The sequence below is a fragment of the Myotis daubentonii genome, chromosome 5, assembly GCF_963259705.1.
Source record: "Myotis daubentonii chromosome 5, mMyoDau2.1, whole genome shotgun sequence".
NCBI classification, from domain to species: domain Eukaryota; kingdom Metazoa; phylum Chordata; class Mammalia; order Chiroptera; family Vespertilionidae; genus Myotis; species Myotis daubentonii.
Window position 1 is genome coordinate 83,907,868 of NC_081844.1, and position 64,005 is coordinate 83,971,872.

Consider the following 64,005-nt stretch of genomic DNA (forward strand, 5'->3'; position numbering starts at 1 on the left):
GCACAGTTAAGTCCCAGTTGGGGCGCACTAGGATAGCTTATTGCAGTATTATTTAAAATAAAGACCACATTGTGTATTTACTATGTGTTAGGACCTTTTTACATGGGTTTTCTCACAATCTTCACTATCAGCCTGTGTGTATGTGATTGCTGTTATCATCCCATTTACAGATGGGAGGACTAAGGGTCAGGGTAGTTAAGCAACTCGCTCCAAGTTTCAATCTCTATTAAGTGGCAGAGTGGATTTTCAAGGTCAAGAGGAAGGTGCAGACCCTTGCTCTTAACCAGAATGGTAGTCATAGCTATGTCTGAAGCAAAGGTAGAACTTGGGTGGGCAGATAGAGGTCCATTCTAGGAGGAGGCCGTAGCTGGAGCAAAAGCTGACAGGCAATGCTGCCAGGTCTGCCTGATTTTTAGTAGTTTGCCATGACCAAGTAACCACTTGAGCTAAAGCTTACCCAGGTTTGCCTGTTTTTAAAAGTTTCTGGCAGCCTGAGATCTTGGGAAATTTAAAAAAAGAAAGTCAGCTATTGCAGACTTTTTCCTCTTTTTGGCCTTTAGCAGATTAGCCCCAGGATGGATTCCTGCCCTAGGTATGCCTTTCTCTAGTCCCCCAAATAGAACTTCATGCAAGAGTGGACATGGAGGTTGGGGGAAGGTACTTCAGATGAACTGGTCTTTGCTCTACCCTGGCTGGAGATGGGGAACACGTGGTGATACTCTCTGGGCCAAGCTGGTCCTCTGCCCATCTGCATCCCTGCCTCCTGACTCATTTCATTCCAACCAATAGATTTGTAGTACGCAAATTTGATGAATAGGCAAAGAATGATTGGCTCATTTTCCCCTGATGTAATAATGCCGCTATTCAAATAATTCCTATGTCCCCCCCCCCCCCCCAATTTGGGGCTTTTGATTATGTTTCTGGCAAGAAACTCCATCTCCTCTATTTCCCCTTTTCCCATTCTGAGTTAGCAAGTCATTTAAAATGCCTGACCCATCTCCCAAGGGTTGGGATGTGTGGAGGACAAGGAAGCCAGCACCCTTAGGCCCAAACTGCTCACCTGCTGGGAGGCCCCACATACCTCTGCTAGCTCTAGTAGTATCAAATCCAGGATTACAGAGCCCATTTACTAAGAGATTCTGGGAGAATCCATGTCCAAAGGCTCCCTGAAACCAAACCCCAGCATATAGACTGTTCCTTTCAGCCCCTAATTTAGTAATTCTATTGAGAAAGAGAGATTGCGGGGTTTTTTTTATTTGCTGTGATTTATTCTTTATCATATAAATAATAATAATTTACACAAAGCTCTACCCCAAACAGAAGAGAATCTGTACATAAAAATAAACAAAAATTAAACTGAGCTGGGCCTGGTGCCCAGAAAACCAGCCAACTCCAAACACACTAGGGGGAAAATTCTTCCAGGTCCTGGGAGCTCTGGGGCCTTGGCTGGAATTCTGGGTGGAAGCTTTGGTCCTGGAAGCCATTGCCTCCTGTTACCTCAATCCTGTACCAGACAATGGCACCCCCTGGCAGCCAGTACTCACCAAGAGCCACCCGACATGCTCTTTGGGCTGGGAGGTGGGTGGAATTTGGACCCAAAGGAATAATCAGTTTTTAAAATTCCTGGCCAGTGTTGCTTGCTGCTGTTTTCAGGGACTGTAAGAGCTACTGTGGCCCTAGCTGGTTTGGCTCAGTGGAGAAAGCCTTGGCCTGAGGACTAAAGGGTCTCAGGTTCAATTCTGGTCAAGGGCACATGCATGGGTTGCAGGCTTCATCCCCAGTGGGAGGTATGCAGGAGGCAGCCATTCAATGATTCTTTTCATCATTGATGTTTCTATCTCTCTCTCCTTCTCCCTTCCTCTCTGAAATCAATAAAAAATATCTATATATATGAAAGGCTAATATGCTAAGTGTCCCTCTGACCAGTCGCTATGATGCACACTGACCACCAGCAGGCTCAATGCAGGAGCTGCCATGATGTGTACTGGCCATTTACAAAGAAATGGCACCACGGACCTGGCACCCATGAAGCAACACTCAACTTCCCCAAAATGAGACACAGGCCCCGCCACCACCCCGGAGCCACAGCCCACCAAATCGCAGCCAATGCTGCTAAGACCCCATGGCGCAAAATGCAGCCCACAGCCCAACCCAGCCCTGAAATGGTCGCTGTGGGCGCTGGGTAATGACATCATGTAGCAACACCTGGCTTCCTCTTCCTAGCAACTAGCCTCCTTGGAGTTTCTTCAGCCCAGGAACCTGACTTGCTTTATAGCCAGGTGCAAACATTTTACACTTTACCAAATGTCTGTGAAGTGTTTTCCCGTGCCTCATCTCATTTGATCCTCATAGAAGTTCTGGAGTAGGTAGATTGGAGACTTGGTAGAATCCTATTTTTTTTTTTTCTTCATTAGCCAGAACACAGGGATTTTGAAAGTTTAGAAACTTGACCCAACTGAAAAGAAATAAGAAATGGTGGACCTTGAAAATGACTTTAGGTTTTCTCACTGCACAGAATATAGTCAAACACTGCTGCAGTTAAATATTTTACCCTTGGTTCTCCCTGTGTGATCTACAATAATAATCTGCTTTGTGTTGATATTTACTGCTGTGTTGCTGACAATTACCTGAAAGAGAAATTGGGTTGTTTCACTGGGTTGGAAAAAGTTTAGCTAAATCAGAAAGCAGGTCTAATTAAGCAAGTTTATTCTATATATGCATATATATATATATATATATATATATATATATATATATCAACACTAATAAAAGAGAAAAATGGTAATTGGCGTACGATGATACCCTTTTCATTGGCTAATCAGGGCTATATGCAAATTAACTGCCAAGATTGGCAGTTAACTGCCAACTAAGATTGGCAGTTAACTGTCAACAAGATGGCGGTTAATTTGCATACGTAGGCACAATGCAGGGAGGCAAAAGGGAAAGCAGGAAGAAGCCCCCTGCCACTGACAGTGATCGGAAACCCAGGGGGGAGCTAAGAGCTGGGGGGCAGGGCAAAGGCGAATCAGGTGCCTTTGACGCCCTAGCCAGTGATAGCAGGAAGTAGGGGTGGAGCCAGCGATGGGAGCTGGGCACAGTCGAAGCTGGCAGTCCCAGGAGCTAGGGGTCCCTTGCCTGGGCCTAAAGCGAAGCCCATGATCGCGGGGCCGCTGCAGCTGCGGGTCCCCGCTGCCCGGGCTGGATGCCTCAGCCAGAGGCGTCAGGCCTGGGCAAGGGGCCAATCCTGCGATTGGAGGGTGATGGGGGTCAACACCTGAGGGCTCCCAGTATGTGCGAGGGGGCAGGCTGGGCTGAGGGACACTCCCCCACACACACACACACACACACCCAGTGCACGAATTTCGTGCACCGGGCCCCTAGTATATATATATATATATCCAATGTTCAAAGGCTATTAATTGCATTGTTTACCCATATCTTCAGAAAAAGATCACTTCTACTGTTGTGGTAAACAACCTGCTTCCCTATTTATAATGGTCTGGCCCTCTAGCAACTTAAGCGTGAAATTATAGCTAATTTGCCTACAAATGTCAGGTGGTCATAATAATCTGGCCACCCAGTGTATATAAAAGGCTAAGTTGACTTGCGTATGCACAATACATATGAACTCTTGCTGGTGCCAATCGCACACATGTGTTTTGATCTGTCGTTGTCAATCATGAATTTGGTTGACACTCCTATTATAGAGAAAGGGCAAATAGTGATATTAAAATATTTCTTCTAATTAATTTCCTTTCAATGTGCATGAATCCATGCACCGGGCCACTCGTGTGTGTGTGTGTGTGTGTGTGTGTGTGTGTGTGTGTATTTAAAGAGCTACTATGGCTAGGAAGATGGGGTACTGGCCAACACCCACCATGGGTGGAATCTGCCTACAATTCCATCTCTCCCCTATGGCTCATTAGAGACACAGGTTGGGCAGAATATCCTCTGATCTTTTCTCTTGAAGCTTTGACCCCCCCCCCCTCCCTGGAGGCTTATTATTTCTATAGATATTGAAAGATGACAAGCCGTCTCCTTGGCCATTGATTAATTTCCCTCAACAGACGTGTTTTGGCTGCTTACGATGTCTTTCCCCATTACCCCACTTATTTCCAGAGAAGCCTCTAAAAGGAAGACTGTCTTCCCACGTTCTGGCTCTGTACCTTTACTTGAGGGGGAGTATATATACCTGGAGGAGATTGTAAGCCCTCTCCTCCCATCCCAAGGCAGGAGTTATATCTGTGTTAGTCTCTAAGTTCAGTCACTTGCAATTAAGGATTTTGTAGATGGTGAAAGTGATGCTAGTAGTTGAAAGTGATGATGGCAGAGATGATGAGGAAGATCAAGAGAAAGGGGAGTGTGCTTACAATTCAGAGCCTGCTCTGTGTCTGGGGCAATTATCTGGGTTAGAGTGAAATGAAAAAGGAGAAAATGATGGATTTTGAGGTGGCCATGATGGCAACGTGATGGCGAAGATAAAGAACAGGAGAAGGGAAAGGGAAGGGGAATGTGTGCAGCTGAAGCTTCTGGTGAGAGCAGCAGCATAAAGGGGTTAAGAGCCAAGGTTCTGGGCCAGACATTCTGGTTTCAAATTTTCCCTCCACCACCTATGGTTTAAGTCAGTTATTTGACCTCTTTGAGCCTGAGCCTCCCCATCTGTAAAATGGTGTTGTGATGATACATGAAGGTTGCTGGGAATGCATGCAAAGTGCTGGTGCAAGGGGTAGGCAGGAACTCATGGGGTTGCTGGGAACGCATGCGAAGTGCTGGTGCATGGAGCCAAGGGGTAGGCCGGAACTCACGGGGTTGCTGGGAACGCATGCGAAGTGCTGGTGCATGCAGCCAAGGGGTAGGCCGGAACTCATGGGGTTGCTGGGAGCGCATGCGAAGTGCTGGTGCATGGAGCCAAGGGGTAGGCCGGAACTCACGGGGTTGCTGGGAGCGCATGCGAAGTGCTGGTGCATGGAGCCAAGGGGTAGGCCGGAACTCATGGGGTTGCTGGGAACGCATGCGAAGTGCTGGTGCATGGAGCCAAGGGGTAGGCCGGAACTCACGGGGTTGCTGGGAACGCATGCGAAGTGCTGGTGCATGCAGCCAAGGGGTAGGCCGGAACTCATGGGGTTGCTGGGAGCGCATGCGAAGTGCTGGTGCATGCAGCCAAGGGGTAGGCCGGAACTCACGGGGTTGCTGGGAGCGCATGCGAAGTGCTGGTGCATGGAGCCAAGGGGTAGGCCGGAACTCACGGGGTTGCTGGGAACGCATGCGAAGTGCTGGTGCATGGAGCCAAGGGGTAGGCCGGAACTCATGGGGTTGCTGGGAGCGCATGCGAAGTGCTGGTGCAGGGGAACACTGTGTAAGGCGGGTGGTGGCAGGTGCTGATGGGGGCTACAGCTAATCCAGAGTGAGGCCCACAGAGCACAGCAGGCGGCACTGGAAGGTTTAGGAGAGCTCAGTCTCTCACTTCATGTGACCCCTTGTCTAGGCCTCGGTTGCCTTGTGAGTGAAATAATTGGAGTGAACAATATTCGGACCTCACAAGTCCCCTTGAGCAGTAAAGCTCTACATGTGTGACTAATACATGGTCCTGTGGGAGTATCTGGGCCCAGGCAAGACCCTACAGGTCTGGAGGTCCAGGTGTTGATTCAGCAGGCATGCCTGGACCAGGGGTCAAACAGAGGGAGATGCTGAGCAGGTTGCATCAACCTCCTTCTAGGGGTAATGGAGAGCTGAGAGGTGAGCTCCTGTCTGGGGGAGGGGCTCCAGCTGCTCCTCATGCCAACACAGCTGCCAGGCCCCAAAGTGCAGCCCTGGTGGGGCCATGCTGCAGATCTCAGTTATACTGTGACTATGGCCATGTTTCCCTAACAGAACCAGCCTTGCCCAGTTGTGACCCTTGTTCACATTCTCCACCAGTCTCTTCTCCCCAGCCCTTCCACGCCCCCCTTCCACCCCCATCCCCTCACCCCCGCCTAGGATTGGAGAACAGCAATGAGAAGTAAAGGTCAGGCCTAATTAAACCTTTGCTTGTTTGGACCTTGCCTAAGACGGTCAGAGCCCTCTACTGCCTCCAGAACCAGCAGGCAGCTTCCAGAGGCTGCAGGGCGGGATCGACCACAGGAAGTTCTTCCTCATTCCTGCCCCAGGGGGAGCCCCTGCTTTGGGTTCATTGGCCCCTGAAAGTGAAAGGGGGGGGGTCGGGCGTGGCCTTCAGTGTCAAGGACCTCTCCTCCTGACAACATACTGTGGCTCTCCAGCATTAGCCACGCCCCCTCCTAAAGGAGGAAGAAGAGCCCGCCCTCTGTGCCATGGGTTCCAGGCCTGGGATTGTCACTCACGCCCAGTCTATGGTTGTAACATGATTTCATCTAGGAACTGAGGCCTGCCTGCTGGTCTCTGCCCTTCAGCCTACCCCTTGGCTCAGGTCCCACTCCATCTGGGCTCACTGGGCTGCGGGCTGTGTTTTTGTACATTTGCATTTGGTTGGTGCTTAAAAAACATAATACAAATATTAATAATCCACTTACTGTGTGCCAGTCTTTATGCTAGATGTTCCACATGCATCATCTCACGGAATCCTCGCTTACAGATGGGGAAACAGGCTCAGAGAGGTTAGGTCCCTTGTTCAAGGTCATGCAGTTGGAAAACATCAGAGTCTAGATTTAGATTTACAGACCTCCTGATGCCAAGGCAGTGCTTTTACCCACCAAGCTATGCACTTCCCACCTGGTGGACACGAGGTCCTCTTCCTGACCCTCGACAAACAAGGTGTGCTGAGGACTGCGTGGAGAGCCAAGGAGTGGCCACTCTCAGGCCTCAGATCTGCCTGTCTACCAGGGGCTGTCCCCCCAGGAGCCTCCCAGGGAAGCTGGAGCAGAGCCAGGGCTCCCCAACAGCTCAAGGAGCTGCCAAGTCTCTGTTGAGTCAGCAAACCCCCATCTTTAGGCCCCACCATGAGCTCACTATGAGAACTCCCCCAAAACCTCTTAGCCCTTGCCCCCTCCATCAAAGTGACCCTCCAACTGCTTTCTTCCCTGTTACCTCTTCTCCCTCCAGAATGTTCTCTGCAGCCTGCCCCCCCCCCCCCCAGGCTACCTGCTGCCTGCAGCCCAGACCTTTATTAGACTGGTCAGCCTGCAAATCACACAGTTGGGTTTCTCTTTGGGGTCCCAGCTTCAGACACATCTCTGCATCTTGCCTGAATTCTATAAATCAAATAAAGACCTGTGTCTCCTGGTGGCTCTTCTGGGCCCCCCTCCTCCTCCTCCCCGCAACTTCTCCCTGCTCACCAGCTGCACAATGCAGTCAGGGGAGGGGGTGGACCAGCAAAAGCCAGCTTGCTTCTGAGGCTGAAAAACAGAACCGTAGGAAATTAACAGGCTAAGAAATGTCTGCTCCGCTCTGTGTTTGTTTTGCGCCCTCAGTCTTTCTCTCTGCAGCTCCCTCCTCCTGCCCCTGCCACCTCCCCTCAGCATGGGTGCCCGGGGCTAGGGATTGGGGGGGACTGTGCAGGAAGGTGCATCTTATTGTGTGTGTGTGCTCCGTGTATGTGTGTTCCTGCTTGTGTGTGTTTCTGTGTGTGTGTGTGTTTCTGTGTGTGTGTGTGTGTGTGTGTGTGTTCAGGGATGGCAGACCTACCCCTCCTTCCGAGGCAGCTTAGCCAGAAACGCCAGAGGCAGAGACAATTGTGCGGGCAGGGATGCTGAGCACAGAGCCGGTGGAGCCCGAGGGCAGGCGGAGAAGCACCACACAAGAAATTGATTCCATTAAAAAGTAATCTTAAATTTAATAAAAGTTATGATTTGATTATAGCCACAGAACCTACAGGCAAGAGGGGAAGGGGATGGATTCTAGTGATGGATAAACAGAAAGGAGGTGGGGGGGGGGGACAAGGGGGGGAGGGGCGGGAGAGAGATGCTTAGGTTTGAATGGATGAGAGGATGGAAAGACCTGGAGGTGGGGAGTGAGACCACTTTCTTTCCCTCAGACGGAAGAAAAAAGCCTGTGGCTGGTTTCCAAAGAGGAAGCAGAGTGAGGAGCGAGTGAAGATCCCAGGAGCTCTCTGGAGATGGAGCAGTTGGAGGAGGCTGGGGCAGGGAGGCAAGGCCTGGGAGAGGTGGCTATGCAGGGGGGGTGGCCCTGAACCCTGGGAAAGTAGGTGAAGAACTCACAGCACCAGTTTAGCAGTCAGACAGGCAGTCCTGGTTTTAGATTCCAGGTCAGCCTCCTGCTAGTACTGAGACTTAACCTTTCAGACCCTCAGTTTTGTCTTCTGCTAAATGGAGCTATTTGTGAGGATGAATGACATTATACAGGCACAGTATCTGGCATCTGCTAGGCGCCCAGTAAAGAATAGTTCCCTCTCCATTTCTCCCCTACTGGGGGGCCAGAGCTCCCACCCAGCCCTCTCCCATCTATTTGCAAGCCCTGGTAAACCCCACTCCTTTCGTTTAGTCTTTTCGCAGTGGTGGGACTAAGTGGCCTGCATCTCCTATCTCAACATGGGGAGTTGGATCTCCTGGGTAGAGTCTCATCGTTTGTCTTTGCCCATCTCTGCAGCATGAGAGGGCATGGGCAAAGGGCAGCCACTTGCTCTAGGACCTGCTCTGTCACGGGCTAAGGGACTCTCTGGATAACACATTTCCCTGCCCCCCAATACCTTTTGTCTCCCCCAGAGGCACAGAGCTAAAACTCTCCTGACCCCTGAGAAGTATCCCTGGGGTGAGACTGCTCAGGCCCAGCCCGCACCAGCATAACTAGCTCCTGCTATGCATAGCATTTGGCTCTCATGCATGCCTCCTGTTCATTCCTTTCAACAAGCCTGGGCCCTGTCTCCGGACCCTGTCTCCGGGCCCTGCGGAGGGAGTCAGGGGCCTGCAGGGTCAGCACCAGCATTGGTGAGTGGGGCCTTGGCAGGAAGCCAGGGCATCACTGTGAGATGCTAAGTGAGGCAAGAGCCAGAGCTCTCAGCTCCCCCAGACTACAGGAATTGGGAATCAGGAAGTATAGTCACGGGAGCAGGAGTCTCCAGGGTACAGAAGACATCATTCTGGGGATGATATGATCAAGTCTGCTCAGTCATCTCCCCTTCCAGGCTGTTTTCAGCAAAGTATCTCCACCTGAATTCATTCCCACCCTTTGGCATATTAAAGACACCTGCTGGTTGGAGACATTGAAGAAGCTAGTCGTCTCAGTATCTCCGTTTTACTGATGAAGAAATTGAGGTCAGAAAGGGTAAGCTATTTCCCTGAGACCACACAGCTCATAGTAAATGGATCTGGGACAGAAAACCAAGTATTCAGACTCCAATAACGGAGCTCATTCTTACCAGGCCCCCACAGCCTCCCCAACCAAGCCATCACCCATCATGACTACCTCTACCGGAGCCCTTGTCACCACTGCTGTCCCCAGGCTGCTCAGCTCCACCCCTTTTGCCAAAACCACCACCCTGGTCCCCATTGTAGCAGCCTCTGGGCTCACCCCTCTTTCTCTTCCAGGAGGGGCAGTCCAATCCTATGTTCTCATGTCCCATGTAGTCTCCAGAAGGAAGAAACGACAGCCCTGCAGGTTGGGGAGGGCACTTAGGGAGAGTGGCACGCAGTGACCTATTGCTAAGGGGCTCTAAGCACTGCTAGGGCTCCGACTGGGACTATGGACACAGTCTGGCCATTACCCCCAAAAGATGGCCACCCCTACCAGCTTTTCAGACCCCCTCATGGAACCACCCTTCCCCTGAGTTGAGATGAACAGGCCATCCCGGGCCAGGGTCTCCAACTTGGTAGCCCTGCAGCTTTCTGCGCCCACGCAAGCATGTTGGCTAAGGCAGATCGCACTCGGCTGCCCAGCAGTCCTATCTGCTGTATGTGTTCTTGTTCTGTTCTCTGTGCAGACAACAGTCCAGCCACATCTTTGATAAAACCTAGCCATTCCTCATGTTTTCTTTAGGAGTGTTCCCTCCTCCTCCTGTGCAAAGACTGAGAACATGGAGGACAGTGGCTGGCTGAAGGGGTCATTTAGTGAAAGGTCCCAGTGGATGTGTTCTCAAAAGCAAGTCCTTATGCTTTACTTGAAATGGTCCTTCGCTCCAAGAATTGCCTGGGTGACCTTTAGAAGGAGCCACCATGGAGTCCTAACTTCTGCATGACATTCACTAATAAATCACCTATTCTGGCCTCTCCCCAGAGCTGGCCTCCCCTGATGAATGCACAAGGGGGTCCAAGCAGGGAAAGGATTCTAACACCGGCCAAGATCCTACTGTGTGCCAGGCCAGTGCTAGAGGCTTGACCTAGAGGATGCCATTTGATCCTCGTAACAGCCTTGTGAGGCAGCTCTTAAGATCCTACACTTTGCAGTTAAGGAAAAAGAAGCTCAGATAGGTTAAGTGAGTTATCCAAGATCACACAGAAAGAAGATGGCAGAGCCAGGACTTGAACCTGAACATGTAGACTTTGATTTGAACCCGAACATGGACTTGAAAAGCCCATGTTCTTTCCACCCAGGGTACCTTTCATCTCTGGTTCAGCCCCAGGGAGGGCTCCTTCACAGGAAAAAGGTCTCCACTCCAACTTGGCAGTATCTTTCAAAATGAAAAATTCATGCACATTTTGAGCCAGCAATCTCTCTTCTAGGAATGAATCCTCAAAAACCACGCCTACATGTGCGCAAGATATAATAGGTGTTCACTGCACAAAATGTATTAGATGTTCTTGTTTGCAACCATAATAAAAGAAACAACCTAAATCAGTGCTTCTCAACCTTCTGGCCCTTTAAATACAGTTCCTCATGTTGTGACCCAACCATAACATTATTTTCGTTGCTACTTCATAACTGTGATGTTGCTACTGTTATGAATCGTAATGTAAATATCTGATATGCAGGATGGTCTTAGGCGACCCCTGTGAAAGGGTCGTTCGACCGCCAAAGGGGTCGCACCCACAGGTTGAGAACCGCTGACCTAAATGTTCATCAGTAAGGGAGGGGATAAATAAACAGAATTGCCATGTATCTGTGAGAAAGGACAAGGCAGCCCTGGCCAGGTGGCTTAGTTGGTTAGAGCATCATCCCATACACCAAAAGGTTGTGGGTTTGATTCCTAATCAAGACACATACCCAGCTTGCAGGTTCAAGACCCGGTAGGGGCAACAGATCAATGCTTCTTTCTCACACTGATGTTTCTCTTTCTCTCTCTCTCTAAAATCAATAAAAACATATTCTCAGGTGAGGATTTTAAAAAAAGAAAAGAAAGGACAAGGCAGACCTGGAGTGGCATGGAAAGCTCTCTAAAACAGGGGAACAACAATACTTAAATATTATTTATATTTAAAGGTACAGTGGAACCTTGTTTCTCAAACTGAATTCATTCCAGAAGGCTGTTTGAAAAACGAATCACTTTTCCCATTAGAAATAGTGTAAATTGAATTAATCCATTCCAGACCCTCAATGATTCCCTGTTTTAACCTCTCTTATACCTGGTACATGTCTATTGTACTGTTTAATCTATAGATAAGCACTTTAAAAACAAAAAGGACATGAAATGTAAATGTAACAAAAAGGAAAGAAAATGTATGGTAAAAATGAAAATTTAACAATAATAATAATAAGCAGCAACAACAGCACACAAAAACATGGAAGCATTCACAGCGTGAATACGTGATTGTAACGGTGGTAAACTGACTTATACTCCTTTGTTTGTCGCCCGAGAGACTTGTGATTGATCACATACTAATAGCTGTCAGTGTGGAAGGGTTGTCCGGTTGAGAAGCAAATTATTCAAGATGGGAGATGTCCGAGAATCGAGGTTTGACTGTATTATGTCTTACGTGTGTGTGTGTGTGTGTGTGTGTGTGTGTGTGTGTGTGTGTGTAGTTTATGTGGTTTCACTTTAAGGAATCAGTTGTTTTCCAGAGGGAAAGTGGGAGAAGGTGGGGAAGGGTAAAGAAGGAAGTAACTCCAAGGCCCTGGAACCAACCCTCAGCACGCCCCATCTTTCTTTAGGGCTGTGTCCTCTTCTCATCCCTGGGGGTTCCCAATGCAGACACCACTGTTCCTGGAACAAGGGAAGGGAGTTGTTTCCTATCAATGCTAGGCATGACTTCCTGCTACCATTCCCCTCCCCACCTGGCACTTCCTGCAAGCAGCGTAGATGAGGTCTGAGGTTGGGGTCCCAGGAGATCATCTTGTCCTCTTTGGGCTGCATCTTGTGACGTGTTGGAGCTGTGCAACCTGGACCGTGTGTGAGTCAATCCTGTGACTTAGTTCCTCCTCCTGTCTCTTGTTTATCACTAAATTTAGTATCCTGTAGATCAGATGAGGTCTGGGGACATCTGATAAAGAAGGGGTTGGGAGGGTGTGGAGTGCATGTGATGAGCAGGGATTGGTTGAAGGTTTTCAATTGTCTTTAAAGATCTGTCTTAGGATGAGATTTGCAACAAAGAGCTATTAGTAGGAACACCCATTGCAACTGGGTGTTGACTGTCGAGATAAACTCCAACTGGCTGTGCCTTCCTCTTCACCCCATGGAGAGGCACACGCTGCACAGACTGGGGGCTCAGAGAGACTTCTACCATTATGCAGGTAGGCAGCCTTGTAGCAGGAGAAAAGCTTTCACCACGCCCTCCAATTGGCCTGGAGAATTGTCTTTGGTTGTATGTTCTCTCCGATAAACGCTGATATTCCTGTTTCACTGTTGAAATGACAGTTCAGTTATCCTAATGGACCAGTCCTCCCCCTCCTCTTCACACACCTGCTTTCCCATCAGACTCAGTCCTCATCCCTGCATATCTCTCTCTCGTTCTCTCTCTTTCTCTCTCTCTCTCTCTCTCTCTCTCTCTCTCTCTCTCTCTCTCTCTCTCTCTCTCTCCCCCTCTCCCTCTCCCTCTCCCTCTCCCTCCCCCGCCCCTTTCTGTTTCTCTAAGTTGACTTAGAGTCTCTTGGATATCAATTCAACTCAAACTGCCTAAGCTTCTTGCTCACTTAACTGAAAAGCCCAGGGATAGATAGACTTCAGGAATAGCTGGATCCAGGCACTTAGATGATGTCATCTGTCATCTGTCTCTCTCCAAGTCTTGGGTGTGCTCTTTGTGTTAGCTGTACTCTCTGGTAGCCAGTCGGAACTCCCCAGGTGGTTTAAGCAGGTCCAGGCTTCAACCTAGCAATGTGACAAACCCAGTGGATGAAAGCACTCCTTTTCCAATCGTTTAGCAAAAGATCCAGTGCTGATCTTACTAGATAAACTTTTATTGAGTCATGTGGCCCAGGGACAGAAGGCACAGGTGGGCCAGCTCCAGTCATGTGCCCAACCTAAGATCTGGGCTCATGTCAGATAAAGCCAGGCCCTTGTAAACCACCTGGACAGACACAGGGAAGGGGTGGTTCCCCAGGGGAAACCTGGGAGTGCTCTCAGCATCAGAAGGAAGATGGGAGAGTGGGATGGCAGATCCATGTGACACTGACCAGAGAGGTCTTACCTTCTCTGGGCCTTAGTTTCCTCTCTGGTGTGGTGATCAGATCTGATTCTCTGCTCTTGGACACTCTTGCAGCCTGGTTTCTTTTCATAGCCTTGGGCAAGTTAAAGCAGCTCCCAGATATTTCTGAGCTCTCAGATCTTTCCATGTCTCCACCAATCCTTTCCCTGTTTCTGCTCCCAGTGGAGACACTGTGGTACAGTGGGGGACAGGGAGGGAGAAAAGAGAAAGGGAGAGGTGGGGAAAGTGACAGAGACAGAAAAAAGGAGGGAGGCAGAAGCTCATGAGCAAATTTCCAAGGTGGTGCTGGTGCTGGGTATCACAGCCCACCTCCTCTCCCTGCCCACATCCCCCAGCCTGAGAGTGGTGCATCATGGCCCAGCTGTGCCAGCACCCCGGCCGGGGCTCCAAGCCCCCAAGGCTTTGTCAGGGCATCATTATCCCCATTCTGTGGCTCTCATCACCTGGAGGTTCTTTCTTCTCCTTTGGCCCACACCCCAAACCTGCACACAGGTGCCTCTGTGCTTGCCTCCCGCCTGGCTCTCTCAGTTCCTTCTAATTGCCACCTTCAGAGCCTTCCACTGCTGTACAATCTGTGCCTTTGCCCTTCTCTGTGCCAGCCCTGCCCCAAGCCCATTTCCCCCTCCTCTTGTCTCCCTCTGCCTGGGTTCTCCCATCTTGGTGTAGACACAGCCAAGGCCTCTGCTCTCGGGATCCTCCTTGTCCTCCCTGGGAGGACCAAGGTGGACTTGGCCAGAGGCAGCACATCCAGTCAATGGATGACCCAGTGAGAACTGAGCACTCACCCAGTGCCTGACCTGCGATACATCCAGCCTCCATAGCTTCCGGTCGGCCGAGCCTTAACTGCTTATCCGTCCTCAGGACTTTCCTGGTGATCCCATACTGAGGATCCACGTTCCCTGGGTCACAGGCCTTTGTCTCCTTGGACAGTTTTCACCTGGGCTTTAGGAGACAGCAAGGGCCCTGAGATCTGCCTCCGATTCACTGTGTAAACTTGAGACAAGTCTCTTCCCCTCTGGGCTCCTCAGCTACTCCCCAATGAAGAGGCTGAAACTAGATCAGGGATGTAAATTCTGGTGCAGATGCCACCATTTCTAATCCAGTGCCCGTGGCAGACATTGCTAATCAATAACGGCACTCTCTTCTCAGGACACACTCCCACAGCTGCTACTCATCATTCAGCTTTTAGCCCATGACTTGAAGCTTCTTTCCCGTTCCTGGGCTGGTTGATCTCCCAGGGCTCTTCCAACACTGACAGCGAGGACTCTTTTGGCTAGGTTGGATCAATACCACTTTCCCTGGTCCCCATTTCTCCCTCCAGACCATCTTTAGATCATCCCCATTCCTCCCTCTCTCCAATCTCACCTTATTTCTAAGTTCCTGCTGCTGAGTCCATGTAAACCCTAAATGAGGTCTGGGTCTTCAAGGTTCTGTTTATTGTCACTCAACTCCAGGCTCCTTGAAAGTTACATTTCCAAGCAGTCACACTTACACACGCTGGGCAATCCCGTGGCACGGGCTCGGGGGAGGGAGGCTGTGATAGAGACACCAGAGAGTCAGAGGAGGGGCAGGCATGATGTGACCAGAGAAATATTAGAAGAGAGAGATAATGGGATGGACAGACAGAAGAGGTAGAGTTAAATTAATGTATCAAGGCCATACCGGTAAGAATAGGGAGGGGGATTTTGAATGCAATTTATCCTGGACCCCCAAGGTCACAATGGGAGGGAGGGCTAGGCAGGACTTAAAAGCCAAGGATAAAGGGAACATATAAATTAGTAGCTCAGTCGACAAACATGAAAGAGGCAGAGGGATTCTTTGGTGGGGAGGAGCTATCAAGAATTGCGATAATGAGATGGACTTATGGTGGGTGTTTCATGAGCATAAAAGCATCCACTAGTAATTGATAAGAGGAGTTTGGTACAGAAAGGTGAGTGCTGGCCAGCAGCCAATTAGAAGCTTAAGCAAAGTCTGACCCAGGTTGCAGGACGTGTCTATCTAATCAGATCTGCCTGGAGCAATTTTAGAATTTCAGGAAATCCTGCAAAGTTTTTCTGAAGGGCACGTATAGTTGTGAGACATGGCCAAGGGCCAATCAGCCAGAAGCAGAGTGACCACAAGAATGTCACTTATCTGCGGGCCTGGGTTCAAATGCCAGCTCATCTACTTACTATGAGATTTGGCCTCAGTTTTCTCATCTGTACCATGAGGATAAGTAGCATGGAACTCGTAAGGTCGCTGTGAATATTAAATAAGAATGTGTATAAGGTGCTGAGCACAATGCCGGGCTTGTGGTTGATAATAAGCAGCAGCCAGCAAGCTGGCAGTGTTAGCATTGTTATTCATTTAAGGGGTCCCCTGAGCCACCCCTAACTCATTCACTGTATATATGCCAGGTGCTGGCCTAAGTGTTTACCTGTGCTACAGACTTTAATGGTGGGATCCTGCCAGGCATACCATCTAATAATTCCCACGGGATAGATATATTTTGTCCAAACCAAAAAGGCTGCAGTTCAAAATGCCTCCTCTTGGGTGGGGACTGTGGTATAGAACAAGCTGGACAGCTCCCCTCGGCCCTGGGAGAAAGGGCTCGGATGCAAAAGCCAGGTGTGGGGAACAGCATTAGGGCCTGGCAACAGCCTGAGAAAGGGCCCCAAAATGCTGACCAGAGAGCGGGCAGCTTCTCTAGTGGGTCTGTGTCTCCTTCACAGTCGCGCTGTGGACAGCCCTGGACAGGCCGCCGGCCCCGCCAAGCCCCTGCCCCCCAAGGAAATGGGAAGGCAAGCAAGGAACTTCTGCGGTTGGTGAGGCTGCTGCAGGAGGCTGCCTGTAACAGATTAGCAAGGGTCAGCCCGGCCTGTGGGCCGCCGCAGTCAGCTGGCAACTGGGATCCAGGGATGAGGCTGATGGGGCAACTTCCCAGATGCCCTGGTGTGGCCTCTATGCTGCTTTCCCGAGGCTTGACCTGTAGTGGCTACAAGTGGGAGGAGCTAGGAATCATCAGATCAGTGCTGGGCCCATGCTGGTGCCACGCCATGCAGAGGGGAAGCCCAGGCCAGCGTGGGAAGCAAGCCCAGCCTCCCAGCGGGCTTCTATGCTGGCCTCTGAGTGGTGCCCACCTGAGCCTTGAGACTACAGTCACTTTCAAGATGCCTCTCCAGCAGGGCACGATACCCCAGGGCCATAGCACAGAGGCCAGAGGGAAAGGCTGTAGAATCACACAGACATGAGTTCAAGTCCCAGCTTTGCCACTTACCAATGTGACCTAGGGCTAGGGATAGCTCTGTGAGAATCTGTGCCTCAGTCTCCTCACTTATAAGTTAAGGGTGGTAAAAGTGGGCTTCTGACAGGATGAAATAAGAATGGTGTAGCCCTGGCCAAGTTGGTTAGAGGATTGTCCCGATATGCCAAGGTTATTGGTTCAATCCTTGGTCAGGGCACATATAAGAAGCAACCAATGAATGCATAAATAAGTGGAACAACAAATTGATGTTTCTCTCGCTCTCTCTCCCTCTCCCTCCCTTCCCTCCCTCCCTATCTCTAAAATCAATTTTTAAAATTTATTTTTTAAAAGAATGATGCATGTATACTATTTAGCACAGGCCTGACACATAATAAGTGCTTGGAAAATGTTACCTATTATTCTTTTAATTAATTATTGCTATTGTTTATGAGGTCCCAAAATGTGCTGCGATTGAGCAGTTAAACAAATTCCAGCTAGGAAGTGCCTAAGGGCCAGTGTGCCAGTGAATCTTACCGAAGTCCAGTGTGATTTGGTCCTGGCCGTTCCATCACCTGAGCAAGTGGTCACTGCAGAGCCATTTTCCCCATGGCTACCTGATCCATTGCACAGTTGGGAAGGCAAAATGATCTCAGGTGCTGCCCTGGCCGGCTTGGCTCCGTGGATAGAGCATCACCCTGCGGACTGAAGGGTCCTGGGTTCGATTCCGTTAAGGGCACATGCCCAGATTGCAGGTTCGATCCCCAGTAGGGGGCGTGCAGGAGGCAGCCAATCAATGATTCACTCTCATCATTGATGTTTCTATCTCTCTTTCTCCCTCTTCCTGCCTCTCTGAAATCAATAAAAATATTTTTAAAAAGAAAAAAGATTTCAGGTGCTGCTCCTCCTGGACCCCCTTTGACTTCAGTCCTGGAGACAGAGGGATGGGGAGGAGATGTCTCTGAACAGTGCCCAAAGTGGACAACAGCACCAGGGATAGGATCAAACCTGCTGGAAGGTCCCTGGGTTTCAGTCCTGACCAGATGTCAGGGCTGGTCATGGGGGGAGGCAACCCACCACTTCTCCAAGCAATTGCTGAGAAAACAGGAGGAGAGGGATCACTCAAGATGACAGGCTGGGATGGCCTTGAGGAAACCCCCAGACCCTCTTTATTAGGGACCTTCGCTCAAGAGTCCCACCCAGCAGTGTTGCCTCCCCCTCCTCCCCCGCCCCCACCCACCCCCATCCTGTGCCCATCCTGCAGCAGTTGCCTTCTTTTTCTCAGGAATGGACTGTGTTCCTGTGTTTACCTGGGGGGGGGGGGTGGGGGCTGCTGTGTCTGGGTATTTCTCTGCACACTGGTCTTTCCTTGCCCCCCCACCCAGCGGATGCCTGGGCTGGACTGTAGACTTCCGGAGTTGCCTACTGGAATGACAGGCTTTTATTTTTAGAAGATTACAAATGTGGGGGCTGGGAGGAGAGTGGGGGGGGGGGGAGGGGGGAGGGGAGGGGGGAGGGTGGACTCGCAGGGGGCGGCCAGAGCTGGGCGGGCGGGGGAAGAAGCACAGGGGTCTGAATATGGTGACTGTGGGATGGATGGGAGTGGAGTTAGACACTAAGAGGAATAAGTGAGATGGTGGGAAAAAGCGAGGTGAGGAAGTAGGGGGGAATCCCACTCTCCCAGCACCCAGAGCAGGGATCAGAGTCTTTACCAGCTGGGCTGGGGAGGGCTGGCATGTGGAGGGGGTGGGTCAAGGGTCACCTTTCTGGCATGTAGCTGGGTCCCCAGGGAGGCCGAGGAGCCTGGGAAAGAGACTGAGCAAGTTGGTCCCCGCCCCCCCTCCCCCAGGCCTTGGGGACTAGAAGAGCAGCTTCCTGCATGGACAACTCCTCAGTCCCCCGGCTGGGGACAGCTTAACCCTTCTGGTGCCGGTATCAGGGAAAGCAGAGAGCAACGCCGATGTGCACACATGTTCTTGTGGGTGTGGCCCAAATGCTGTGTCCCACACAGGTGAGGCCTTCCACTTGCTGCCTTGCTCAATACACTCGCCCTGGAGTCCTGACCTCAAAGCCCCAGATTGCCTAAAGCTGCAAGAATTCCACTGGTTCACAGGAGGCGGGAAATAGGGCGCTTCCCTGAGGGATGGTTGGCACAGCGTCTTCTCCTTCACCAGGTCAGGAGACCTGGTTTGTCAGCCGGTCTGTGTGACCTTGGTAACTTACATCACTCTGGGCTTCAGATGTGGCCCCGGAAAAGCAGGAGGAAATCAGGCCAGAGATGATCTGGTGCCCCAAGGGCAGACCCTTCTCTTGGCCCTTCATTCCCTGGAACAAGGCAGCCTCAGGTCCACAGGCACTGGCCTCCAGGGCTTCCCGCTCCACCTGCTCCGTGGAATCAGGAAGCCATCTGCTTTCTCCATCCTTCCCAGCCCTCACCTTGCACGCACCCTGCCAACAAGCTTGTGACAAACAAGTAAATAGATGGACTGCCCAACCTTGACTTAGGGATGTCGCTGTTTTCTTTTTCCATTGTCTTCTCTAGAGCTTTAGACAAGGCGTCAGAAAGACCTGGTCTGGGGTGAGTCCTGACTATCACCAGCTGGGAGGTGCCAGGCAAGCCACACTGTCCCTCCAAGACTCAGTTCCCTTTCTTTGTAAAGTAGGGATTCGAAATAAGATACCTTCCTTAGAAACTTGTCAGGTTACATCCAAAGAGCCTTTGTAAACTCTAAAGTGACATACAAAAGCAGGAGGCATTGCTATCAGTAAGCTTGATCATCCTACACCTAGTTCAGGGGTTGTACGAAGTGTGGTGGTCTTGAGCCAGAGATGTCTTGATAGCTCTGGGACCTTGGGCAAGTTGCTTAACCTCTCTAAGCCTCAATTTTCTCATCTGCAAAATGGGGATTTTAATAGTACTCTTTAACAGCAAAGACTTGGTGTGAGTGTAAATAAATATACAGTTAAGTCCTCATTTAATGTTGGTGGTAGGCTGCGACTTTAAGCAAAACATTGTATACTGGCCGAAACCGGTTTGGCTCAGTGGATAGAGCGTCGGCTTGCGGACCGAAGGGTCCCGGGTTCGATTCCGGTCAAGGGCATGTACTTGGGATGCGGGCACATCCCCAGTAGGAGATGTGCAGGAGGCAGCTGATTGATGTTTCTCTCTCATCGATGTTTCTAACTCTCTATCTCTCTCCCTTCCTCTCTGTAAAAAATCAATAAAATATATTTTTTTTAAAAAAAACATTGTATACTGAAACCACTTTAACCACAGGCTAACTGATATAAACAAGAGTTAAGTTCCTAGGGTATCTCCATGTTATAACCAAAAGATGTTAAACGAAACGACATTATCTGAGGACCTGTTATGCACATAAATAGTTTGCACAGTGCCTGGAGCACGGTAAACTCCATTAATAGGGCCGCTATTACTTTTACCTCCTCCCATTAATCCCACCCTCCCACCTGGAGGAGAGGGTCGCTTCCCCCATAGCTTCCTTGCATGATGCCATATTTCCAGCCTCATTTGGATGAAAATGTATCTCATAGAAGCTGCCTTTCTCCCAGGCTCAGAGGAAGCAGAGCAGGAGGGAGTGTTGCTCAGGGGAGGCCAGAGGATGAGGGCACTGGAAAGGACTGGGTGGCAGCCAGAGGGGACAGTTGGGGGTCAGAGACTGTCCCAGCAACCCCCACCCACCACCGCCAGGATTGAGGCCACTCTGCCTGCCAGGCCAGCCTCATCGATGTTGGGAGCTGCTTATCAGGTTAGAGCGGAGTCGCTGTCTCTGGCTGTCTCTGCACATTACCCGACCCATCCGTCCCGCTCCCCTGCGCGCCCTGCCTGCCCCCAGCTCTGCCTGCGCTAACTAGTTAATTGGATCTTGGCTAACCTGGTTATGGGCCAAGTGAGCCCAGCTCCTCCTGCCTCCAGAAGCCTGGCTGGGGGCAGGGCAGAGCGGCTGTGCATGTGTGTGCGTGAGTGTGTGTGTGTGTCTGTGTGTAAGAGCCTGTCTTTGAGTCCTTGTCCCAAGCCTCCCACAGTCCGCCCGGCCCATGGGACTGGATCTGGGTGCCTGGGATGAGCCCAGAGCACGGGGATACGCAGTGATTGTTGGGGGCATGACACTGAGTCAGAGCACCTTATTCCAAAGCTCAGCTCTGCCATTAACATCATCTGTGTGACTTGGGTGGGGGAGACTGAGCCTCCGCTTCCTCCTCTGTAGATTGTATTATAAAATAATAAAATGTCCCACCTTGGATGGCTGTGGGATTAAGAGAAACAGAACATCGGCTTCAGTGCCTGGCATTTAGGAGGCACTCTAAATGGTAACTGGTTGTCATCATCCCATCATCATTAGGCACAGTTGGGTTTCTGCCACTCCCCCCGCAGCTCCATCCTGGGGGTGGGGGTGGGAGGAATCTCAGAGTGGGAGGCTTTCATTCACAGTTCCTTGCAGGTGTTTCCTGAGGCTAGACTCCAATCTCCTCCATTGTTCCTTATGCAAATTACATGCTAATGATCACGTCCGCGCCCCCCCCCCCCATGCCCATCTCTGGGAAGGTGGAGGGCGGGCTTATTCCCCAGGTTTCACTTCAGCCCATTCGTCCCCTTCCTCCCTCCAAGAGAAGCAAATGCTGGTCCTCTGACAGTGCCAGTCCTCAGGGCTGAGGTTAGAGGGGAGAGACTCAGAATGGGAGAGAAACAAAGAAAGGCCCCAGTCTTGATAGGAGACGGACAGCTTCATCATCGCCATAATCATCAACATCCAAAGGGCCTTTGAAAACGTCAGATTGTTCCCCGCCCTGCTCTGGCTACTCTGCAATTACCGAGGCCCAGCCCCAGGCCCTGGGAAGCTGGGGCTGGGGTGGGGGAGGGGAGGAGCCCAAGGGGAGAGAGGGACAGCTACAGTTTGCTCAAAGACAAGTGGCCATTCTCTGGTTGTTCTGGAGGGTAGAAACCACACTCAGTCCCCCTCCTCCCCAGCACCCCAACTCCTGGCAGAGGGTGGGTTCATGATAAAGTGGGGAGAACCATTAAAAAAGTGACCCCAACTCTGCGACAGAGACAGCAGTTCTTTTTTTAAAAAAAAATATATTTTATTGACTTTTTACAGAGAGGAAGGGAGAGGGATAGAGAGTTAGAAACATCGATGAGAGAGAAACACTGGTCAGCTGCCTCCTGTACACCCCCTGCTGGGGATGTGCCCGCAACCGAGGTACATGCCCTTGACCGGAATCGAACCTGAGACCCCTCAGTCTGCAGGCCGACGCTCTATCCACTGAGCCAAACCGGTTAGGGTGAGGCAGCAGTTCTTATCCTACTTTGCTTTCACTTTCTAGCTCTTTGTCTTGTTCCCTCAACTATAAAACGGGCATAACAATTCCTGCTTCTCCAGGTTCCTGTGAAAATTAAATGAGATGCATAGCCCTCAATGACAGATGATCCCAACTGGCAAATAGAAAGACAGCCAGGAAAAGCTAAGTCCCATCCCTGATCGTTGGCCCACATCAGGGAGGTCAGATATAACCGGTCCCACTTGGTATCTGGCAACGTGATGTGTGATCAGTTTCCAGAACCAAGGTAAATAATAAACTCAAATGGTGTGTGTCCTCCCAAACTAGGTGGGTTTGAGATTAGTGTCTTCACTGAACCCTCTGGGTTAATGTTGGACAAGATTTATAGTTGAACCTGAATCTTCTGCCACTGTCCTCTGGACGGTATAAAAATAGAGGTGGGTCTGGGCCAGTTTGGCTCAGTGGATAGAGCATCAGCCTGCGGACTGAAGACTCCCAGGTTCAATTTCGGTCAAGGGCACGTGCCCGTGTTGCAGGCTCAATCCCCAGTAGGGGGCGTGCAGGAGGCAGCTGATCAATGATTCTCATCATTGATGTTTCTCTCTCTCCCTCTCCCTTCCTCTCTGAAATTAATAAAAATATATTTTTAAAAAATAGAGGCGGGAGAAGTACAAAGATGCTGACACTGTAGGCACAGTACAGGAGGGGGCGAGGGGTGCCGTCAAGGCCAGTGTGGAACCAGCCTCTTCTCTACCAGGAAGCCTCCGTGAACAGAGCACTGCCGTTGTTTTGCTGAGAAGTCCAGCCCTGCAGGCAGCTCGACCTCCACCCCTCCAGGCCCTGCAAAGAGGAGCTCCAGCACTTGGATCCCACCCAGGGCCAGGGCAGACCCGCCCTCGAGACATAGTAGGCGCTCCATAAACACAAAATGGTTGGACTGGGGAGAAGCCACGAGGACGCTGCCAAATAAATACCAAACTGTGCACACAGCAGGCCACTGTAATTAAACCAAGAAGGACAGTCAGTTCTTAATATCCGACACCCGGCAGGGTTAACAGCCATTGAGGGTAGCTGTAATGAAGAGAGTCCCCCCTGAACCCTCAGGGCCTGCCCTCCAGATGGCCTTCTGAGGAGGGCTGAATAGAAGCAAGTACCCTCCTGCCTTCGGATCCTCTTGCTTTCATGGTACCCCACCTGGTCTCTGTCTCAATGCTCCACTCGTAGGGTCCCGGCCTCTCCCATTCCTGCCTTCCTTCTAGAGGTGCACAGCCTTTTATCTGTACCCCATTATGATGCCTATCTGTAGGGAGCCCAATTAGAGTTCTTTATACCCAAGCCTATCTCTTCCATGGGATCCTCAACTCCCCAGGGCAGGATTTACCCTGTGTCACTTCTGCGTCCCCAGTGGTGGAAGCCAGCTCCTGTCCTGTAACCGGTGCTTAATAAATGTGTCGAAATGGAAAATTAGGGTGAGAAGGAGAAAATTGAAGAGGAAATGTGAGAAAGAACAGGCTAGTTCAAAGAAGGGGGAGAGAGAAGAGGGGAGAAGAAGGAAGGGAGGGAGGAAAAAGGGGATAGTAAGGCAGCCTTGTCTGTTCTCTGAGTCAGGGGGCACAAACCTAGCCCTGTCTTTGGTGCTTAGAGTTCACTTGGAAAGAGAAGGTGGCCACACAAAGCCCTGGCTCCTGTCCGGCCCTGTCCCTGGCGGTGCCCTGTCCCTGGCCTGGACCTTCTCTCTGCCCTATCACTCCCCTGCTCCCCTTGGCAACCCACCAATGAGGAGGTGGTCCTGGGTGCCATCCAGGGGGTGGGGGCCTAACAGGAACCACGCCAAGCTAGCGAGCATGGCCAAGCAGGAGTCAGCAAGGCAGATGCCGCCCCTCTCCTGCTGCCTTGATTAGAGAAATTGAGATGTTAATAATATTCTGAGATGCAAGGTGCTAATTAAAGTTAATTACTGTTTCCTTGTGAAGTAACCTCTCCTCGTGTTTACCAGGAGCAAGGCTGCCAGCCGCTCCCCTGGCTCGTGCCAATCACAATACCCGTCACTCAGGGTCCCCACATCCTCACAGGTGCCCTCAGCCACCCAGCCCACCCCAGCTCAGGCAGGCCCCACGATCTGAGTTCCCAGGCTCTGCCTCTCGGCATCGTACCAGACCCATCCTGGCAAGAAACATGGACGCATGGGCATGAGTGGCCTGGGGACAGGACTCCTGGCCTCAGGGGCTGGCACCCCGTCATCTGCCTCCTCCCCTCATGCAGAGTCTTGCCCTGTCTCTTTCCAGCACCTGGACCCAGAGCAAATTACTGAACCTCTTAGAATCTCAGTTTTCTTATCTGGCAATGGGGCTAATAATTCCTACTGTGTACAGTTGTTGTAAAGATCAAATAAGACACTGCCCGTAAAATGCTCACCACAATCACATCACTGGGATTTAATAAGCTCTCAATTAAGGTTAACTGTGATTATTTTCTTTGTTAATAATCATCTCCCTCCCAAATCTCTCTCCTGTGTGGTCTGGCTGCAGGACTGGAGGTGGGTCAGTTGAATATACACATGTCTTCTACACACACTGGGGCCCCACCCCAGGCACAGTACACCTATTATCCTGCACCAACACACATGAGAAGCGCACACCCCTTGTGAAGGGCCCCCATCGCCTAGAATAGATCCTGACACATCCTCGTCTTATGGCCCTGGTCCCAGGGAAATACAGAGAGAGAGGAAGCTCTCAGGAATCATTGAGAGAGAGAGAGAGAGAGAGAGAGAGAGAGAGAGAGAGAGAGAGAGAGCGCTCTTGTGTTCCAGGCTTCATAGGGCTTTGGGGGAGAGGCCATCCTCTTGGGAGCCAAGTCAGGTTGCCATGACAACCACTGCAGGTGTGCACCTCCGATATCCTCCACTCCCCCCACGCCCCCACCACAGCCACTCTGGCCAGTTCTGGGGGAGACACCATCTCTCTGATGGGAGTCTCCCCATCCTCACCCCAGGCTACCTCCTTGTCTCTTGCCTGCCATCTCAGGAAGCCCCTGGACCCAGGAGAGAGTAAGGGACCAGGCAGAGCCTGCAAAAGGGTTCCTTCTTCAACCCAAGCTTCCTCTGGGGGCTTCGCGCTAATGGGTTAATATTGCTGTCACCTCTGATTTGGGAGGACAGAGGCTTCTGAAGGGGCCTCCCTGGGTGGAACATGGCCAATCAAAGGGTCAGAACCCCCTGCTGGCTTTGTGCACCTCCCCTGCCCAGGGAGGATCCTGGCTCTTTTCCTGATGGTAGCACTGGCCAGCCCAGCCCCGGGGCATTTCCTGTTTATGGGCTTGGAAGGGCCAGAAGAGGAGACCCGAAGCTGGGCATCCAGCCCAGATTTGGGGATGAGGGGAGTTAGGAGGGACCTTGATGGCACCAGCAGGCCCAGGGAAACCCCCATGGCTTAGCTGTTCCTCATGACGTCTGTACTCCACCCAATCTGGCCCCAAACCCAAATTCCAAGCATAGCCCTGCTAAGGGCAGACCCTGTCCTTGGCTCCCTAGTCCAAGCTTGACCTCCACCTGCTTAAAGCGCCTCTAGCCCCTCTGGGGGCCTGGATGCTTTCCCCCCATGCCCATGCCCCCTGGCTCTTGCTTCAAGCCAGCTCCCTCCTCACACCCACCTCTTCTCCAGTCTCCCTCATCCCCATCCCACCCACTCCCCCATTTCCTCCACCTCCTTCCTCCTCTCCATCACAGTTCTTCTCACCTCCCTCCCTCACACCCGTGTCCCACCCTCCATCTGCCCCCCTTTTCTTGCTCTGGCTGCAGAATCCCCAAGCAGATTTTCTTCCTTCCTGCCATTCATTCATTCATTCATTCAAACATTCATTCATCAAACATTTTTGAGTGGTGGGAAATAAGTTAAACAAGATTCTTGCCTCCTGAAGTTTTTATTCTAGTGGGGAAATTAAACAAGTAAACAAATAAACAAATTAAACAAGTCAATGAACAAATGAAATCATGATAGATCGGGATAAGGTCAAGGAAAAGGACAAAAGGGAGGCTGTGACAGGGATTACAAAAGCACCTTCCAACCTCCTACTAGATATGGAGGAAGACAGTCACGGAGAGCGGGCGACAGAGGCCGCCTGAATACATGGGCAAGAAAAACGTGACCATGTCAAAAGACAGCCTCAGACAGACAGACGGGAACAAACTACTTCAGCTGTAAGAAATAAAATATGCATGTGCTGAGGAGGGTTTGGGAAGGATCATGGCCAGGAAAGGGTTCACGGGGCAGTTTTCTGTGGGTGCAGCACTTTGAAGGTTGGGGCGCGTGCGGAGGGCACTGGGCATGTGGCAGAGCGCCAAGCCACGTGGAATCATGAGCACATTCGCAAACACAGCTTGGGGACTTTGCCCTTCCCAGTGCTGCAGCCCCATGAAATATTTAGGCTTCTGAATACTGCTCATCCCTTACTGTCCCCCTCAGCAAGTACACTTCCCTTCATCATTCTGGCTGCCCCCTTCCTCCTCTTCCAACAGCAGAGAAGGGAAAATCAGACCCCAGACTGGAGGAGGGTCTGTCCCTACCATGTGGGCAGGGGGTGGGATCCAGGCCTAACTTTCCACACAATACTCCCCCCACAGGGAACAATACCACCCCCACTGTGTAGCCTTAGGAGTAGGCAAGGGAATGGGTAAGCAGAATAAGGAGAGGGGTTTGGAAAATGCAGATGTCCAGGTTCCTGGAGGGCCCTGGGGAATGGGAAGGAGTCTGGGAGTGATGATCAATGTCTTTTATTGAGCACTTACAATTTATTGTGCTAAGCCGTTTACATGCATTGTCACCTTAAGTTCACACTCCCAATATAGGATTTATTATCCCCATTTCATAGCTAGAGAAACTCATGTTCAGAGAGGTGCAGTAACTAGTCCAAGGCAATCCAGCTCCAGAGGCCAAGCTCCACATATCGTGGCCCCTTAGAGGTGACAAGGCTTCATTAGGGGTGGGAAAAGAGGGGTGTGTGTGTGTGTGTGTCGGGGGGGCGGGGGTCATGCCAAGGCAGTGTCTGCCCCACCCCCTCTTACTCTCCAAAGATGAGGCTAATCTCAGTATAATTACCCCTCCCCTGCACCTCCTCCACTCCAAAGTGGATCAACCCCAGCCCCAACTCCTAAATACTTCACCTGATTATTAGACAAACCTTGTTGGCCAGAGATTGAGAGACCATGAGAAAAGGGGAAAAGGAAGTGAGGAGATAGAGCGGTAGAAAGAGAGAGTAAGAGAGAAACAGAGTCGGGGCCAGAGCAGAAAGCAGGTGCGTGTGAGGGAACTCTCATGACGGTTGCAGGGGGTGCTAGAGTGACCCACAGCCTGGCCAGTTATGTCCCAGCCATGGATGGAAGGTAATAGAACTCCCATTCCCCACCCCCACCAGGCTGTCTTCACCACCCTTCCCCCTTCACACCTCAGCTTCCCCTCCCCCTCCCACACTGTCCTCTCTCAGAACAATTCTAATTCGACTAAGTGGCTAAGAGGTGGTTTCAGCCTGAACAGTCAATTAGGCCTGGAAGAAGGGAGAGGAGCTTCCCCAGGTCTCCCACTTCTACCCACCCCCTCACCTGCCTCTGACCCGACCAAGCATCATAGCCCAAGACTCCAGGCTGTCACTCGAGTTCCCCTGCTCCTTCTTCCCTGCCCACTGTGCCCCCATTACCTGTGTCTAGACAGCCCCCAGCCCACTCCTTAGTTCCCACCTTGAGTCCCTCCGTCCCCAGGCCCTGAGTCCATTCAAGTCTTCCTGGTAGGGGGCTCAAGGACAGAAGGGGCGCCTCCTTAGGAGGCTATCTCCCTGAGTATCTTTATGTCCGCTGTTTCTCCTCTCTGTCTCTCCCTCTCTCTCTTCCTCTGGCACTCATTTCTAACATCCGTGGACCAGGCCTACTGGTTGCCATGGAGATGCAGTGTGCAGCTGGATGGTGTGTGAGGAGCTGTGTGCGCTCTGTAGCTCGGGTGGCTGTGTGTGAAACATGCCCATGTGCAAGGAAGCATTCTTCATCTTCCAGAAGTGAGACCCAGGCCAAGGCCCCAGTGACCCTAAACCCCTCGGCCATATTCATCTGGGACACATCCTGTCCCTCGCTCCCTGCAGGTCAGATACCAAATTCTGCTCAGTCCAGGCTGGGGATTGGCAGATTCTGGAGGGGCCCTAACCTGCTCCTCCTGTCCAAGGAGAGGATTGGGAACCCCAGGAAAGGAACAGGAGTGAACAGAGACTTTGACAGCTGGGGTGAAGATTAAGCTGTGCAGATGGGCTGACTGATAAGAGGCCAATAGCCCCCCAACCCCGGGGATTGGGGGTGGGAAGGTTGGTCCAGCAAGCTGGAAATTCCACTTGTTTTTATTTACATTACCCAGTATTTATCCAGAGGGTTGGGAGAAGTGAGAGGCCTGGGTTCCTGCCCTCAGGAGGCTTAGCATCTTGGAGGAATCAGACTAACTCCTTTACGGGTCCCAGCTAACGGCCTTGGCAGCTGAGCTGCCTGCCCCTGGGAAGCTCTGCTCTGAGCTCTAATCTTCCGTTTCCTCGGAGAAGCTTCCTGGGCCACACTGACTAAGGCGGCCCTTTCCTCTCTCCCACCTCCAGTTATCCTCCCTGTCCCACTGTTTGTCGCTTCCGTAGCACTTTAACACAATCTATAATTATCTCATTTGTTTGTTTATTGCCTATCTTCTAGAATCTAAGTCCCAAGAGACAGTTAGAGACCATGCCTGTCTAATTCAGTGCTGCAATGCCAGCACCGGGCACAGGCCCTGCCGCATAGTAGGTGTTCAACATATGTTAAATAAAGGAGTGGACAAATTATTTCATCGAAGCCTCACAGCAATGGTCTGTGGTGGTAAACATTCGCCTCCCCATTTTACAGAGAATAATCAAGGTTCAGTCACCTGCCCAAGGTCAGACCACTAGGAAGGAGTGCAGCCAGAGTTGTAATATAGGTAGGTCTCTGACTGCAGGTGTGATAGAAAACATTAGTCTCCTTATTTTACAAATGGAGAAACCAAGGCTCGATCACCTGTCCAAGGTCATACCACTCGGAAGTAGTGCAGCCTGAGTTCTAAGGTAGATCTTTGACTCCAGATGTGATGGAAGGTGAGGACCATTTTCCTAACCCAACATTGCACCAGATTCCTCTTCCTGTCTGTCTCTGGGTGTCTCTACTCCCATCCCAGGCATTCCCAGATAAACTGGGGCAGAGGAGGAAAAAGGACAATTAGAATCTGTGAAGCATGTAGATGTGACCTTTTCTTTCAGAGGCTTGGGATCCTGAAAAGGCCCCCTTTCGCCCTCCTTAGGTGGACCAGCAGGACCTTCTAGTTCTGGCCCCAGCCTTCTTCCCCCATTTCTCCTGCCTTCCTGAAGGACCTCCCTTCCTCTCCTCCACCCCCAGGCCTTTGCACACACGGCTCCCTCCGCCATGCCCACTGCCGGCTTCCGCAGCGGCTGTTCCATCTGCCCTTGCAAACTCAGCACCGGCACCACTCCTTCCAGGAAGCGTTCTGGACTCACTGGAGGAAACACCAGCCTGAATTTCAGGGCAGGGCTGAACACATGATGTGGTCATTGTTTACCTGTCTGCCTTTCCCATAGAGACCGTGTGTCATTCTTGGAGTGTCCCAGTTCCTTGTTCTGGGCCGGCACAAGGAGGGGCTCCGGACATGAGTGTAGAACGAGTGAACCAACCAGAGGCAGGATTTAGTCCCCAAGTCCTTGACCCCAGACATTTTTTCCAGGACTTGGCCTTCATGGAAGTTCCTCATCCCCCACAGTCTGGCCAAGTCAGGGGTGGGGAGGATGTGGGGCCCTCTGGTTGATTCAGTGCTTCCTCTGATCTGAAGGTGAGGCCTGCAGGTTAGGGGCCAGTCACCCTGGCCACTGGTAGAGGGAGGGTTGGTGATTCTGTAACTGGAAGGTTAGTAGGGGGACCAGGTTGCACACTTGGCCGGGGAGCTGACCTGACCTTGTGGATTCAAAAACAACCAGAGGGGCTTTTGCCCTTCCTGCCCCACCTCCCAATTCCAATGTAATGAGGGGCCCTGGAGTGGGTGCCAGGCCCTGCGAAGCCCCGACTGTGGGAATGGATGAAGGGGCACCCTGAACCCCACCGCACCCGCGGCCGATCCGGGTTTACACAGCGGCTCAGCCAGGATTAGTCCCCGCGCTGGCTGGTCCCGGCCGCTGAGCCGACCCCGGTGTCCTGGCGCCAGGCCCACGCTGCGGGCGGGGGGAAGCACGCCGCTGAGCAGGGGCGCTGGCGGCGGGGTGGGGGTGGGGGTGACGGGGAGCCCCGGGGGGCGGGGCCAGGAAACCGGCTGATCCGGTCTCTGTTCTTGGACGTCTCCCGAGAGGGTGTTTACCCGGAGCCTGGAATAAGGAGGCCTGCGCTTGGCCGGAAGCAGGGGGGTGGGGTTGGGGGCGGGGGGCGAGGGGGGAAACGCAGTCGGAGAAGAGGACCGAGACCTTTTGGGTCCCCATATCGACTTCCAGCCCTCGTGCCTGAGCGTGGGAGGGAGCGACAGGCAGATGCCTCCCGTCCTTTCCACCCAGCGCGGCATTTCGTACTTGTTGCCAAAGGAGGGGGAGCGGGAATGGACCCGTCTCCTTGGTAGAAGGCAGCACAGCCTAACGCCCAGCTCTGCACCCCGCACACATCCCTCACCTGCACCTCAGCTCCTGGTGGGGTTGGGGTGCCTGGAGCGGGTCGGCCCGGGGACCGGCTGGGGGGCTCTTTGAGGTGCACGAAGTAGAAGTCTGTGCTGGGTCTGCGACCTCCCGTCCCCATTCCGCTCGCACCGATTGCTCCCGGCGGGGGGCGAGGGTCCGGGTCCCGCTCCTCCCGAGCACGTCCCCTGGCCCCTCCGAGGCCTCTACCCCAGATGTAGCCTCCAGTGCCCCCGGGACGCAGGCCCGAGGGCCCGGAAAAAGCGAAGTGGGGTCCGGTTTTCACACTTTTATTGTAAAGCTTGGGAATAATTACACTGGTCTTTCATTGACAGCTCAGCAAACAAACCGGAAACGAACCGAACCGGAGGGGTAGGGGGCGGTGCCTGCGCATGCTCGCGGCGGGGGGGATGGGAGGGGGCGGAGGAGATCAGAGAAAGAGAAAGACAGAAAGAGACAGAAATCATTACAAATCAACGGGATTGTGCTCGCAGCGCCAGGGAGGGGGCGGGGCGGCGTGGGGCGGGGCGGGGCCCTTCCCGGGAGGAGCGAGGCGGTGGGAAGTGGCACTAACCGAGAGAAACACGACCCCAGTGCGGGCACTTGACGCGCCCAGAACCCCCCTCCCCGACCCCACCCCCCCACACACGAGAGAGACACGGCCCCCCTCCCCACTCAGATAACGGAGGAGACACAGTCCCCTCCTCCCCACGGGCAGACACACCCGCCTGGGAACCCCACGGGCGAGACACAGTCCCCCCTCCCAGAGAAGTCCCACGTGGAGACGCCCCGAAGAGACCTTCTCATGGCCAACACGAGCCCTCCCACCACCAGGAGACAGCCCCCACCCAGGGAAGAAATGGCTCCAGAGGCAGGGGGCCCTCAGGAGAGAGGTCCCCCAGACCCCCTAGGAGAAAAGACAACTCAGAGCTGTCCAGTCTTTCCCCAAAGTGCTGCAGGTCAGACACCCCCAGAGCAGAGGTGCAGGGAGGGCCAGGACATCCCTTCCCAGACATGCTTCAGAGATCACTCCCTTCCCTGGGAAGAGAGGTGGCCCAAGACTGACATGCCTTAAGTCCTCCCAGGAATCCTGGGAGGAAAACAGGCTCCCCAGAGAGCCTGGGTAGGGGGAGACATGCTCCCATGGTCCCCAGCGGGAATACATGTCCCCCCAGAGACTCCCAAGGGGAGAGATAGGGGCTAGGGAGCCCCCAGAGGTGAGGGATGCTCCAGAGACCTTCCCCCTGGGATATGAGATACACTTCAGGGACCCAGGGAGAGAAATATGTCCCCGTATACCCTCCCCCTACCAAGAGACATGCTCTGAAGTAGGGGGTGTGGGGGCCGGCTAGGTCCCCTCTAGGAAGACACTGACTGGGTCCGGCTGGGTTTGAGGGGGTCTCCTCTGGCCAAATGTCGCCTATTTGTACATAAAACTGTACGCGACACAAGGCATTGGGGAAGGGCTTCACAGACCTAGGGCCAACAGGAGCGGTCCCCAGTGCGGTCACCCATCCCCTGCCCACCTTTGGTTTCACCTCTCAAGTGCCCAGGTGGTGACAGACTCGGCGCACCCCGACCCCAACCAGGGGGCTGGGGGCTCTGCCTTGGCCTGTGGAAGGGCTCCTCCTCTGTGCTTCTCAGCCCTCCCAGCCATCTGGGCCACCCCTTCCTTCTGGCTTCTCCATTGTGCAAAATGCTTCTCTGCCCTTCCACCCAGTGCTCAGGGGTCTCCAAGACCAGAGCAGAATGCCCAGGCCACCAGGAGCTTCTGGGGGAGTCCACTGACCCCAGGAATGCCTCCTGTCTGGACCACCCTCTCCACCAAGCAAATGGGCCTCATACAATCTTCTTGCAAGGATCCTGACCTCCAAGACCCAGGAAGCCACTGCCCCACCAGCCGGGCACCTCATGTTAACCAACTCCACCACTATTGCACCTGCCCCGTTTGTGCAGGGGGAAGGGGCTGTCTCTTTAACAAGCCCCGGCCCACTTCCTGGGCCTCCCCCAGGGAAAGGAGCCTTTGGCTAACCCCTAGACCTGGTTGCTGCCACCCCAGCTCACTCTACCCCCTGCCCTCCATAGAAGAGCTGTGCATGCTGGGGCCACCAGCCTAACAATGCTCTCCTTCCCAGCACTGTTACTCGAAGCCGAGTTAGGGGCAAGGAGCAGAGTTTAGGATAATTCTTCAGCCCCCTGGCTTTTCCCGGGTGGAGGTGGGGTCTCTGGGGTTACAGGAGTCAAGACCCCAGCAACACAGCTCCCAAAGGCACCAGACAACCCAGCAGCCTGTACCCACCTCTCCCATCCTTGGGCCACCCCCCAAGCTTAGACTAAGTCTAGCAAGGGCCATACCCTGAGTCTCCAGACTCCCAGCCTGGGCCCCTGGGGCGCTGGAGAGGTATGGGCCAAGGCAATGGGGGTTTCTGGAAGGAAGAGGGACTGAGGCTTTGAGATGGCCACAGTGGGAGATGGGGGCTCTACAGGATGCCCCTCACACCCTGGCCCCCTGAGGTGAAGAAAGGAATCCCACCTCATCATGGCTGACTGGGCTTCTCTGCCCCCCAATCTCCCTACCCACTCCCCCATGGGACCCCTGACCCTGGCAAAGGGAAGCCCAACTGGAAGAAGGGGGCCAGGAGCCCAGGGTGCCCTGAGGCAGCCCTTCCCACCCCGAGATCAAGGCAATGGTGGTTTTACAGGCTGACGGGTCAGTCATGGCAGGGGCTGGGGGATGGGGGGCAGGGAGGAAGCAGGGTATAGGTCCCCCCTATTGGGGGCAGCAATCAGCCACCCCCTGAGCAAACCTTCCTGCTCCCAACTCACCCAACTAGGCCATAGGCACAGTCATCCCACCCCTGTCTAGCTGCCCCCACAGTCTCAGGGCCCCTCTGCGATGCTTATCGGGATGTGGGAGGGCCAGCCTGAGCGGGGATCTCCCCCCAGGGCACAGCGCAACAGTTCCAAAAAAATAGAGATTTGTATTTTTTTAAAAAAAAAATTAAATAAAAGCCCAGCTCTGCTGATAGGCAAATGTAACCCCCATCCCCACCCCCACCCCCCGTTGTTTCCCTGGCCTGCACCCCCATCCCGCCGCGGCCCCAGGTATTTACAACATGGAACAATAGAGGCCTGGGGTGGGGGACACAGGGCAGGCTCCCCCAGAGGGGTCCCCCAAGACAACACAACATCAACGAGAAAAGTTGCAAATCAGGCAGAAATGGGGACATCATTCCAAGGTCCTTATATACAGACACTGCATGACCAGCAGGGAAGGGGGCCCAGGTGGGACAGGCATGGGCATGTGGTGGGCAGGTCAGCCCAGGAGGAGTATGGGAAGACAAGGCCTCCGCCCACTCCCACCCCCATCCCCACCCCACCTTTGGTAACAAAAGCCCTTCAGGGAGCCCCTGGTGGTCAGGAGATGCCTCTGGGAGTTCCCAGGGAGAAGGGCTCCCCAGTTCAGCCCTGCTTCAGTGCTGGAATGGGGGCATCCTATCTCCGCCCTGGTCGGCCATGCGGGAAACAATGAATTAAAAGTGTGTTGCCCACCCTTGATTCCACCATCTACCCAAAGTAAGGGGGTGCTCCCTGGAAGTCGAGGGATGGGAGCCTAGTCACTGTAGAAGAGCTCTCTTGGGCGTCAGCTGGGGAAGCCCCATGAAGGGGAAGAAGGGGCTCCCTGGGGGCTGGGGGCTGAAGTGAGGGAAGAGGACCTGGACCCTGCATAGGGGAAGGGCAGCGTGGTCATGAGGCCAGTACTGCACGCCCCCCCCCCCCACTTGGGGCCCTGGCCAGGAAGTCCACACTGGAGGGGTCAGGAGTGGGGCCCTGGAATGGGCCCATCTGGGAGCTGGCCGGCGGCTGGACAAGGGGTTGGCCGCAGGCCAGAAGGGGGCTCACAGGTAGATCTCACGCTTGGCCGTCTGGGCAGATGCCGGTGCGGCTGCCGGTTGGAAGTCCGAGGTCTGGGTCAGGGGGATTTCCTCCAAGGTGGCCGAGTCCTTGCAGGAATCATGGCTACTGTGGGAGAAGGCACTGTAGGAGGGCAGGAGGCGCACGGGGGCCGTTTTGGTGTTCCGGTCTTCCGGGGGGCTGGGGCTGCCGGCGCCCGCAGGCTCCTGCCCTCCTCGGTCCTGGTAAGGCACGAAGGTGGAGAGTTTGAGGGCGCTGCTCTTGGTCCGGCGGCTGGGAGACGACTGGCCGGGCATCCAGCATGTGTCAGAGTGACCAAACTCGCTGCACTCCCGGGTACATGTGCCCGTCATTGCGACATCAGGCAAAGGGCGCAGGTCTACAGGAGAGAGCCAGGACAGTCGTCAGGAAGGGCCTTGCGAAGCTCTGCGTCGGGCCTCCCACTGGCACCTCAGAACAGGGTGCACCCCCCCCGCCCACTGAGCTCATAGGCACACATCCCCTCAAATAGACACACGCCCCACACCATCCACCACATGCTCACTCTCTCTCTCACACATAAAATCCACCCTTAAATAGACACATTCCTTCCATCCTCACCCATCCTCCAGCTCTGCTCGCGCACACCCACCAAATCTGCCCTCAGACTGGTGTGCGAGCACGCAGCTCATCTACGCACTCCGTCATCCACAAATCTACCCTCCGACAGAGGTGAAGAAACCCCATCCTCATTTAAAGACTCTCTCTCTCTCTCTCTCTCTCTCTCTCTCTCTCTCTCTCTCTCTCTCTCACACACACATGCACACACACACACACACACACACACACACGCACACACATACACACATGTCCTCAGATAAGTGTGGGCACACAAGTCTACACTGGGCTTCTCTATTCTCAGACAAAGGGGGACACATACCTTCCTTCTGAACTCGCTCAAGCCTCCCCAGGCTCCAAGCTACCCTGGAACCCCACTCCACCCCAGAGCAGCAAGGCCCTCCTGTAAAGCCATGAAGGAGACGAGCTTCTGTGTGGGGAGTTCACAGAGAAGCACGCACTCACACACCCGCAAGCACACTCATGCAGCTCCTCCCCACCTCACTCCAGCCCCTACACCAACCACCACCCCTGGCCTTGCCCCGGCTTCCTGCCCAGAACACCCACGGGAACAGGAGTTGGCTGCCTGACATCAGCAGTAGCCAGTGTGGTTGCTGGGCAGCAGGGTCTCCATGGGAACGGCTAAAGCCATGAACACTTCCTGTTATAGTTGCCCCTGTCCTGCCCTCACTCAGGGACAGTACCAGGCGATGACCCCCCCTCAGGGGAGCAGCACCACCCACCTTGGTTTGGCCTCCAGCCAGTGCAAGGTGAGGAGGGGACAGCTCTGTTGTTAACCCTCAAAGTGCCAAGGCTCTTCAGGGCAGAGTTGGGGGACCCACAGTAGCACGGAGCAGAGCAGGGGCACTGGGTGGGTGGGGCTGGGTGCTGGACCGAGTCCCCCAGACCCCAGAGTAGCTCCCACATACCTGGCACTCTGCCTCAGGGCCTGCTCCGACCAGCCGGCTCTGCGCGGGCACAAAAAGGACGAGATGGGCATGAGACAGAGCATGGAGGGGCAGGGTGGGGGCGAGGGCACTCGGAGATCTGGGGCTTGGGAGGTTAGAGAAGGGCCCAGTGCCTAAGGGGTGGAAGTGGACCTTTGCATCTTTTGGGGGATGCTGGGAGAGTTTGGACTGAGGGAGGGGACGAGACCCAAGGACATCTCCAAGCTGGAAAGTCTTTCCATCCCAAGGGGAGGCTTATCAGTGTGCCCCTCCACAGGCTGCTATGGACACCTACACACACACACACACACACACGCACACACACACACGCACACACACGCACACACACGCACACGCACACACTGCACCACATTCTCGCAGCTCACCCACCACATATTCCCACACTGACCTCTGCTCCAGCCAGGACCTTCCTTCTGCCATCACCGTCCAATCCCCTCCCAGATAAGCCTGCCCCTTCCCAGACCTCCCCACCCCCTTTCCTCAGCCAAACACTGCTTCTTCCCCCAAGGGGATAATAATACCCTTCTCTGAGATCCTCAAAGCCTCCGGGGTACCCTCCCTTTCCTCAAGGCCCTCTGACCTTGTTAGGGGACCCTCTTTATCTCAAGATTCCCGCAAGTAGAGTTAGGTTCCATTACCACTACTTGAGGCCTTTGGCCACCATTCTCAGGGGCCCTGTCCCCAGGGAGGCAAGGAGAATGTGGTGCCCAATGCAAGGTCTTCGGAGCCAGAGAAGCCTGGGTTTGAATCCCCCCAGCTCTGTTGCTTCTTATGTATAGTTGTGGGTAAGTGACTCACCCTCTCTGAGCCTCAGTTTCCTCCCCTGTAAAGTGGGCACCACAGTTTCAGGTCAGACAGTAGTCGTGAAGACTAAATAAACATAGAGCGGAGAGCACTCAGCACAGTGCACACTGCTGAACATCCAATGAGCTCAATAAATGGAGGATGTTCCCAAGGTCTCGTTGCCATTTCTGGCTTCTGCTCATTCCTGGGGTGCCCCACCACGCTGACGCCCCTCACCGTTCTCAGGGTGCTCCATCTCTCCTATGCTGCCATCGGGGGTGGTGCGCTCATAGTGATCCTCAGGCAGAGCCAGGGGACCGAGTCGGGGCCCTGAGGATGACTTGCTGGATGGCGTCTCGGACTCCTCCAGCCCACTGTCGTAGTAACTGTGCTGGGACGGGTCCTGTAGCTCCTGGGCCTGGCTGGTGGCGGAGAAGGTGACGCGGCGGTGAGGTAACTGCAGGGAGAGAACTTGTCACTGTGGGCCGGCCAGGCTGCCCAATGGGGCCCACCACCACACCAGGCCCCAGCCTGAGCCAGGCTCACCCCCAGATCTTCCAGCCCCCTCAGCAGCAACCAAGAAGAGGCCGAGCCCCCAGCACAGCACAGCCCCCAAAAGGCACACACCCTAATAGAGGACTTCCCCTTAATTCTAAGATAGCTCCCGGTACAGCCAAGACCACACACTGAAAGTTCCCAACACAGCATAGGCCCCAATGTTAATATAGCCCCCAGGCCACCACGATAAGCCTAATCCAGTACAAACACCTGTTACAGCGTAGCCTCCAGATACTGGCGCAGCCTCCCTTTAATTCCAGAACAGCCAACATCAGAATAGCACGGTACCAGCCAACTCCCGTAGTTCAAGCAGAGCCTTTAAACACTAGCAAGCCTCCAATTTCCAGAAAAGCTCCCTAAAAGCAGTATAGACTCCTAATCCCAAAACAGCTCACCAATACAACAGTTCCCTAATTTCCAAACAGCACCCCCAAACTCCAGCTCCTCACCTGTCTCCTTGCTCTGTAACTTCCCATTGCCTCCATCCACAGGAGTTGCCAACCTCTTTCTGATCCTGCTCCTTGGCCTGGTTTGTCATGCTGCAGGCAGCCTCAGGACTCCCTGCTGAGCCTGCTCCCACTCAGCCCCCCTGTCCCCACTCCAGAGAGGCCTGGGAGTGGAAAAGGTGGGAGGAGAGAAGGGAGCCAGATAACAAACCAGACACCTTGGGGGGTGGGAACGGGAACAATGGAAACTCCCTCATGCTCGAGATCAGGAAACATATTAACTGTAGAGGGCAGGGCCTGGGAAGACCTGGCATCCATCAGGAGGTTAGGAAGGCTGACCTCAATGGACTCCTTCTAGGAAACAGGAAGGAGCTTCTGGGAAGGGCTGTGGACTTGGTGGAGCCAGGGCTTAGAAGCTTGGACTGGGGACTGGGGTGGGGGGAGTGGAACAGTAACAGGCTGCTTCCAGCCGGCTCCTATCAGCCTGCCACGGGTTAACAATCACCCCAGGAACCTGGCAACCTCAGCTTAGCACATGGCACAACCAGCCAGTCGCCCAAACACCCACCTAGGACTGCCACCGGTGTTCCTGCCAGCCATAAATGAAGAGTCATGGAGGGTACAGAGCCAGGGCCCCTGGAGGGCAGGATGGGAGCCGCCCAGGCCCAGGGCCCTGCTGATGAGTCTCCAGGCTCCTTTCAATCCTCTAAGACTTTTTCAGAGCTTTGTCTTGCCTCTAAAACCCTCAATAGGAGGTTTTCAAGACCCATCCTCCTGATACCCTACATAATCTCCATCCCATTCAAGGCAGCTGGGATGGGGGAGTCTGCTAGGACAGGGAGCTTTGGAGCTGATGGGAAGGCAGCTGGAAGGCAGCCCAGAACTGCCTTCCCATCTTGGCTCCCACCCCATCTTCAGGAAGAGGCAACTCTTCTTGGGATCCATGCTGTGATCTAAAACATCGAAGGATCTGGGTGACGACAGACATGGTCCCCCAAATTGACCTGAACATTTGGGACTGAGAGGTTGGAAAGGAGCAGCATCCACCTGGTGGAGTGAACGGCTCCAGGAGGGGCCTGGGGAGCACAGGGCGGTCTGCTTTTTGGGTGCTTCCCTCTCCTCCCTCTCTGCAGAACCTGCACCTGGGAATCTAAGGCTTCCATCCTGCCTGCTAGGCACATCACTTGGTACCTTTCCCCTATGATTCTTTTCTATAAAATAGAGGGTTGGGTCATACTCAACACCAAATGTTTCCTTTAATTCTCTACTATTAAATCTTAAAAAGCCTAGATCCAAAAGCTCTCTCAAACCCTAGCCCTGAAGTTCTAGACTAGCTGTGGGCAAACTACGGCCCGTGGGCCAGATCCGGCCCGTTTGAAATGAATAAAACTAAAAAAAAAAAAAAAAAAGACTGTACCCTTTTATGTAATGATGTTTACTTTGAATTTATATTACTTCACACAAACACTCCATCCATGCTTTGGTTCCGGTCCTCCGGTCCAGTTTAAGAACCCATTGTGGCCCTCGAGTAAAAAGTTTGCCCACCCCTGTTCTAGACACTTGCTGAATATTTCCAATTGGCTGTCTCTACTGGCCCTTCAGATGTCTGCAACCAAATTCTTTTTCTTCAATCAGCTTCTGCAAAGGCAATGACCTCATCACTATCCAGTCGCCCAGACTCAGAAGGATGATGTCTACCTACCTGGGAATCCTGGTACCTCTCCCCTCACTCCCCATTCCCACCCCATATTCAATTATCCTTTTCTCCTTAAGTTCAGCCAAATCCATCCATCCATCATCCCCATTGCCACCATCTTAGCTCAGACCAGTTTCAATCCTGTACCTTCCCCACTATTCCCTTTAAGTCTGCCATACACTCCAGTGGACTTTGTAAAACTCAGTTCATCTAAATTGAGCTCTCAGGGGCTCCCATTTCCTCTTAAGGAACTTTCAGCAAGGCATCCGTGTCCTCTACAACTTAGTTTTTCTAGTCTCATCTCTCAGTTCTCTCCTATACCCTCCACTCCAGCCAGAATACTCCCCTTTCTCCCTTCTCCCTGTCCCCAACCTGGTCATACTCACTCCTGACTCAGGAGTTGGCTCACAGGGCAAACCCTCCTGCCCAACTCCTACTGATCATGGAGTTTCACATTCCCTTTCCATGAGTCCACTCCCATGTCCTATGCAGGTCTTCCCATACTGTGCTCCTCAAGGAAAGGGAGAGGGCACTATGGTCAAATAAAATTGGAAAACCCAGAATTATATAGTTTAACAGTTTCCCCCTTTCTTGCAGGCTTTGCAGAGCCTTTAATAGGATAATGTGATAGTGCAGCTCTTACTACCAAAACTAACTTGATCATAGAAGGCCCCCCCCCCTTTTTTTTTATCACATAATGGTTAACAGCAGACTCTGGAAATCAGACCTCATGATGCTTTGTGCTTGAATTCTGACTTCATCGCTAACTAGTTTTCACTTCTGTAAAGTGAGCATTATAATGACTTATGTCACAAAGAGTTATGAGCATTGAATGAGCTAATTCACATCGAGTGCTTAGCATGGTACATTGCACCTAGTAAAAACTATATAAAAAAAAAAAAAGCAGCAGGTAGTAGCAGTAGTCCTGGGACAAGCTGGGGAAAGTTTTCCTATGGCACTTCTCACTCGACACTTAAGATTCTCATTTACCTCATCTTCTCACTATTAAGTCTTGCACAAAGGTGACCATTTAGCCTCAGGGTCTAGTACCGTGCTGAGCACACAAGCCTTTGTGTTTGGGTGATGACAATGGTGTTGCAGTTTGGTTGAGTCTAAATGTTGGGAGAAGGTATGTATTGTGGCTCCACCCACGATCTGAACTGAAGCCAAGTAAGGAATAACCCTTCTGACTCTGGGAAAAGAAAAGGGGTGGAGGAGCTAAAGGAAGAGAAGAAAGAACTAGTGGCGGCAAGGTAGGAACAAAAGAGAAAGAATGATTGGTCAGGAGTTGCCTGAGGTCACCTTGGAGATGCTAATTTGTCCAGGAGAAATGAGATGAGACTAGATTTCACTTCCCCACACCCCACTCCTCCAAAGCCCCCAGGAGTTTTTACTTTGGGGCTACCCCCCAGGGCATGGGCGAGTTTGTGGACAGAATCAAAGTAGAGAGCTGGCGCCTGGGACCTCTTGGGAGTGTCTCAAGCCTCTTCAGTCACCATGGAGACAGGCTGCCTCTGGCCTCAGAGACTCACTCAGGACCTGAGGTCCCTCACCCAGACTTTAGCCTCCCTCCCTCTAAGGCACAGCTAGGGAAGACCCAAGAGAGCAAGAAGTGAGAGATGGAGAGAGAGAGAGTGAGAGCCAGCAACGCAGGTGGCCAGAGCAAGGAGCTGCAGGAAGGGAGCGGGCAGGACTAGGATGCCTCTGCCCCAGTCAGCGGGGAGCACCCTAAAAGTGGGGATACAGAGCAGGTCAATTCAAGGACTTGAGAGTTTCCGCCCCCTTCTCTGGGCCCTCCCTTGGGGCAGCCTAGGATGGTGATCATGGTGGGGACACAGGGCAGCGCCAGCTAACTGCTGGGTGTTGAGTGGTATTGGGATGAAGAGTCTGGGAAAGGGACTTGGGAAGATCTGGACCTGAAGGGGAGGTGGCTGGTATAATCAAGAAGTCATCTGCCTTCACCTGAGATGGTCAGGCTGCACCCCACCCCACGAGGTGCTCTGGTCTGAGTCTTTCGGGCTCAGTATGGGCAGATTGGCAAAGTCAAGTCTCAGCCAGTGGAGAAAGGGCAGGAGTTGGGTGCAGCCCCACCTGCCCTTTCTTGGTGAAGATTGTCATTCCTAGGGAGAAGGCCTCACAAATGTGGGATAAGGGGACATGTTGAAGGATACTTGGAACGGGCACTTTCCCTGGCACAAGGACATGGACATGGGGTGGATAGGAAGACGGTAAATTAAAAAGGTTGGAGCAGAGGGGCAAGTCTAGGACGTGGGAAGGGGCAGAAAGAAGGGATGGGAAAATGGGGTCAGGACCTAAGGGCAAAGGGCTGTTTCCAGTCTCTCTCACTCCTTCTCTCAGTTCCAGGAAAATAAGAAACGAAAACTCCAAAAATAGAGAACTTTATTGTCAAAGATAAGCGTTTGGGACTGGGACTGGGGAACTGGGGCCCAACCCAAGGAGCCTAGGGTGGGGAAGAGGGTGACACACAGTACATACAGAAGGCACAATTGGGGAGGCCCCTCCCTGACAGAGTCCCCGCCCAGTTACCCAGCAGCACCCAGGTCTCCCATTTCCCTCTGGAGAAGCACCATGGCTGGTCTCGGATGGAGACCCAGGTTTGGAATAGACTTCACTTCCCTCCCCGCTTCTGCCTCCAACTCCTTCTGCTACCTGCCCATCAGCCCCCACCTGCCAGAACCAGCACCTGGTCCAGTGTCCGGGGATTTGACAAGTCACAGGCCTCTCCCAGTGGGCAGGGAACAGGAGGAGGTCACACCGCCCCTCAGTTTTCACTCTGTCTAACCTTCCATGTCAGGGTGAGGCAACCAGGACCCCAGCATCCCCAGATCTTTGGTCCTACCTCCCGCCGCTCGCTTGGGCCGGCCCCCACATGGGCTGCTGAGCACCCGGGCCCAACACACCTGCTCTGTCACTCCCACACTTCAGTCCAGATGGCCCCCTGGTAGGGGTGGGGTGGGGGCTGGGGCATGCTGAGCTGCAAGGGCTGGCCTACCTGCTTGCTGGGGTATTTGGGGGGATTGGTGCGGTAGCTGTAGTCGGAGTACTGCTCAGAGCCCGTGGACGTGGTGTCCCCAGTGCCCACAAATGTGTTTGCGGGCGGCAGGTCCTGCACCACCTGGTGCTTCTTGGAGGCTGAGGGTGACTGTGGCTGCAGCTGGATGGAAGGCAGTGGGGAGTTAGAGCGGTAGTGGCGGCCCAAGTCAGGGCTGCCTGGCGGGTAGTTGAGGGGCAGGTGGATGCGGGGGCTGTCCCCAGGGGCATCGCTCATCAGGTTGAACTTGAGGGACTTCTGCAGCCCAGCCTCGTCCTCGTCCTCCACTGGCTTCACAGGCTTCGGGGACTTGCTCTTCTTGCCCTTGCTTTTGTTTCCCTTGGAGGCTTTGCTGCTGGGCTTGGGGGCGTACAGGTCCTTGGTCTCCTTCTTACCGGCCTGGTAGCCACTCTTGGCCTCCCGCTGCCGGCAGTAGCGCACAAGCACTGCCAGGGCGATGAGCAAGGCCACGGCCACCACACCAGCCACCACGCCAAAGAGGATGTTGCCACGCTGCTTGGAGCGCTCATATTCTGGGTCCCCAGCAATGTCGATGTCCAGTGGCGTATCCAGGCTGTGGCCCAGCAGGTTCTCCAGCAGCGTGCGGTTGGTCAGGGTCTCATTGACATAAAGGTGGACCAAGGCGGTGCCATAGCGTGGGGGCTTGCCGCGGTCACTGACCTTCACCACTAGACGGTGCAGCCCATGGTGGCGCCGCTCAATCTCCTTCTCCAGGGTGATGGCACCTGAATGTGACCCAATCTGGAAGAGTCCGTAGGGGTTGCCACCAGCAATGCTATAGGTCAGCTCAGCATTGACACCAGAGTCAATGTCCTCAGCTGTCACCTGGCTGACCGTCTCACCAAGACGCGTCTGGGGGGTCAGCAGCCGGTGGGAGGTGTTGGAAGGGGCGGTGATAAAGGGTGCGTTGTCATTCTCATCCAGCACATTGATAGTGACGCCAACGTAAGCTGAGCGAGGTGGGACGCCGCCGTCCACCGCCTTCAGCTGGAAGGTGTAGGTGCTTTGCTGCTCCCGATCAAAGCTCAGGCTGGAGAGGATGGTGCCTGTGCCATTCTGGATGACAAAGTCACCATTGTCCTGCTCCACTGTGAGCTGTATTCGGGCATTCTCCCCCTTGTCCCCATCAATGACAGTCACCATGCCCACTGGACTCAGTGCTGGCATGTTCTCCATCACGGAGAAGTTGTAGCCACTTAGCATAAACTTGGGGTCATTGTCATTGTAGTCCAGCACATTGATGAGGACAGTGGCTGTGCCCTGGAGGCTGGGGCTACCCCGGTCAGCTGCCACCACCTTCAATTCATAGTTTTCCCGCTGTTCCCGATCAAGGGATGTCTTTACCCGGATCTCTCCAGTCTCGGGTGAAATGGTGAAGAGGCCCTTGGCAGCCGGCTCAGGCTCCAGAGAGTAAACCAGCTCAGCATTGGAGCCCGAGTCGGCATCACTGGCCGTGACCTCCGCCACCACTTCGCCCGGCTTGTTGTTCTCCAGGAAGCTGACCTCCGTGACGCTCTGGGTGAAGACAGGTGCATTGTCATTGATGTCCACCACTTGCACCTTGAGAGAGTTGGTGCTAGAGAGTGGGGGGTTGCCGGAGTCCACGGCGACAATCTCGATGGTGTAGTCTTTGACCTTCTCGTAGTCCAGTGGGCTGGTGGTCTGCAGGAAGTACTTCTTCTTGCTGTCACTTCCCGTCTCACTGGCCTGGCGTAGCTGGAAGGGCACGTCCCCTGCTACCACACAGGTGACAGCTGCATTCTCTCCCTCATCGCGGTCCGATACCTGCACCAGGGCCACTGCTGTCTCCTCTGACACGTCCTCTGAGATGTTAGCCATCCCATCTTGATGGGTCACCAGGCCTATGCCCCGGATCTCAATGGTGGGGGCGTTGTCGTTCATGTCCTTCACGGTCACCACCACCTGGGCACGGGCACTCTTGGGGTTGGTGCCTCGGTCCTTGGCAAGCACAGAAAAACGCAGGGTGCTTAGGTCCTCACGGTCCACGGGGCCCTGCACAGTGATAAGTCCAGTGTTCCTGTCCAGTCGCAGAAGACGCCTCACGACTTCAGGTGCCTGGTGGAACATGTAGTCTATCTCTGCGTTGGCACCTTGGTCTGAGTCATTGGCCTTCACCTACAGAGCAGGGGAGGAAAACAAGGACAACAGTTATGGGTTCGTCCAGAATAGCAAATTAAGAGGTGCCCGTGCTGCCTTTCAAACGAGCACGGCAGACTTGACTGATTTAACGAGGCACCCTTTCCAAAGGAGCACGTGTCCTGCCCTTTTCCTAATCCTGACCCTCTTGCACATCTCCCTGGCCTATTTCCCTAAGGAGCACAGATGCTGCCTGCAACTCCTCAACAGTGCTACAAGCCACTACTCGAGATGGGAGCGGGCAGAGTTAAATCTACTGATCATTCCTGCACTAATCTGCCCGAATATGGGAATGAAGATCCCGTTGTCCAACTAGTACAACCCTTCCACCCAATTAAACTGGCCTTCAACCCTTCTGAAGAGCTGGATAGGTGCGAGCAGTAGAGATGGTGTGTGTGCATGACATACGTATAATACACATGCATGTATATACACCTGTGATTATGGGTGACTGTGGGAAAAGGTATATGTGTCTGTGCCTATGTGTGTTTGCACATGAGTAGAGACCCACAAGTCCTGGAGGACACAGGTGAGGGGATTTCTTTTGAAAGCACTCAGGTAGGTATATGGGTCACAGGGAGCTGGCCAGGCCACTGTTTTGTCAAACCAGGGAAACCTGTTTCAGCAGCTTCTTCCCCTCCCACCGGCCGGTGCTGGCTAGGCACCAACTTGAGGAATCCAGCAGAGCCTGCAGTGAGGCGGGAGGGGTTGGTGCAGGCCACAGAGCCTGCTGGCAGCAGGCTGGGCTCCCAGCATCAAACAATGAACTGTCTGTCCCTTTGCATCGGCACGCCCTCCCATGCCAGCACCGACACACACTCTATACAAACACGGGGGCAACAGGAACCTGGTTGAAATGGCCATGAGGTAGATACTACAGAATGTGATGACAGGTTGGGTGAGGGATGAGGGGGGAGAAAGGGACAGACATAACTTGGCAGAGCTCTGGGAAGCAGAGCAGAAGGGTCCTAGGTTTAAATCCAAGCTCCACCACTTCCCAACTATGTAACTTCAGGCCAATTATTTAATCTCCCCAAGCCTCAGTCTACAAATATATAAAATGGGGATAACAATAGGCCCTATTTCATGGGACTGTGGTAAGGATTAAATAGAATAATATGTGTAAGTGCCTAACATTGCCTGGCACATTGACTCCTCTTTTAGTCCATCCATCCATCCATCCCCCTATCTGTCCATCTCTGAAGGTCAGTGCTAGCACAGGGCTGGGCACTGCACCTAATGGGCCCTCAAGACACTGCTAGTCTCTTCTCCTTCCTGCCATAACTTTTTCAATAGTGGAGGCACCTGGACATGGGTTCCCAGCTATCCTGGTCTCTGCTCACTCCTCTGAAAGACAAACAGTTCCTCCTCATCCTTCAACCCACACCCACATCCCCCATCTATCTGTTTGTCCCCAACATTTTCGTTATGATTCCCATTGTCTCCCTCTCTAGATAGGCCACCCAGCTTATCTGTCTCTCCTGACATTTTACCTCCCTTTGTCTGTCTAGGACAGCTGTGGGCAAACTACGGCCCGCGGGCCGGATCCGGCCCGTTTGAAATGAATAAAACTAAAAAAAAAAAAAAGACCGTACCCTTTTATGTAATGATGTTTACTTTGAATTTATATTAGTTCACACAAACACTCCATCCATGCTTTTGTTCCGGCCCTCTGGTCCAGTTTAAGAACCCATTGTGGCCCTCGAGTCAAAAAGTTTGCCCACCCCTGGTCTAGGACTTAACTTCTGCCTATTCCCCTTCCATCCTTGCTCAGTTCTCTCTGCCTCCTTCCAACTGCCAGTTCTCTCCCATCCTCTCTCTGCTGCCCTGTCTACCTCTAGTCTTGTGTCTGCCCCAGTCTCCTGCTTCACCCACTGGGAGGGGTGTTAGCTACTACACACACATAGGCTCTGAAGCCAGACTGCTGGGCATGGCCAAGGTGGGACCTGAAAATATAGTCTGGATGATATCAGGCAATTTTCCTAATCTCTACAGACTCAGTTTCCCATCTGTGAAATGGGGATAATGCTTACCTTGTACTGTGGGGATTACATGATAGAATACATATAATGTGGTTAGAGCAGTCCTGGCACCTAGGCTATTATTATTCACCATCCCCGACTGTCTGTCTCCCTTTTCTTTCTCAGTCTCTCTTCAATAGGTTCCAATCCACCGGCCTCTAAAAAAGGGGTTGAAACTCCTCCCCACGCCCACTTCAGCTTGAGGTCCTAAGGACGAAGGCTTTCTTAGGATGGGTAACGGTGTCCAGGGCAGGCCAAACCCTCCTCAGCTCCCTCACATCAAAGACAGACAGCTGCAGCCCAGGGGGAAGGAGAAAGGAGCTGGGGCTGGCAGGAGGCCAGGCTGAGATGACAGTGGGAGATACGCCCACCTGTCTGCAGGGACGCTTTCTTGCTCCCTCCCAGGCCCTGGCCCTACCAAGCTGCCCAGCCCCTGGGGCAGTTCCCATGGAGTGGGGTGCTGAGAACTTCAGCAGAGGAAACCAAACCCCCCACTGTGCCAAGCACCCGACACCCATGGGACCCCATGCCTAGTGGAGGAAGCCGCATACAGACTCCTGAGTAGTTTTCTGAGGACCTGCCTGGCTACAATGATCGCATCTGTCTTTGTCAAGGAGGGAGGCAAAGTAAGGCTCCGTCCTCCCGCTTCAGGAAAATCTCACATTTAAAGGGCCCCTGGTTGGGAAGATGGTCTCTTCTCTAGAGAGATTCTATTTGGACAAAAGGTGACTCCCTTGTTCCAGCTTGGCTCCCGTGTCTGGGGGACGGTCAGTTGACTTGGGAGAGGGTTTTACTTGTTGGAGATTTTTCCAACTGGAGTCTGCCTTGGGGGTGGGGGGATTACCGGTCACATGCTATGTCACTGTCACTGAAGCAGCTTGAAAGAGGAAAGTAATATCAGCTGTTAGGGTGGGGTGGGGCTGGTGGGAAGGTCTTGCACAGTAGCCTGTGGTTTCCCCTTTCAGTGAAGGGAATTCTCACCAGTTTAGGGTGGGCTCCTATTTCTAAAGGAGGGTCACGCTGACAGTGAGGTGCAGGGGGCTCTCACCTGGATGACCGAGTGGCCTATCGGGCTGTTCTCAGACAGCTCGGCCTCGTAGGAGGGCCGCTCGAATTTGGGGGCGTTGTCATTGGTGTCCATCACAGTGACGCGCAGCAGGGCACTGCTGGCACGCGGGGGGTTGCCACCATCCTGCACCTTGATGGTGAGGTCATAGGAGTCCTGGCGCTCCCGGTCCAGGTTGCCCATCACGATGAGCTGTGGCTGTTTCCCATCCTGGTCCTCTGCCACCTGCAGCCCAAATAGATCGTGGGCCTCGGGCCCGGCCTGCAGCTCATAGGATGCCACACCGTTGGGGCCAGCATCACGGTCTGAAGCCACTGGGATGGAGAAGAGTGAGCCGATGTTGGTGTTCTCAGGGATGGTCAGCGTGATGACTGGTGAGGCGAAGTTGGGTGTGTTGTCATTGATGTCCTGTACCTCTATCTGGCCCTCAAGCAGCCGGGGACTGCCATTCTGCACGAGGTCCGTGATGGATACCTCGAACTCCAGGATGCAGGGCTCACCAGGGAACTGGTTTTGGCATTCACGGAGCCCCTCACGGTCGATAGAGGTCTCGGTGGTGAAGATGTCACCTGTCTTGCCATCCACCCGCAGGTACGGGGCGCCTACCTCTAGTTTGTACAGGTGGCCCACGTCTGGTAAACCGTAGTCAGCTGCGAGGCTCCCAATGAGGGTGTTGGGTGGCTGTTCTTCCAGCACCTTGTACACCACCTGCGTGGTGTGGCCTGGGGATGGAGCCAGCAGGAGTAGCAGCAGTGCCAGCAGCAAGGGGGGCATCGACAATCCTTGCCCCCCACGGCCTGGGCTGGGCCTCGGGGGCCCCATCCGGGCAGGCTCTGGAATCAGGAAGGCTGAAAGGGGAAGAGGCAAAACAGGCAGTCAGCTAACAGAAAGAATCTGGCCCTGAGGGCTGCCCAGAGCCAGCCCCCCCACTCTCCCTCTCCCACCTACACTCAGCTCTCCTAGAAGGAGAGCTCAGCCCAGCACAGAACCCTGATTCCGGGCCCCAGAACCCTGAGTCTCACCCGCAGCTGGGTGTAGCAGTGGTGTCTGCCCAGCTGGAGGAGCCGGTAAGGGACCTGGAACAGGTCTAGAGCGGCTCCCGCCCATGGAACGCCCTGACCCACCTGACTCTCCCTCCTTCCCGCCCTGCTCAGTGCTTTGCCCAACACCTCCTTCTCACCAGCATCTGCCTTAGTCACCCATGGTAATTACCCTGATACCAAGATAGAGAGAGACAGCTAGTGGAAGGGTGAGGCCTCAAGCATCCCCCCCACACACACACATACACATACATTACAAAAGAGACACAGGTACCCCTTACACCCCAGACCCTGGATCACTACTGCCCACACTGAGGGCCACTCGTTGGCTGGAGGGGATAATGTCTCATTTCCCTTCTGAGAGGCCAAGTCAAAGTATGTGTATGAGATATGACATCTCAAATCCTTGTCTGACAAAAAAATAACCCATAGTGCCTAATGTCCCCCAACCCCCATGAAGGGCCACCTTGAACTGGGCACCAATCAAGGCCTGAGAACAAGGTTGAGGACTAAGTGCTAGCCCTCCCCAAACACACATGCCCTGGACCATGCACGCATGTGTACACATAGGATTCCCAGGGCTCCTCCCGCTCCCTCTCTGCCTTCCACTGGGGGTGCGGGGGAAGACACCATAGGTGTGTGGTAGACAGTAAAGGTCAGGACTGGGGTCAGGACTGTGATCAGGACTAGCCCAGGAATTGGAACAGGAAGCTGCCCTGCCCTGCCCTTAGCAACGGGGAGCCCAGCAGGTCTCACTGGGACAGAGGTGCCAGTAACACCACCAGCCTTTCCCGACCCTACCACCTCCCCTGCTCAGTCTCTTGATATGAACATGTGGCTCTATTTGATCCTTATCCCGGCAAACATCTGGCCTCTATTTCACACCTGGCCCCTCCCTACCTTAACGGGTCCAGTCCCATCTCTTCCTGCCCACCCCCAAATCCTTCCAGTGAGTCCTGTATTCCCTAGCCAAGAGCAGGTGGCACGCCCAACACCACAATGACCTGTTTCTTCGGCCTGTCCCCCCCGCAGCTTTGAGGCTGGGCATGTGTAGACCCCAGTCAGACCTGCCAGCCACTATCCCAGTCTTGACTCCCTCCTCCTCTCCAGCTAAACCAAGGCCAGCCCCTCAACTCAAATCCAAAGTCTTTGGCCCAGCATTTTCAGCAAAGGGCTCAGGTTCAATCTCTTTTCCCCACTGATACCCAGAATACCTGCCCCATACCTGGAAATTCTACTCCAGGCTCTATGACAGACCACACTCACCCCACCGAAAGCCTGCTTTGGTGCCCTAGGAATCCTTCCCAGATCTCCCCACCCCACAGTGACCTCTCCTGCCTCCAACGCACAGCCGCTTATTGTCTGCCCCAATCCCTCAGCCATGACTCACTACTACCTGGTGCAGCAGTGATTCATTGCTAAGGGATTGGGGCATATTGTGCACCTATCCCTGTGTCCTCTGCCTCTCCAGGCAAACACCAAACATCCTGAAGGAAGGGACAGAGCTCCCTACCTTCATCCCCCCTCCCCACCCAAGCTCCCTCACAAATCTGGGCACTACAGGTGCTCATTTATGCACTTACAATGTGCCAAGCTCTGTCCTGGGTACTGGGACACAGCAGCGAGCAGGACAGATACAATCTGCTCCTGTGGAGCTGGCAATGGTTCTAACTCAATGACAGTTTCGTGTGGCTGTACCCATTTGGCACATGTAAGGCAGCAGCAAGGTGGAGAAGAGCATCGACTATGACATCGAACAGGGTGGGGCAAACCCCAGCTGTCACTTCCTGGCTGCACGAACTGGAGCCAATAATATAGAGCCTCAGTTTCCTGATCTGTAAAATGGGGATTCTACTACCTATTTCCTAGGGAGTTTGAAATGATGTGGGCTAAATGCTGAGCACAGTGAGCACTCAACAAATGCCCCTAAAAGCACAATTGTTGTGATGTAGTTGTTTAGGGATATAATCTGGAATTGTTTGTCTTTCCAACAAGACTGAGCAGAGAGCAGGAGAGCCCCCGCTTTGTTTACTACTAAATCCTCAGATCCCACCCTGACTGGGCATACAGCAGGCACTCAGCAAGGGCTCCAGAACGACTGATTGTTTAGCTCCCAGGCTTACCCGCTCCTGGCACTTTTGGTGGTCCTGGCTTGTTTTCTTGCCTGTTCCCCTACTGAGAACCTGCAAGGGTCAAACTTAATCTTTCTCTGTTTCAGTCCATAGTAGACTCTCAGCAAATGCTCACTGAACACACAGATTCCTTACTCAAGTCAAACACTTCACTTCCTCCCCATGGCCCGCCCAAGGCACAGCCCCTCCCTGGTCACTTCTCAGAATGTCCTTAAAGTATGCGAGACCATTATCAGATGTGTGTGTGTTTGTTCCCAACCGCAATCTTAATCTCTTTAAAAGAAGGAGGAATTTCCCTGCCCTCCCAGGACCTCTCTCTATTTTGAAAGAGACACACACACAAAAAAAATCAAAAATCAAATAGACTGTTACACAATGTGAAAAACTAAAATAAAATGGAGGAATTTGTCAGATGTTCCATTTGAATCCACTCTCCAGGCCTTTACCTTCACAGACTAAACACAGGGCTTATCTGACCATCATGTCCCAACCCAAACACACCTGTCTCCAAAGAAACTCATTCCCTTCTGGGCACCTTATTCTGCCCCCCACCCCCCCACCCCCATAGCACACACACAACTCCATAACTCGGGATCACCGTGCGCCCAGTTCCATGCGTAAGTCTTGGCAGAGTGGGGGTCACCAGGGAATTACCCTAAACCTGACAAAGAGGAGAAATAAGGCAGTGACTGCTTGCCTCCACTCACTCTCTTCAGATCAAGGATTCTTAAGCTTTTTGGGTCACATCACCCTCTACGAATTTTTATGAAACTATGGTTTAGATTTTTCCAAGAAAAATGAATGCCACAAGTTTTAGCTACAAATTCAGAGGCCCATGGTCTGGCAAAGTTAGGGTGACTGACTAGTAGCTGGGGCTTCCTTCCCCATCTCCAGGTCACAACCTGAGGCTCTAAACCTTCAGGCCTCCCAGCAGCATAAACACAACAGCTTGTGACCTGCCCCATATTCTCTCTCTCTCTCCCAGCCCTACCTCCAACAAGCAGAGGAGCCAGGAAAGGACTGTGGTTATCTATCTAATTTTGAGTTGGAGAAAGAACCTCAAAGGACTATCAAGGCAAGGAAGTGGGGGGAGGGGTGTTCCTAAGAGGTAGGAAGAATGGGGGGGCGGGGGAAGGAATGGGATTGGGGGAGGGTACCCAGAGTAGGGGCAAGAGTTGAAGAGGATTTAGGCACTGGAAGCATCTGGAGAGTTCCTTTAAAATGAGGGTTTTTCTGGTCCCACCCTTAGGAATTCTGATCCAGAGAAAGGACCTGGAGAAATCTCCAGGTAGCAGGAAGTAATGGCCCTGAACTTTTAAGAGACAAATTTGAGATACACTAAATCCTAGGAGTTGGAAGTGCGAACTCTATCATCATCACTTTTACCATCATCTTCGCTATTATCACCAGGACCCAAGTTAACACTCCCTGATATTTTTCTACATTTACATACATTATTTCATCCAATCCTCCCACCCCTCTGAAGTGAGTACAGTTTATTACTACATGGCTCCCCACAACGGATGATAAAATTGAGGCTCAAAAAGAATAATTCCTTGTCTTAGGTCACAGAAGTAGTAAAGTGGAAGTCAGGGTTTGAGAAAGAAGAATGCCTCTTCACATCCCAAAGTCTGGGGGAAAGGCTGGACGGGGGAGGGAAAGTCAACAGAAATCACCCCTGAGGCTAGAATATGATGTTTGCTATGTACCCCCACCCCCACCCCAACACACACACACACACACACACACACACACACACACACACACACACACACCCTGGGCTGCCAAACCTGCCAGGCAAGGAGGGAAACAGAAAGAGAGGGCCTAGGGTTCAAGGTCTGAAGGACCCCAGGCCTCCCAGGCTGTTTCAGGGACCCTAGGGCTGCAGGGCAATTCAGAGCAGCCATGAACAGCAGTGAGGGGAGCAGGGTGAGGGCTGCCCCTACCTTCCTCACCCCTGCTCCCAACATCCCTGAACTTTGTCCCAGTGGTTAGTTATTGGAAGTCATTGGTCCCAGACGGCAGACTTTGAAGCCCTTATCTCTGCCCCTCCCAAGCCCTGGTTGACTTCCTGGCAAGGCTTGTCCCCACCTCTGCCCAGTGACATGGGCACCCAGGACCCTGAGAAACCAGAGCCTCGGCAGGGACACTGACTCATCCTTCTCAGGCCTAAGGAGCACAGTGAGGTGGTGTGAGGGGGCAGAATCCAGGGAAGGTCAAGGAAAAACAACATCTGTGTCAACATCTGGGGAGGGAGGAGAGCAGTGGTCAGGGTTCACCTGGAACCTTCATTTCCAGCCCACCTGGGGGACCCAGTCCACTTCCTGCTGAATGCTTTGGCAGAAAAGAAAACACACAGAGACAGCTATCAACTTCCCAGTGTCCGGGTCAGCGCTGGACCCCCAGCCCCGACCCCTGCTCTGTTTGTTACACAACAGGCACAACATGTGAACACACACACCCAGGGACAAAGTGAATGTCTGGAGAGGAGGATAAGTAAGCAGGGCTGTGCGGGGTGGAGCTGTTCAGAGGCCTCCCAGTGAACACAACCCTCCATTAACCTTTGCAGAGCTTCCAGCCACCTGCATTCTTCAGATTATTGGGGCCCAAACCATTGCTCCACCACTTCCTAGCTGTGTGACCATAGCCTAGTGGCTTCACCTTTCTGAACCGATTTCCACACTGAACTGGAAATAATAAATCCTGCCTCTTGAACTTATTTGGGAGCTCTATTACATTATAAAGGATATATAAACATATATATCACTCGTTATCACTGACTAGAGCATTTTATTCACAGCATCGGGCACACAGTAGGTACTCATTGGTTGACTCGATCCCCTGCCAGTTGGGAAGACCTATGAAGGCAAGGATGGTATGTATGCTATTACTGCATGGCATCCCCACCAGCCACCATGGGCCCTGGCAGAGAGGTGCCCCAGGCATTGCTGAAAGAATCTGTCTGCGGCACAAACTCTCCTTGCTCTTGGTAGGGGCAGCCTTCGCCCTGTATCAGAAGGGCCTCCCCCATCTCCTCTCCCCCCAGCCTTGATTCCCACTCAGCCACACCCCCACCCTTGCGGCCCCCTCCTGGCCCTTCCATCCCACTCTTCCCAGCAGTTAGCTCACTCTCTCTGTAGCCCAGCTTCCCTGAAGAACAGCCACCGCAGCAGATCCTCTGCCAGGAGGACACCAGACCCGCAGGACACCCCTTTCCAGCTGATCCCTTTTGGAATTGGGGACTGGGGGGGGGGGGGGGAGGGCGGGGCTGGCGGGTGGTGGTAGTGGAGGGGAGAGCAGGGAAACCAGGCCTGCTCCTCTACCTCACTGTCCCCAGCCATCTCTGGAGGTCTTTCTCATTCCTCTCCCCTCAACCCCACCCCATGGCCTGGTCTAGTTGTAATTACGAATGTCAATCCGTGCAGACCCCCCACGTCAAGAAAGTGACACACTGCCCCTCCCCAGACATACACCCAAACCTCAGCGGTTACAAACACCTTCTGGGTGCCCTCTTTCCTGGCAGTACACGAGGGTTGGCCCAGAGTGAGTAATGGAAGGCTCCCTGCTCCTTCCGTCACGACGTCCTGGACTCTGCCGTCCTGGACTCTGCCGGCCGGGGCAGCCCCCTGCCTACGCCGCCGTGGTCAGCGGGCGCTCCCCGCACACACCCCGCGCGCGGGGCGTCTCCTCCCAGAGAACGCAGGAGAGCTGGGAGTGGGGGAGAGGGGTGATGGCGACAGTTCCTCCACCAGCCTCAGGCTCGGGCGGCTCCACCCCCACCCCGGCGGCGCCGGGCCTTGGGAGCACCAGGCAAGGTGGAGGCACCGCGCGGTGAGAACACGCATTGGCCACTGGCACCCTGGCGCCCCCAGCCCCACGGGCCGCTGCGGGGAATCTCTCCTCCGCATCTCCGGCCTCTGCCTAGGGTCTCCCGCAAGCCCGCGTCGGCCGGAGCCACACAGCGGGGGCCGGGAGGGATCCGGCGCCGGAATCACTAAGCGGCGAGCCAGGCCCGGAGGGGACGTCCCCATAAAACCGACCCTCTCGCGGCGGGCGGCAAAGGGGTCTTCGCTCGGCGCTCAATCCTCAAAGACCTCATCGCCGCCCCAAATATTTCCTGGTAGAAGGAATAGTCGCCGACCACTCCTGGGGGAACTGAGGCCACAAGTCTGGGCTCCCGAGGATAACTAGGGGGAAGGGGTGCGAGCGCATCTCACCTACCAATTCTGCTCCTGCGCGCGCCGCGATCTCCCTTCTGGCCCCAGGGCCTTGCCGGCGCACAAGACTCAGGCCTGGAGCTGGGGACCCGCGGAGGGGCGCCCAGGTGTGAGAGGAAACAGGTGTGCTGGGGACCCAGGTGGCTCGGAGGACGCAGCTATATGGTCCAAAGAGGGTCTCAATGACCGCCCCAGGCTGGCTCCCTCTGCAAAGGGACCAAGGGCCCTGGAGCCCTGGGGAGCGGGATAGCGTGACCGGCCAGGTCCAGCTGGTTCCGGGAATACCCGGTCGGCCCAGCCCCGGAGTGGGAGTAGGGGAGGCGCCGGCGGGGAAGCCGGCCCGGCGGCCTCCAGTGTTCCCGCGGTGCAGATATTTACAATAACAATGCGATTAAGGTGAAAAGGCATTAGGGGCTCCCCGGGTGGCTCCGGCTTCCGCCGACGGAATCTGGTCTCCGAGGGAGAGGGACAGAGTGTGTGTTTGTGTGTCTAGCTGCAAGGTGTACTGTGACACTGTTGGTGTAAGATGTGTGAGACGCCCACCGTTAGGGGATTTTGTGTTTGTGATCGCGAGGCGCTGCTGCAGGTGCTTTACCGGGTTAGGGTGTGTGCGCTCAAGGTGTGTGGGGAGACACTGCCTGTATGTTTCCGTGGGTGCAGTCGAGGGGTGCAAGCCGACCTGTGATGTGTGCCTATGTTCTGGCCAGGGAGTAGGTAACATCATTTGTGTGAGGGTATGGTCCTTAAAGGAATACATGTGCGTGAGGCTAGGCTTTAAGTGTTCATCTAGGGGCACTGGGGCCGAGGCACTCTTACACGAGGGCACGGGGTTGTGCTTGTGTCCGAATGTCACAGCGGCTGCTTTCCGTGGTTCTGTGTGGCCACGGGTTGTGTGTCCCCGCCGCTGAACGTGCAGGCGCTGGAGCGGCTTCTGAGCCAGTGCCGGTGCCCCAGTGGGCGCTGGTGTTCGGGAGGTATGTCTGTGCACATATGAACGGATGTATGTGTGCGTGTACATACGTCCGTGGTCTGGTCCTCGGGGTGCCCTCGGGGAGCTGGAAGCGCCCGCGCGAGCAACGCTCGCTACCCAACAAGTGTGTGGATGAGGGTCCTTGCTGTTTCGTCCTCAGGGAGCCCCCCAACACACAAACACACTGAGGGCTGCGCGCCTCCCCCAAACCATCTCCATCCCGCGCGCTCCTAGAGGCTCCTTATCCCCGCGGCTCCAAGCGAGCGTGGGTGCGGGACGCCGAAGCTGGGGTCCGGTTCAGCACCCCCTCTCCTCGCTCCGCTTCTCGCCGCGGACCTTGGAGGCCAGGGTGCTCCGGCCGCAATCCCCACTCCAAGCTCCCAGCCTCTCCCACCTCTGCCCCGGCGCGTGGAGCATCGACAGGGCCCCCCTGGCCTCGCTCGAATGAGCGCCCCTCCCGCAGCTCCCGTCGGCCATGGCCGCTCCCCCGGCCGGCAGCCACCGCCGCCTCCACCGCCTCCACCGCCACCGGATCCTTACCCGCCTCCGGGCAGCGCCGGCCGCGGGCCTTGCAGTCCATGAGCCACCACCGGCCCCGGCCCGGGCTGCGGCTCGCACGGCTCGGGCTGGCGCTGCGGTTCAGGTTCCGGCTCCGGCGGGCTACAGGCGCAGCAGCCCCGGCGGCTCCGCGTCCGCGCCGCGCTCCCGCTCCCCGAGTGTGTGAGGCGGCGGTGGAGGCGGCGGCGGCGGCGGCAGCGGAGCCAGCAGCGAGCAGAGCGCACAGCCCGGCCCGCCCCCTCCCTCCTCCTCCCTCCTGGCTCGCCCGCCCGCCTCCCGCCCGCTTCCCCGCCCCCCCCTTCCCCGGCTGGGAGGTGGAGCTCCAGTCGCTCCGGTCCCACTGGGAGGGGGCCCCGAGCACCGCTCCCCCAAAGCCAGGAACCCCCTTTGCTGTCTTCCACTACCCGGGGCCCGGATACACAGGGCGACCCCTGGCTCTTCACTTTACACTTATCCCACCCGAGCCCCCATCTGGGACCCTCCCGAATTCCCTTCCTAACCTCACCAAACACCTGTCCCTACCCTGTCCCCCGGGAAGTCGAGGCCGAGGAAGTGTCTCCCCCAGTGCCTTCTTCCATGGACATCTGCTTCTCCAGATCCATCCTCTTCCCGCCAGGACCCCCGATCCCCCCGTGTGGCCCTCCCTTCCCACTGCGCTCGGGGGAAGTCCACCCCTCCCCCTCTGGCGGGAGCCGCAGAGCGGTCAGCCTCGGTGGCCGCAGCTCACCGTAGAGGTGGGGCTGTGGAGGGGGCCTTTAGGAGTGGAGGGTTATGGGACTGGGGCCTCCTCTAGGATGAGAATGGGGGAATATGCAAGTGTGAGAATGAGGTGACGTGTCTGAGTCGGGCTATTTGAGGGTCCCCCAATCACCTGCCCTCAGGGCGACAGGGAGTTTGTGGCCCCACACATTTACCAGTGAGATACACACATTCGCCCAGAGTCACGCGGGTCCCTGCCCCGCAAGGCCGCGCAGTGTCACATGCCCTCGCAGTGCCACACGTTCCCTGTCACACTCACACTCACCGAATCGCACAGCGTCACACGCAGTGTCTTACACATTTGGATACTCTTGTTTCTCTCGCTCGGCTCTGGCTCTCTGGCGCCATCTAGAGCTCTCGGAGCAGCTGGGGAACTCCCTTTCCTTAGCTCAAGGTTTGTATACCCCAGGCTCCCAAGTGCCCCAGTTCAATAGGACCTCCCGCCTTTGGCCAGCTAGAGGCATCGGCAAGGTGTTCTAGGTCAGAAGGATGAGGAAGTCTGTTCCTGGCAAAGCCTGGCGCTGGGTGTGGAAAGACCTATTATGGGATGACTGGTTGCTGGGCCTCTATTTGCCATGGCCTCTAACTCCTCCTCCTTGTCCTCCCCCATTTTCCCATCCATACTACTCTTCTATCCCTTGTTTCTTTCCTCTGCTCCCTCCCCCTCTCGTACCTGGCCTCTCTGGAACACTCTTCTGGGTAAGGGCAGGATTTCTGGCCAGCTAAGGAGGCAAGCAAGGACTGCCCAAGATCTCTCCCAGAGCAGCACCCCTCAACTGCACTCCCTTTCTGGCCTGGGCCTTGATCTAGTCCCCACCCCCAGCCCTCAGCCCCAGGAGCCCAGGACAGGGGCTCTGGATGAGAGGTAGGGTGAACTAGTGAAAGGAGAATCTGTCCTGTAAGTGGCTTCTCTCTGCCCCCTGCAAAACTCACACTCTCCCCATCACTGCACACAGCTCCAAGGAAGGAATCAGTGGCCCCGAGAGAAGAAATCTCCCACAGAGGAGCTGCCCAGCCTCCCTGCCCCCAGCATGTGCCTGCTGCCCACTGCAGCAAGCCCTCCCTGGTCTGCTTGCTGGGAGCCATTCAAAGGCTCCTCTGTTCTCCTCCCTTGCTCAGGGCTGAGCAAGATAGGCAGCCGCAGAGCTGGGCAGGAAATGCTAATCTCCCAGATGTTCTCCTTCGTCCTCCCTGCTTCACCACCATCAAACCCAAATCCTGCACCAAGTGGTAGGAGCAGAACTAGGCCAGGTCAAACCAGGGTGTGCCCATTCTTCTCCCTGCCCCTATCCACTCCTACCCAGCTGCCAGGCTGGGCTCTGTGGGGGACTGAGCCTGCAATATAGATATGGGGATCAGAGCTGACTTGCCCAGGAAGGGAGGCTGGCAAAGGACAGGGACTGGGAGGTGGCACTTGAAGGGGAGAGAAGGCAGCCTCCTGGCCCCATACCAAACTGGGAGGAGAACCAGGTTGGCAAGTAGAGAATTGCGGGCTCCTGAAACTGACAGTGCCTGAGATTCCAGCTGAGACTGTGGCCTGGGATTGAAGCCTGGGGGGTTCTAGATGTGGGAGTGGTTGGGATGTTTGTGGCCTAAGGCTCTTGCTGTGACATGGGATGTAGCTACGAGGACTAGGATACTGTAGGGCCTGGCTTTGTAACAGAAAAGCTGTTGCCTCTGATTGCAGTTGGAACACTGTTGTGATGCTGTGATACTGTGTGCCTAGGCTACAGCCAGAATAATCAGATTACCAAAGAGGCTGTTGCCAAACTGTGTGTGTGTGTGTGTGTGTGTGTGTGTGTGTGTGTGTGTGTGTGTTCCTGTGTACATGTTGCAGGAAGGGCTATACTGAAATTCCATTGGAACCTGAAGCTATAGGTGTGAGGCCATCACACCAGAGACTGGCGATAGTTGAGAACCTGTTCTCTGCAAACATGACGTAAGTGGGACTATGCTGGATCCATTGCCTAGGTCCTAGGAGATGAGAGGCTGTTGCTAGGAGCCTGTACTTGGGAGGAAGGCTGTTACCTGGGATAAGAACAAGCTACTGTTGTGTATAAGACTGTAGCTGGGATGCTATTGGTCCTGAAGCTATAGCTGTGATGACAGCATACAGTGATTGGTTATAGCTAAGATGCTGTTGCCCAGGCTTGTGGCTGGGCTGTTACTGTATGCAGGACTCTAGCTGGGGTGCTATTATGCCTGCAGCCATAGCTCTGAAGCTCGAGTGTAGCCGGGAGGCCATTTCCTGGTAATATAGCTGGACCACTGTTGTGTGGGGGCTGAAGCCCAGACTGCGTTGCCTAGGAGATGAGAAGCTGTTCCCTGGGATGCTGTTCTGGGAGGCAGGATGCTACCTGAGATGGGAGCTGATCTGCTGTTGACACTGATCTCCGGTTGTGCTTGGGACAGCTCCGAGTGGCTGCTGTTGGGTCTGTGGCTGACTGGGTGGGAGAAGGCAAGTGAATTCTGCCTTGAGGACTGGGAGATGCCAGGAGGCTGAGCAGGGGCTGCCACTCTGGGGAGGCTTCCGCAGCTGCTCTGCTGTGGAGCTGGGAAGCCTGTTTTCATTACTGTTTTAACTCTTTTTTTAACCTTGTTTTTCTCTCGGCTGCACTTTCGCTCACTCATTAATTTTGGTATTTTTCTCACGGTATCTCAGCCCCTGTCACGGCTGCCATGGCAACAGGAGGCAGTGTGCACAGTGCCAAAATATCTGATCAAAAAATAACCAAAATAAGCAAACACCAAAACGGCTGTGCTGGGGACTATAGTCAAGGGAGAGCTGATGGCTCGGGTCCAGGAAATCCCAGGTTCCCAACGGACGCCTTTCACTATCCCCTCTTCCCAGGGAAGCTTTGCTGAACCTTCTGATAACCTGGGAGGCTCCTCTCCAAGGCCCCCCCCCCAACACATTCTCCCAGGACTCCAAGATTTCCAGTGGTCCCTGCCCAAGAGACAGCTTCACCTGAGATGGGAGCATTGGGAGGGTGTGAGGGCTGGGACTCACTTCCCAGGAGCTGAGGGTCAAACCTCTAAGAAACTCCCTACCTGCCCTAGCCACACACACATCTGCACCCACCCATCCCTCTCCCGGCTCCTCCTTCCTCAGGCTTCTGATTTCTCTGCTCCCAACCCCTACTTGACCACCTCTACTTTTTTATTTCCATAGTCAAATCCTGACTGATGGACAGAAGGGCAGCGGCTGCAACCTCCAGGACCACCCCAACTCCTCAGTGGAGGGACTAGGGAGGGGTGCCGAAGAAGTGTGTGGCACGCCTAGGCTTCTGGCCACCTCCAGCCCCAGGTGCCTAGAGACATTCCTGAACAGCCCTGTACACTCACACCCACTTCCATTTCCCCTCCAGTTTCCTGGGGGGGAGGGGGGGGCCTCCTTTCAAGTGGGCTTATACCCCAGGAAGGATGAAATGATGGAGCCTCATGTGAGCACAAAGAGGCAGAGCTCTTGGTACCACTTGTCTTCCTGACTTATTTGCCCACTAATTTCCCTCTGAGGGAGCTTGTCTAGATGTCTGGAGCACCGAGACCTGGAGGAGCAAGAAGGAGCCCCTCAAGTCTGCCTCGATCACATCACACAATTACCTCTCGGGCCCCCCTTCCTGATGCCCCTGCCTCCCCACCCCAACAGTGAAAGTCTCACTCTCAACAGGTTTCCTCCCCTTCCAGAACCCACCTTCTGCTCCTCACTTTCCATCCCTTTCCTCCGTCCCCCTCAAGAGCAGTCCTGGCCTTGGCCTCCAGGCAGAGCCTTCCTGGGCCTGTTTCTATAGAAACCGGGTAGTCTGTGCACTGCGGGAAGAGGAAGGGAGAGGAGCAGGGAGGAGAGACCAGACCGCAGGGCAGACACAGAGGAAGGGACATGGGCACTGAGAGAAGAGGGGGCTGCCCCCTCTAACGGGAAGGTGGGGCCTTGATTTGGGGAGAGGAGAAGTAGTAGAAGTTGCCTAGATTCTGTCCTCCTGAGGAGGAGGTACAACAGTTTCTCTCCTGGTACAGGAAGGTGGGTTTTCTCCCCCAACCCCCAATCATTTTATTTTTAACCATGAGCTGCCTGCCTTATCCGGGATGGATCTTTCCCGAGAGCCGCCAGTCTCTAAGACAGGGACCATAGAATGCCTTCCTCCCTCCAGCGTGCTCTGGAGTCTGGACAGCCCCGGACCCGGTGGCCGCCGCTGACCCCGTGGCGTGCGGCTCTCAAAGGCTCCATTCATCTCTGGGGGCTGAAGGCGCCATTGTCCCCGGCGGGGTGCGGGGGGCGGGGTGGGGGCAGCGGGGGGTCTCGCCTCAGAAGGAAGGAATGCGTCTGGAGAAGTTGCCCCCAGGGCTCCAGTGCCCAGGTCCCCACCAGATCTCCACCGGGACCCCTTCACGACCCCAGCCCTCTCCCTCACTAGCTCCCAGGAGCCTTCGCGCGACTCCTGAGAGTGGGGACTGCGGGGCGCGGGGGAAGCCCGGCCCCACCCCTCCCGTTAACTCCAGCGAAGCTATTCTGGGACTGGGAGCTGTCCAGCACCTCGGGTCCTGACGGACCGCGGATTTCGCCTAGGTGCCCTCGGACTACAGGGTGCTCAGGGCCAGCCTTGGGGGCTCGGAGGCTCTCCTTCACCCCGGCTAAGGCACAAATCACACCTGGCCTGCGTGGGCACGGGGGCAGGTCCAGACATGGGAGACATGGATGCTGAGAACTAACGCAAGGAGCAACTTGACCCTTGCCCTATCTCCACAGAACTGAAGGGTCAAGTGCCTCCCGGCCACTCCCTTGGGATTCTGTTTCAAACTCGGCAGAAGAAAGAGCCTTGAGAGGTCAGGCCCTTGCCTCTCCCTTCCCCCAGCTCTCCCTGCTGCCTCTGTTTCTGTTTTCCTCCCTCTCCCCTCCATCCTCCTCTCTTTCCCTCCCTGCTGGGTTGGGGGCTGCTGAATTATCATTTCTCAGCTCTGCTAATGTGCTCCCTGCTGTGGGGAGGGATCATAATTCTGGGAGATGATTAAGTTTCAAATTGTTTTTCTTTGTGTTGTTGAAGATGAGGCTTTAATATGGTCCCTCCCCAGACAGGGGGCCTGGCCTGGCCCCAGCCGCCTGCTCCCATCCCTCCTCTGCTAGGCTTCTCCTCTCTGATAGGCCAGGTTTGGGACCATGTCCCTGGGGTTCCCTCTAAACTTTTGTGTAGGGGGCGGGGGGGGGGGGGACGGGTAAGAGGGTGGAATAGAACCTACCCTTAACTCAGAAGGTAAAACATATAATGTAGTGATAAAAAAAACAACAACACTGGTTTTGAAGTCTGACAAGTCAGAATTTAAATCCTAACTCTGCCACTTACTACCTGTGTGATTTTTGGGTAAGTACTTAAGCTACCTGAGACTCAGTTCCTTCATCTATTAAATGAGGCAGTTTAATGCCTCATAGAGTGCTTGTGTGGATTTAAAGTGATAGTGCATGTAAAGTGCTTAGCAGAGTACCTGGCTCATGGTAAAACTTGGCAAATATTAGTAGTTATTAGTGCACACATACTCCATCCTGTCCGATCCTGCCTCCCATCCTCCCTTTGTTCTTCCGCTCAGTAAATGTATATGTAATACCTACTATTTTCCAGAAACTGTGTATTAGAGATTAAGTTTTTCAGGAGTAAAGATATTGGTTTTCTTGCTTATCTGCCCTCAAACACTCCTTCATTCACCTCCTTCCCTCCTTTAAATTTGAGTTCACTCCATTATACCCTCCCACCTACCTCCAGCTCTTTCTTTATTATTCCCACTCCATTCTTTCTTCTTTCACTGCAGTCTTGTCATCCACCTTGATTCTTATCCTCCTAACATACATGCATCCTTTACCTTTTATATAATTCTTCATCCCATTTGGGGCCATCGTGTGTGTGTGTGTGTGTGTGTGTGTGTGTGTGTGTGATATGCAAATGAGGGCAAGACTCCCTCACGGTCACAACCAGCTCAGGAGGAGGGGCCTGGCTCTGCTGGAGCCTTAGCTATCAACACAGAGGGGCGCCTGCTCCAAACCTCTGTGGCGTGGCTGGGGGCAGGCCCCCAGCAGACACACACACACACACACACACACACACATACATGGGGTGCCTGCTCCAAGCCTCCGCTCCCCATGGGGAGTGGGCCTAAGCCGTCAGTAGGACATCCCCTGAGGCTGTGGTTCTCAACCTGTGGGTCACGACCCCTTTGGGGGTCAAATGACCCTTTCACAGGGGTCACCTAAGACCATCGGAAAACACATATGTAATTAATATTGTTTTTGTGATTAATCACTATGCTTTAATTATGTTCAATTTGTAACAATGAAAATACATCCTGCATATCAGATATTTATATTA

At 54.0% G+C, this 64,005-nt stretch overlaps 1 protein-coding gene across 12 annotated transcripts; it reads right to left on the reverse strand.

Annotated features, from left to right (window-relative positions):
• Positions 1-26,176: 26,176 nt before the first annotated feature.
• PCDH1 (protocadherin 1) lies at positions 26,177-57,110 on the reverse strand. 12 transcript variants are annotated; one of them, XM_059698710.1, is made up of 6 exons: positions 48,999-49,138; positions 47,959-48,824; positions 42,673-44,868; positions 37,197-37,416; positions 34,600-34,990; positions 26,177-26,195 (listed from the first exon to the last, which is right to left on the reverse strand). In XM_059698710.1, exons 1-6 carry the CDS (start codon positions 49,081-49,083, stop codon positions 26,192-26,194), a joined length of 3,762 nt encoding a protein of 1,253 aa, XP_059554693.1. In that variant the 5' UTR covers positions 49,084-49,138; the 3' UTR covers positions 26,177-26,191. The 12 variants fall into 12 exon arrangements, 11 of the variants coding, with proteins under 11 accessions (XP_059554693.1, XP_059554692.1, XP_059554697.1 ...); XM_059698709.1 differs by lacking the exons at positions 26,177-26,195; positions 48,999-49,138 and adding exons at positions 30,971-31,082; positions 56,876-57,110; XM_059698714.1 differs by lacking the exons at positions 26,177-26,195; positions 48,999-49,138 and adding exons at positions 30,971-31,082; positions 55,366-55,753.
• Positions 57,111-64,005: the final 6,895 nt, after the last annotated feature.

Coding starts and splice junctions, on each gene's coding strand:
- PCDH1 (XM_059698707.1), bottom strand. CDS start 49,083: ATGGGCGGGAGCCGCTCTAGACCTGTTCCAGGTCCCTTACCGGCTCCT. Junction 48,825..48,998: donor ACTGCTACACCCAGCTGCGG/GTGAGACTCAGG, acceptor TTCCCCTTTCAG/CCTTCCTGATTCCAGAGCCT. Junction 37,417..42,672: donor CCAAATACCCCAGCAAGCAG/GTAGGCCAGCCC, acceptor CTCTCCCTGCAG/TTACCTCACCGCCGCGTCAC.